Here is a 72,089-nt window from a genome sequence, read left to right as displayed (position 1 = left end):
CGGGTTCAAACTCTGCTCGTGTTTTGTATTCTGTATAATTCTGAGTGTTCCCTCTTGCAGTACTGAGACTGCTTGGAGTATTTAAAAAAGAAGCACTTGAAGTGCAGGAAAGCATTATTTTAAAGGTAAGAGCCGCTTTTACTTCATTTCTGAGGAATATAGCAAACAGTAAGTAACAATGATGCTTCACTTTTGCAGAGACCAAAGCAAATTGGGAGTTAAGATATCTGGTGCTTCCTGGCATCAATATTGGTTTTGTCTGCAGAGAGAAAACATGCTTTAATGCCACCTCCAATATGAAGTTTAAAACTAAACATCTTAACTTTCTCCATCAAATGCAAGAGCAAAACCCAAATTGACTTTACTGGATTAAGGATGAATTAACATATAATCTTTAAGGTTGGAGAACACCTCTAAAATCATCTAGTCCAACTATCAATATCACCACCATTCTCACTAAACCACGTCTGTAAGTGCCACATCTGCTTTTTTCTTGAATACCTCCAAGGATAGCTACTCCACTACTTCCCTGGGTAGACTATTCCAATGCACTACCACTCTTTCTGAGAATAATTTTTTCCAGGTATCTATCCTGAACCTCTCCTGGTACAACCTGAGGCCATTCTCTCTAGTCAGAATACTGGTTACTGGGAAGAAGAGGTAGGACTCCTATCTCACTATAACTTCTTTTCAGGCAGTTGTTGAGAGCAATAATGTCTCCCCTGAGTCTCCTCTTCTCCAAGTGAAATGATCGCAGTTCCTTCAGCCACTCCTCCTGGATTTGTGCTTCAGATCCTTACAGCTTCATTACTGTTCTCTGAATATGCTCCAGAGCCTTGATGTCTTTCTTACTGTGAGGGGACCAAAACTGATCATAGTATTTGAGGTGCAGCCTCAATGGTGCAGAGTACAAGGGGACAGTCATCTTCCTGCTGCTGCCGCTGGCTACACTATTTCTTATACAAGCTTGGATGCCATTGGCCTTCTTGGCCACCAAGGCACACTGCTGGCTCCTGGCCAACCTGTTATCCACCAGGACACCCAGGTCTTCCTCCTCAGAGCTCACCTCCAGCAGGTCATCCCCCAGCCTGTATCACTGCCTGTGGTTATTCTTCCCTAGGTGCAAGACTCTACACCTGCTCTTGTTAAACTTCATCTGGTTCCTTTCTGCCCAACTCTCCAGCCTGTCCAGATCCCACTGAATGGCAGCACAGCTTTCTGGCATGTCAGCCATTCCTCCCAGCTTTGTATCATCAGCAAACTTGCTGAGGGTGGACTCTATCCAGGTCATAGGTTCCTTAAGTAGGACTAGAGGAAGTTGAACTCTGTAGGGAATATAGGGAAAAGGAAAAAAAAAAAGGGCAAGTCCAAGTTCCTTATTATGTTGTATGAGACAAAACTGTATGAGGCAGATAAATGTTTGTCAAAGGGGTGGGGAGCAAAACATTAACTGGAAATGAGAAGCTGAGTGATGAACGAGGCAGGAGACAGAATACAAAAATGCAGAGAACTTGGAAAAATGGGAGTAGGCTGATAGATCAGGCCTTGAAATATGACTTCACTCATACTTTATGTTAAGCAATGACATATGATAGTTTTCTTGGAAAAAAGTGGACTAGAACAATATCTAGTCAAGGCTGTTATAAGAGCACAATCAGGTCTGGGCAAAGATCAACAAAATGCATTGCTGCTTTGCTGCTGGCAGGAGGATTGCTACTCAGCAGGATGCTTACAGCATCTGGCTTAGTGAGATAATTTAGTTCTGACTGGGGTGCTCTGAACAGCCCTCTGAAGGATCATATACTCCTCCACTGACTACATAAGGAGCCCAGGGAAACAATCTTTAAATTCTAATAAAAGTGGAAAAATAAGCTACAATTTTGTGCAAACAATGTACCCCACTTCCCCTTCAGAGGTTCAGCTCTTCTATTTCTTACTTTGCTGCATCAGAAAGGCAGAGTCATGCACCTTTACTTCTCATGGCACAGCAAATCCTTCTTGTTGAATCAGTAGCATTTTACCAACTACCACATGCAAAGAATATGTCCAGTCTCCTTTCTTCACTAAATTTGTGGGGGAAATAAAGAAGCTCTGCAGGATCTCATATTAAAATATGTGTATGACCACCTGGTGCAAAGCAATATAATGCAGATTACAGAATGGAAACAGAAGGGTTTAAAAAAAAAAAAAAAGATTTTTAGCTATATTTGTTTTAGAAATTTGCCAGCATAGTTGTTGGCATATGATTTTCTCTGTTTCAATTTTTTCAGAATGTGATTGAAAATGAAGGGAGCAAACCTTTTACATAGATGTTTATTCAGCAGTTTATATATATATTGAACTAAATAAAGAATATTACAGTTTAACTCATTTTAGAAAATGCAGAGGTATGCAAATTTTTAATTCAATGAATATCTCAACATTTCATATTGAAAGTATTCTTAAACAGTACATATATTCAAGAAGGTCACAGGTTTATATCACATTTAAATAAAGTCCAGCTATGAGAATATCATGTTTTCTTTAGATTATTTTTTTTTTTATCTTAGAAAAGAATGAATAACTTAGATCACTTGGAAATACTCAGAAATATTTGTCATCTTTTATATAACCCTTTTTGAGCCTGCAGATCCCTGAAAATATGTATTCACTGTTGCTTGGAATTTTCAGAATCCTGTATTATTTCATGAGTACAGTAGCCCTCAGATATAACCTTCATCTTATAAGGAAGAGAGCACCATGAAGGAGGGTTTTACTATCTCCAAGTAATTTATAGATTTCTGTTATATCACACATGTAAATTTGTTATCTGGGATATAAGCTATTTATTTGTGCTTTCAGAAAGATATATAGCTTCCCCAAGCCTAGTAACAAATGTGAAGTTCTGATTTATCCTAAGGTATTATACATCTCCAAAACTGTTAACCTTGATTCATTCCTCAGAAAATTATAAAAAACAACAACAACAAACACAAAATAAAAAAGAGAATGAAAGAGAGCAAGAGAATACTGAGAAGATACTGGTAAGCAATTATATAGGAAGAATCATTCTCATTTCAAATTGTGTTAAGTTGCTTGTCATATGAAATAAACTTTCTTGTGTTGCTTAATAAAAATAAATGAGAAACATTCAAGTTAAATTTAGCAAAAAAAAATTACATTAGCCTCATGATATGTTAGCAACACACATTACTATTTCCAATACTTTTTCTTGTGGCTTTATTTTATGAAGAAAATTGTTATTTTCATTTTAGGAAAGAAATATGTCTTACTGCTATTTGAGTTTTTCAGGGATAAAGAAAAGGTTTGAATAAAAACAATTTGTTGTACTGTATTTTGTGAGGTGTGTATGAATAAGACATTGTAAAATTTAAAACTGCTTATTTTTCACACATCTTGACTGGTCATGCAAAATACTTGTGTACTTCCTGATTCTGTATTCATCCTAAGAATAAAGTGAAGAAAAAATTCACAGGTTATTATCAGATAAAGTTATCTGGAAAAACAATCAGATTTTTGTGTTAATGTTGGTGATACTTCTGAAAAAGCATTTATAAATTATTTTCTAGGCTGTATGCTGTTGTTTTTTTCCTTACCTTTCTCTAATTAGAGAAGATTAATGTCAGAATGTCTTAATAAACTTAGAAAAATAAAATATACCTGCTATAGAAGTAAAATCGCATTGGATATGGAACATAAGGTAACCTCATCAGAAATTAGTTATCCCTCTACTCTGGCTTTCCAGACTCCTATATTCTGTTTATTGTTAATAAATGTATATTAATATAACTATAGGAATAAAGGGAAATTACTTCACTTAATAAAGTATTTTATTGTAAGAATAGTAAATACCTGTGTCATTTGCCAAGTTGTATTTACAGTAGTAGCCTGTAGACATAATGTAAAGCATTATTTACTTGAATTAATCAAAACAGCATAAAATAGAACAACTATTAAAAACGTGCTCTAGTCGATAAGGTTAAAATTGCAGCATAAAATTTTCATGCCTGAAAGATGCTAACAAAACTTTCATTTCTGCATTTGATTTCATATCCAACAACAATTATCAGAATTCAACCCTGGGCTCTTCATTACAAATTAGAAGTCCTAATGAGCCAATCATTTTCTGCAATAAAATTGTGTTTCTAGTCCCTAACTATGCCAATGTTAAGTAAGCAACCCACTAATGTTAGCACAGGAAACAACGCAAATTGTCCTTTGGAAGCATTTTCGAGGCTGCTTTTAAGATCAAGCTTTCTATCCAAATGAGACAGTAAGCCTCAGTTAGACCCCAACATTGCTGGAGGATGTTCCTAACCGTGTGAAATTCGTATGCATTTGTATGCCTGTTGGCTCTGAATGCAGAGTTCAAGAGATACGTTTTTGGATGTAAAGGGAGATTTTTCAGAAGCCTCAGTAATGCTGGTCAGACACCACTGCTCACTAAATATCTGAAAGAATAGGATGGTTGCAGTCCTCTCTCTCCAAATGCAAGTTTCTCTTCACCTGACATAAGACTAGACAAGCTGAACATTCTCACCATAATCAGGAAGGTGGGTGATTTTATCTTGCCATATCACCATCATGTCTTAAATATTTGCCATTCTAATCATAGTAGTTCATGCACAGTATAGCACATATTTCATCAAATATGGATGATTCTCTCTGAAAAATATCTTCCAAGAACAACACAGGAGGATCTTCTGATCTGAACTTGCTTATTGAATTTAGCCTAGAATATTTCATTTTCAGCCATATTACTCCTGGTGATTTTTGTAACATCCTTAGCCTTAGTTTCTGTCTCACCTGTCTCAGCTACAGCTTACATTATATCCTGCAAATGTCTTTTCCTGCTGATGTATAATACTATATGTAATTGTGATCATCACCTTCATATACAAGTAATAGAAACTTCTTTCTTCTCTCTTTATTTTTTTCATTGATGCAATAACATTGGCTCCACTTTCCAATCTTACGTGCCACTTTCACCTCCTTCAGAACAAAGTTGGCAATTCTCATCTGGAATAGCTTTAAAATTGCTCATAGCAATCAATGACAACTGAGGCATCACTAAAGAAATTATTTTATCTCCAAGAGCCAATTTAGATCAATCATTGAGCTTGAGTAAGCTTGAGTTGTCAGAACGTTGTCCCTCATCACATGCTGTAAGCACAAGAAATCAACTTCAAAATCAAATATGTTCTATCTCTTACTACATTTTGAAACAGTCTGTTATGAACAATAAACTTCACTGAAATAGTGCTGTCAATCTTTAGAATTCATAACTATACAGGCTTTTTATCTAAGGAAACTTCTATTTCTCAAATATGATCCATCCTAAATCATTTCCTTGTATTTATTTTGTTCTGTTTGATCTTGATAGTGATGTATAGTACATTCCTTTTCGTGCCATATTTGAGAAGAAAAAGAATACATATTTTAGAATGAAATGAAGATATAGATACAAATATCAAAAGGAATCTACATGTCAGAAGTATCTAAATATCCAATATCAATTCAATAAAGACCCATATATGATCTTTTGCAATATCTTGTATAAGAAGTCTTTGCTTCAGATGCTCTTACCAGTATGAAATTCAAATGACTCCTTGCACAATATGTCTGTTTTTATACCGGTAGCCCTTTACAACTGTCTCCTAAAATAAATTCTAGCAATTCTTGAGTTCTTTACATTTAACAGAAATTCTCTTTTATGAGCAGATTAAAGATGAAAACAGAAATCTGTTCCAAACAGGTTGTTTGTTAGACTTTGAGAATAATCTGATTTGCTGGTTAAGGCTACGTTTGAACGAAGTGCTGTGAAAGTTCTTTGATTCAGAGTATGGAAATACTACAGTGTGCTTCAAGTGATATCATTTATATGCTTTAGGTTATGCTAGCATTTTCATGAGTCCTGAAAAGCAAGAATATCAAGGCAACAAAATCTAATGATACTTTTTAATTGTGTCAAGCAAATAAGCTTTGCCAGACCTCTAACGAACTGCTCACGTACTACCTCTCTTCAACAGCAGTTGTATAGAAATTTATAAATAAAAAGAGAACTGAAGAGCTTTCAGATGAATAAACCTCATTAAATAAGCATGTTGATTACAATGCTGTAAAATAAGAGTTTGGTTCCTAAATATAGCATTTATAGCCTAATCCATATGACTGAACTACTCAATCTTCAGCTCTCAAGTGTCAGTCATAAGAACACGTCTTCTTAGGAAATATATATAAAAACTTTTTAATTGAGGTGCAATAGTAGGAACAAACTTTATGATCAAGGTAAAAACAAGATGCTAAAAAGAAAGACCAGCAGATTTTTAACAAAACATAGTGGCAGAAGTAAGCCATTATTTCATAACATAGGAACATTTTTTATTAGTTTCCAAATGCAGTGCATTTGTATTGAAGTGTAGAGACAGTCAAATATGTATCTGTATGAGACTGCATGAACTTACAGATACTTTTCTCTTAGGTAGGCATTATTTTTCATTGCAGGAAATTTGGACAGGATTTTAAAACAGACCCAATGATTTTAGAAAAATATCTTCAGAAAGATGAAAGAAGAACATTCAGAGAATGTTGCTGCCCATTTTTGGTCTGTGATCTGCAAAATCATTTTTTCAAATCATAGTGAGATAAAACAAAAATTTGCTCTAAGTATCGAAACCTCATACTTTTCCTGCTAGTGGACAAGAACTTTATATATATGTATATATTCAGAGAAGAGAAAGACAAGTGGAAAGCACGGTATTTATTCTGGCTCAGAGAACAGAGAAATTCACAGTTCACATTATGGTCCAGATTCTGTATTCTATTTGAAAACAGGCAAGAAGGATTGTTTGGTTAAGAACTGAAGCATTTGAACTGCTGAATATATTGTGCTGTGAAAAGGAAAAACTGGAGTGAGTCTGATCTAGGAAGCATTAGTATTGATCTCTGTAAACTAATTTGCTAAGAAAGCTCTCTAAGTAAGAGAACACAAAGAGAAGATTAAGAAACAAGAATTGCTTACTGCTTACTGAAGTAGTTTAAATGAAACGTAGTTAATAGATTTGGTTGTTATAACTAGCAATGTTTGGTATAGTTAAGTCATCCAAAACACCATATTGTTCTCTGGACCTGCTATGGTGATCTCCAGCTTTTGGAAACTTAGGATTCCAGTGGCTGGCCTGCAGGACCTTCTCCCTTTCTCAGAAACTGATGCTACCACATCCAATCTCCCTTACTCTCTACATCAGTGAAATTAAAGCAATGGTGATATATGTATACGCATGACAAAAAAAAAATGAAAATGTCAAAACTATGCACAAAAAAATGGATTTGCTGATTTTCCACATTTTCTATGATGAAAAGTTACTGATTTTTCACACATCTTGATATATATTCTCTTAAATCAGGCTGTTTTTTTAAATCATTGCCATACATGTTAATGGCAGGTACTGTACCACTGGTAATAAGTAATAGAAATTGTGAACAATATTTTAATATTTTAATATTCTTAGTTTTTACCTAAAGATTATAAACAAGTTTTACACAAACAAGTGCTGTGAGCTTTCATGGATAGCAGATAAGTTTATTACAGGGGCTATGGGGCACATCACTGGCTTCTACTATTTGGTTATTACTAGATCTTGTCTCAGAGGATGACAATAAAATTTCTGTGAAACTCCTTTTGAAAAGACTAATTGTCATGCAGCAAAGACTCAGTGTAATGCAGAGGACTGGAATAAAATCTTCAATGTGGCATTGTGAATCCACAAAGGAGTCAAAGAATGCCTATTCCAGAATGACTCTACCTACAGTTATATGATCCCAGTCTCATTTCTAAGGATTTGCTATGTTACAAGATTTTGGTAGGTAATTGGTCATTAAAGATGAATTGTATTATGGCAGCATTTAAGTCTAATCATATTATATCTGTATTATATACTGATCAGATTTACAAGTGACTGAGTAAGAGAAGCAGGGATGGAACACAGAAGACACCATTCCAAAGCTTCTGCCAAAACTCCAAATAACAGTACTAAGCTTTTTCTACTTATTAGATTATTATCAACTTCTACTGTTTCTAGAAGTCACTCAACTTAGCTGTTCAGCTCCATTACTTTGTAAGAATAATGGTCTGAACTCAGAAAAGAGTCCCAGTAAACTAACAAAATCCATGAAAGCGATGAGATCTTAAACCCTTTTCTTATTCTCTTACATAAGCAATATGTATTGTTCTATTTCTTTGAAAACAGTAATAGAATAAAAATTATTAATATTAGATCAAGGTACTTTTTATCATATAGAAAGCATCTTAGGACCTGGCATTAACATATAAACACATAATATAAACCGATTTCTGTAAGATATCAAAAGTGTCATGATACCATGAGAACAACTAAATTGCTAAGACTGGAGATTGAACTCTTGCAGTTTGACTCTGATTATTTTTATTCAATATTCAGTGTTACAACACTTAAAAGAATTATATTAATCTTACGTTTTCCTTGAAAAAGTATTCACTTAGTTTGACTTAGAATATCCCTATTTGGAAGAGTCCCATAAGATGTCCAACTCTTGGCTCCATACAGGACCACCACCAAAAAAAAAAAGAAAAAATATATATATATATATATATATATAAATGAAATCAGATTGTGACTTAAAAATAATTTCGGTTGAAAAATACATTAGTTATGCTAAATCTACTCACATTTTCAAAATGGAATGACCACCTAATGGATGAAAGTGAAATAGATTTATTTTAAAAGAACTATAAACATATTGCTACTAGCATTGCTAAACTACACAAAAAGACATTCTACTCAATATTAAATAGATAAGCTTTTATGCTGAAGATAATTTTGAATTGTTGTGAAAACTCCATTCATACAGATTATCTTTTGCTCTGATTAGTATTTTGATCTGGATTCTTCTTAATGTTTTGAAAGTTTTTATATACCGTACTGCACAAAGAGATGATGTAAATCTACAATTGGATCCATGAACAATCAGTTGCTCAGAAACAGAATTTGCTGCTTTTCTCCTGCACTGTAGTTCAACTGTTCAGTCACATCTTCTAACAATTGTCTGTCTAAATTTTTTTTTATTATCAGCTAAAGAGTTCAATCAAATACATAGCTTTTTCCAAGAGTAATGCTTCTTTTTTTCCACAGAAAATAGGAACGTAAACAAAGGGACAATGATATTACTTAAAAAATAAAATTCTCAGCTACAAAACATGAGTTTTCAACTACCACTAGCTAAGCATTTTTTGCCAGCAATGAAAGAGAGCCTGCACATCACACTTACGAAAACCTGCACCACTGGGGATGACCCTCTGTTCTACAGATGCTATGACAGCATTGTTACCACAACACACACCCACTGCCTCACTGTGCTAACATCTACTGTTTGGTCTTCATAAACATTCAGCAAGCACCAATGAATGCCAATGAGTGTCAGTTTCTCCACATGGAAAAATTTGATTCCACACACTTCAATGCCAGATTCCATTTTTGTCAGATTGTTCCTCTGATGCCATCTGTCTCATGGTAAGAAAATGTAATAGGATACTAATGCAGAGGTTCAGACTCTAATGCCATACCAAAACCCTCCTCTGACACTGTGGGTTGACATATAAAATAGGAGGCAGAGCTTTCAGAGCAGCCATTGTAGGACAAACAGATTTCAAAGTATATATATGCATACAATCTAGTACTTCTTTTTAAAGGTGTAGTTCTAATTATTTCCAGTGCAGACTTTCACCACTCATTGTGGTCTTGCTGAACCAGCATGTTTCTGAGGAATCCCAAGGCTTTCCTTGAATCCTTCACATGTAAGATGGAAGTAAACACAGATAATAAAGAAGAAAAAAACTTCATGTACATTTTGACCTCTATATCTCAGCACAATGCTGAAGCAAACATTCTACCTGGTCAGTTAGCAACCTTCTTCACTGCAATTCTGGTAGAAAAATTCAATTTGGTAGCAATCTGTAATCACTTTGCACAGCAGTAAATGACTACACAGAGCATAAGTCAGAAAAGATGAAGCCTCAGATGTTCACACTGTTCTTCTGACTGGCATTCATTTCACATTCTCAAATTTACCTATAGTATTACACAGGCTCTGAATCTAGTAAAAGGTACTTTACTGATATGTTCAGGAAAAGGACCTGATCATGTCATTAAAAATTATTTCTGTAACAGAAGAATTAAGATTCAAAATATTGATTCAAATCCAAGTACAAGGTCCTGCAACTGGGTCAAGGCAATCCTAAGCACAAATATAGTCTGGGTGGAAAATAGCTTGAGAAAACAATTTGAGGCCCAGAAGGCCAAGTGCATCTTGGGTTGCATCAAGAGAAGCATGGTCAGGAGATTGAGGGAGATGATTTTGCCACACTACTCTGTTCTCATGAGACCCCACCTGGAATACTGCATCCAGTTCCAAGGCCCCCAAAACAGGAAGGACATGGAGCTGTTGGAGCAGGGCCAGAGGAGGGCCACAAAGATTATCACAGGGCTAGAGCACCTTCCCAGCGAGGACAGGCTGAGAAACCTGGGGCTCTTCAGCTTGCAGAAAAGAGAAGGATCGGGGGAAACTTTAGCTCCCTATTACAGAACCTGAAGATGCCTATTGGAAAGCTGGGGAGGAACTTTTTGTAAGGGCAGGTAGCAAAAGAAGGCGAAATGGTTTTAAACAGAAAAGGACAGATTTAGACTAGATATCAGTGAGGAATTATTTACAGTGAGGGTGGTGAAACACAGGAACTAGTTGCCTCAGGAGGTTCTGAATGCTTCCTCTCTGGAATCATTCGAGGCCAGGCTGGATGGGGCTTTGAGCAACCTGGTCTAGTGGGAGGTGTCATTGCTTATAGCAGGGGGGCTGGAACTAGATGATCTTAAAGGTACCTTCCAACCCACACCATTCTATGGAACTAAATTATCCAATTCCAAAAGAGGAATGGGAAAATTTAATTAAATACAGCACCAGTTTATTAAAGCAAATAATGAAGACCTTATATATATTTTTATTTATATATTTCCATTGCTGAAATTAATAGTTCTCCAATGGTATATATACACTGAGGTATAATATTTTGTCTATGGTTATTGTTTAAGTTGAAAAATAAATACATGTGGAAGGAATCTAAACATGTTGTTTTAGAAGTAAATTTTAAATGTATAAATACATATATTAATTATGTTTTCCAACTCCCATAGTTTTGTCATTTCAGTAGACTACTGATATTTTCATTCCTTACACTTGAAGGAATATTAAGGTTACATAATGGTATTCATTTTTCAGTTAATTTTTATTTAAAATTCTTAAATACTCTCATTCTCTTTGTAATGCTATTCATCAGCTTGAAAAGTACATGCGAATTAGATTCATGCCTAAACGAGGATTACTCACAGCTATTTGCAGATACTAAAAAAAGCCTACATATTATAGTTAATCTTACTGGCTAATACTTGCCAACAACATTTAGGAAGGGATTAAGAAGAGATTCAGGAAGTTAAACTTATAAGCAGCAGAACAAAACAACTTTAAAACAATTCCTTTATTTTACTAACATAAAGATGTTTCATAACATCAAGGATAATGCCAGATAAATATAACATGGGAAGCAAACTGAGACTTAGAATTCTTCTTGCAGAAGCCATTCTACAGTATTCAGAGCCAGTAACACAAATATTGTTCAGTGTAGTGATCAAACCCACCAGCTTTTTCAGTGCTCATTGCATCTTCCGTTATCTTCAACTGAATTTAGGAGAAGATGTCAAAGTTACCCACATTCCTATTACCTAGGAAGTTAGAGAGGACTTTTTTTTAATTAAAGTATAATACAGAAAAATTATTAGCTGTAGTTTAGAACACCTTGTCATATATATATATATATATACACACACACACTATAAGAGTCAAATAATCTGCTTGGTACTATGCATACTTAGGAATGCTGTCAAGACTCCAAGCCTTTACAGAAGTTGCCTGAGGAAACCTGTGCTCTGCAGTTAAAGACCATTCCACCCACAGAGGGTTATCTAGGTAGCACTCTTTCCAAGTAGAAAGGATGAATTTATTCTTCCAGTGTAGCTGTGTTGATAAAATGCAGGTGAGCAACAAAGAACGGAGAAAGTGAGACTTTCTTTTTCCAGTAAAAAGTCTCCTATTAGTAAACACTCCCACTCTGTTATGCCTTTGTTACTGCTGTTCATAGAGGAAAACCAATGAAGAAGAAAAAAGGTTTCCTCCTTTCTCAGCATGTTTGTTTTACTGTGCTTTTCTGTGGGCTAAAACCTTGTAAATTACCAGTCGTCTTTACACAGTCCTAATTGCTGCAGAAAGCATTTCATCTCATACCTCATACAAAAAAAAGTGTTACTATTCTTTTTCACATTCTCCAATACTCTTACTTTCTCAGAGGATGGTCATGTTGGATTTTACATCAGAGACAACTAAAATAAACAGATTAGCTTCAAATGCAAAGACACTTCAGATTGTTCTACCTTCTCCCATGTCTTTTGTTTTCAGGATTAGTGGGAGAGGTGATGAGTGGCAGCTAAAATTTAGTCACATTTTGAATTTACACTTTGATTTTTGAGCAAGTGGTTCCCACATGACTACATGCTAAAAATGTAGTCAAAAACACTTGATATCTTACAATGCCTACTGATAGGTGCTGATTTATAAAATAAACTTAAGCAATTTTTTGTGAAAGCAAGAACATCTAAAACCTTATTTTTACTGCATTAGAGATCAATATTGTGAGAAACTAATACTTGACTGTATGAAGCTACAATACTCCATGTGGAACTGTATTCTCTTAATGAGGAAAGTTACCTTTTCTTATAATCCATTATTTTACTTTAATAGCATATGACTAATTACATTTCTATCTGAAAAAAATTAAGTAGGAATCTCAGACATTTTCATTGCAAAAGCTAGTACTCAAAGCTGGCAAGTGGTGTTATTATGTACCCAAAGAAAATTTTTCCTCCTGTCTTGAAAACACCTAATCTGCACATAATTATCATGAGATCCTTTGGCTGGTCAGTTGAGGAAAAAAGGAATATCCTATCTTTATTTTTTTCCCCAATATATGTTTTTCTATATTCCCTGCTGCTTTTCTGAGGCCTACAGATTAAAAGAAAGTAAGAGATAAGAGTAAAAAGATATCTTTGAATAACTCGAACAGACAAAGCAAACATTTGTTTCAGGTAGTAGTAGCAGAAGAATATTACATCTTACTCAGTAATTAATATTATGAGTTACATCTTTTAACATTAGGAAAAGAATGCGTACTTGCTCTGCTTGTATATGTGTGAATATATTTGTAACATTGATTAAAAACATCAGCAGTTAAGAACTCCTAAACCTATTTGTGTTCTCCCTCACTGCAGTTTGTTCATATTAAAGACCATACTCATTCATCTTCCACCATCTAAGTCAGAATTGTCACTGGTGTTTAACTTAGGAAGACTATATTGTCAGCTAACTGAATTCCCAACTTCTGTCTCTAACCTTTCAACTTCTTAAACAGAAAATTGTTAGCTTTCTGTTTAATCCTTGACACAGAGGGTAAAAAATAAAAATCTGCTCTTCTCATGGAACTTCTTTAGCTAGGGCATGGAAAGAAAATGAAAATATTTATCTCAGGCCTGAAGCCTTATACATGTAGTTATACATGGATTTACACTAAATTTATAATCTAGAACTTACTGAGTTCTCCAGAGGATTTGAGTGTACAGCAGACACACCACTAATTAAAGAACTGAATGTTAGGAGAAAGTTAAAAGGTTCATAGCAAAGACCAGACTGGGAAAAACAAGGAGAGCTGTTGGAATACAAAGCTGAGTAGCAGCATATACATGAGAGATAGTGACTTCTGGCTTTTAATTCCTGCCAAGTTCAAAGCTATGTTAAAACTGGGAAACTTTGTCTCTAACCCATATCACCACCACAACGGACAGCAGTTGCAATGAGGAATATGACCTTAAGTTAACATGTGATCTGCTGAGGTGTCTTGTTATGGGGATAGAATGGATATGTATGAAGATACATATTCCTTTTCTTCTCCTATAAAATACTACGTATTTCCTGGTGAGGCCTATGCAGCTTCACAGAGCAAACAGTACTACAAAATGTAAGGGACTGAGTTCCACCAGCTTTGACATTTTCAAGAAATACTAAATTCTCCCTAGATTCTGCACTCTCAACTCTTAACCAAGCTAAATATTCAGAACGCCTTTCTTACAGTCACATGTAAGTCTTCCATTTATATGTTATGGTCATCAATTCATCAATCAATACCTATGTTCCCTTAACATCCTCAACAGGATGAAAGATCACAAAGCTGTGGGAAGCAAGAAGATAACCCAGAAGCAGCTAACTTACATGAGACTCAAATTCTTCAGTTTCAACACAACGCTTGACATGCAAAATGAGCAACAGTTGGCAGATATAACTAATCTGTACCAGCTTGGAACTAGTAGAAATTGTCCAAACTGCTGTATTCCCCTGTCAGTCTTTCTTGATGATATGAAAACTAAAAGGACCTAGATATCAGAAAAATATTCAAGAAGCTGACACTTTACAATCTATGCTGCTATAAGTAGCAAAAAATATTGCAGTAAAAATCTTGCATCATATTTTCCTACTGCATAAGGCAGAATTATGAAGAAAAACACTGTTCCAGTGTTGTGTATTTTATTTGATCTTTTATTATTAAAAAATGTAATTCTATAAATTGTTTCCATAGGAAGGAGTCCTAAATGATCACAGGAAATAAAAAGACATTACTTTAATCCAGAAAATGGACAGAAAAATATTCTGAGCCAAGAACTGAGTTGCTGTACCACAGTACAATAAAAACATTTTATCAGAAGTTTTACTTGCTGCTGCAGTGAGCATTTTAAGTAACATGGATTTCTGCACAAAGTTTTCTAATACACTCAGTCATATATTTATGGAACCATTTTCTATGCAACCAGTAAAAACTGACATTGATCACAACTTGAATACTTCATAATCTTAGCTGGTGTTCAATCAGTTTTCCTGCAGAAGTCCAGGGACTGTTTGCCAGAAAACTCCCATCTCAGTGAAAATTTGTTTCCTGTCAATAATACAGTGTGGGCCTAAATTGACTTGCAAACAAAACTACATAATTCCTCTGTACATTAGCATTTTAACAAATCATTTTCAATTTCTGAAAACCAAAACTTTATTTATCTGGAAAATTAAGCCATAGGAAACATTTACTTAATAAATACAGAAGAAAATTCTTCATAAAGAGCTCTCACTATCTGTGCAAATATCATGGTACAGTTTCAAGACTTGTTTCCAAGTACTGTACAATCCTCACTGCTGTCAAAACACACAAATAATGTGTTAATTTTCCAAAAGTGAGATTCTGTGGTATTGCTACAACCTAGCCAGATGTTACTATCTTACTGTGCACTAGTTACATTCTTATCCCTCAAACGCCTTAGTAGCTGCTAACAGCATTGCACAAGAACAAATAATGACTTCATATAAAATAGATGCATTTACCAATGGAATCAATTAACGTACATTAAAAAGTAGAGAAAATACTGCATCTCAAATGGTTCTCAGTGAGATGTTTCTGAATATTCCCACATTGAAGGAATATCAGCTGCCGTTATGTGATGAGGAATGCATGTTTATCTGAGCAGTTCTTAAAGAAAACTTCAATTAATGGATATTTTACAAGCTCCTTAGACAGATCTGAATAATATACATATATTTCAGATTAGAGAACACTATGAAGACTGCTTTTAAAGGCAGATACTGTACAATAAAAAAAACTTACTCCCACCCAAGCCTCTTTACTGAGGCTAGCAGAGCATATCAGAGGAGGATGTTTCATTTGGCAATCTCAGTTTACCTGCGTTCCACCATATGAAAATGAGGACATCTATAGTAAGCCTAAGAATCAGGGTCAGTTGTCTGCCAATGCACTCATGCTTTGATTTTCATATCACGCTGCTTTGCATAATCACTTTCAAGGAGAACAGCAACATTAAGAAACAAAAGAGTATTTTTAAAATAAAGCCCTGGCAGAAATTCAGTGTTTCAAAAAATGTCCAGATCAATCTCAACCTACTTCTTTAAGCTTGTCATTTAATTTTTTAATGTCTATTTCTGTGTATACATCTAGAAATATAAAACTTCTCTCTTGTACTTTAATTGAATATTTCAAAAGCCAATTCATAACAAACGTTCAGAATTTACCTTGAGGTTTCTACCTGCAGACCTGTCAGTCTTCGATTTGAAGACCTGTAAGCAATCCTATGTTATAAGTGTCTGTAGGACAGTTTAGCCCAAAACATAGTGGACAAAAATATAATCTTGTCTGCTTACACAGCCAATGTGGACAAAATCTTGAAATTAGGAGAAATAATACAAAGAACATATACACTTAATAAATACCACATAGGCTACATGAGAAATGAATGGTGCTCTGTATCTATATGTGCAAAAGACAAAGAATGACAAAAAAAAAAGAGGGAAAAAAATAATAGCCATGAAGAGAATTTAGAATCCTGGAAGAAAAAATGTTCAAATTAGCATAAGATAAAAGCTGACATTTTTAGGACTACTTTACTGAGCACTGAAAAACAAAGCACTTCAGCATAGATGTTAAAAAGTCCAAAATCATATAAGTCAGTGCTTTATCTAGTTACAAGTAACTTAACATACTTTAAAATAAACAAGGCCTTATTCCACCTAATAGATAGCTCCATGGGTTTTCTGTCCTCAACTCCATATCTCTTATTCAATCTCACAATATTTAAAACAGGAAAAAAGTATTTTATGATATGTCATAAAAATATTATGAGGAAGCAATTGATTCTTAATAGGAAAAAGCCATTTAAATAACAATTAGTAAAAAAACATATACTTAAAAATCCCTAGAAATAAGTGGTTCCAAGATACATATGGGAAGAGTTGGGGATGTTCCTTCATCACAAAGCCTCTAAAATCCTCATCCAGTTCTAAAACAAGGATTTTCTGTCACGTTTGCATGAGTTTCCAGTACAATATTAGGCTTTCCATGCAGCAATCCAGCAAGTCCTGAGCATATTGAGTAGTACTTTGATTCTTAACTATGAAAGCCCAAAATAATTCCTCAAAATTTTACCTTCTAATTCACGTGGACTGAGATTGATGCAATATTTAAAAAGTAAGTTTTACTTCATACCATAAATTCTTTCCTGTAGTAAATGCTATTATCACTTTCCTGGTTTTTTTTTTTTGTTTGTTTGTTTTTTGTTTTATTCTTTCTTACCATAGGCAAGGAAGCATTGGTTCCGTGGGATGTTCTAATACTTTCCGTGGCTTTAAATATGAGCATGGATGAGCCACTACAATTTGCATTTTTTTTATAGCCTTCTATATTGCATTATGTATAATGACACTTTTATTTACCTACATTCCATTTTGATCACAGCTATAAAATGGGGTTCTTAAATGTCAGTAATAATTCATACCACAAAGAATACGAGATGAAGGGCAAAGCTTGCACAAAAGTAAATTAACTGAATTTAAATCCTATCAGGGATATGTAGAGGAAATGTTCTGCTGTGGGTATGATAGTGAGTTATCTCATTTTTGCATTTACCTTTAAAGTGCAGACTCAGATGGGATAAACTGAGTTCCATAATATATTGGGATATAAAAGGAGACATTTTCCAATAGAAGTTGGCTACATTTACTGGATAAACAAATCCTTCAGTATCATTGTCTACAATGTCAGCAAGATAGCCCACTGCAGGTATATTAAGGCTGTCAACTGAGTAACTTGATTAAAGTACAATTCAGCTGCACATGGTCTCCACAAAATTTATTCTGGCATTCAGTAGTGACTACAATTTACTTGGTTCAGTGGCCTACTTCAAAAATCAGGTAGAAAGCTGAGTTGATTCTTGCTGTGCCACTCTGCATTTGTCAGGTTTGGGCATCTACAGTCCAATTGCCTGGACATCCCCAGCATTTGTCTCTCTCCTCACTTCTGATCTCCAGACACTTCCCTCACACAATTCTAACACCCCCTCTACAGGCAGGTTTCTCTCTTTCCAACTCCCTTTCTTTCTCAGACCAATTCTATTTGTGAATCTTTTCTTCAGCCTTTAAACCTGCAGTTTACTCCAATATAAAAAGAAATGCACAGAAGCATATATCATCAGCCTTGTAATTGTTAGTGTGCCAATATATACACAGTTACCTTCCTTCTGCTACCATTTCAGAACTGAAACATTTTTTGCCTGTATACTTTCACCATTTGTTCCTGCAAGCAACTGAATTTCTGCAGAAAAGTTGCTGTGAAAGCAAGAAACATGGAGGTTGGAAGGGACCTCGAGATCATCTAGTCCAATCGCTCTGCTAAAGCAGATACCCTACAATAGGTCGCACACGTAGGTGTCCAGTCAGGTCTTGAATGTTTATAAGAGACTTCACAGCCTCTAAGGCAGACCTGTTCCAGTGCTCTGTCAGTAGAAAGGCTTCAGATAAGAATCTGAATTCTGATTCCACTGCAGATAAGAGCAGTTAACTTTTTTTTTGTTCAGAATAATATCTTTTTTTTTGATGGAAAAGTGACTTTGCCTCACTGGCTTGTTCTCATAGGTGCTCAATCTGAATCATTGCTTCTGTATTGTAAATGAGTTGATTTACAGAATGAGACTAGATGTGTAAAATAGTTCAATTGTAACAGCAAAAAATTAAACCAAATCTCACTCCAGTGATACCATACTATTTACTCTATCTTACACACACAAAATTATCACTGAACATCTTTTAAGCCAAGGAAACAAAAAGGGCCTTCTAGTGATCTCTTCCAACTAAGGTTCCACTATTACTGCTCCACATACTTCTGTAAAACAAATCTACTGGTGTTCTCTAGAGTTTAATCCATTATCTATTACATCATATTCTGAAAATAATCAAAGATCATTTTCAGAACTGAACTGTTCGGGTTCCAATTCTTTCTCTGTACAGTTGCTCTCTAAACCAGAGTTTTCATAGCAGGACTACATTCACAAACTGCATATCCATAATATATCCTGTATAACAATGGTGTAAAGAGACAGACACTATAGCACAGTATTACCAGGTTTCCTGAACAATTCTGTATTACAATTATGTTAAGTTTTGAGATCTTACAAATATCTCAATACAGTTTATAAAATCCATCAGCAAATTAGGGGAAAAAAAATCATTCTATACTCCTAATTCCAAATATGTGCAAGGATACAGAGAATACAGTTGTGTTTTTACACTTGAGTCAAAATGAGATAAATCAATAACCAGAAAAAGTGCAGTTTCAATATCTATAATTTTATTGCAGACTAACATCTTAAGTATATATGCTCTTGTCCAGGTTTATTTTACAATTCATGCTGAGCATTAGGCTCTTGCATATGTGCTGTTATTAACTTAATACAGCTGTTTTAAATTTACTCAGACATCTCATTCAACTTTTTTTAATTTCAAAAGACGTATTCTAGAAGTCTGACATGAAATTATAGCCTTAGGCACTGTGGCTTTATTCTGCCGGTGGATCTTCCCCAAGTCCTTCTAAAATATACAGCCTGTATATGCAACCAGTATCCTGGGGTTGCATCAAAAGAAGCACAGCCAGCAGGCTGAAGGAGGTTACCCTGCCCCTCTACCCTGTACTGGTCAGGCCCCACCTGAAATACTACATCTAGAAGCATAGTTCTCAGTACAGGAGAGACAAAGACCTGTTGGAGTACATAACTTCATTTACTATTTTCCTTCCCCATTTCCAAAGATACTACACTCTATAGACAAAATACTTTATAAGCATACATATGCACATTTTAAGGATAAGCAGCAAAAAACTGCCTTTGACCAGTTTTCGGGTCACCCAAGAAAGGTATTATTTACAGTCTAAAAATACAGAAAGAATAACTTACCACTTCCCAAGGATCAAGAAACACTAAAAACACCCAACAGAGAAAACCTCTTAGCAGATCTGCTTCCCTTTTTGCTGCCAGCTCTTAAATAAGGTTAGGGAGGGGTGGATGTTGGGCTCACAGGTGAATTCACACAGGTGTGAGATGCTTTGCATCTGTGCTCCCAGAGCTGGCCACACCCTTTCACCAGATGCTCAATCACTGGTTCAAGCCAAGACATAATAGTTCCCATACAAATACAAAGACAATCTAGCTGGAATTAGTGTCATCATTAGAAACATGGAACAGTCTGAGAAATTAGTTCATAAAAGAGAATACGTACAGGCCCATGAGAGCTGGTCAGCATTTAAACAGTGCCTCTTCCAAGCTCACGATCGGTGCATCCCTGTGAGTAAGAAATCAGGCAAGGGTGGCAGGAGTCCTGTGTGGATGAGAAAGGAGGTCATGCATAAACTCAAGGGAAAAGTCCATAAAATGTGAAAAAGGGTCTGATCACTTGGGAAGAATATAGGAATGTTGTGAGGGCCTGCAGGGATGTGATGAGGAAGGCCAAAGCCAACCTGGAATTGAATCTGGCAAAGAGAATAAAGGATAACAAGAAAGGTTTTTTTTTAAGTAAGTCAGCAATAAAAGGAAGACTAGAGAAAATGTGGGTCCCCTACTAAATGAGGAAGATGTTCCAGTAACAGGGATGCAGAGAAGGCAGAGATACTGAACACCTTCTTTGCTTCTGTCTTCACTGTGGGAACTCCCCCTCAGGATTCCTGGACCATGGGGGTAAGTGAGAGGGTCTGGGGCTCCCCTTTGATGAGAGAGGAGATGGTCCAAGTGGGACTTTACAAACAACCTACCTACATTAAACATGGTTGATTAAACTTTTAATAAGCACTTCTACAAAAAAAAAAAAAAAAGCTTCCAATGATTCATGCTATCGTTGTAACTATAATCTGTGAGTTTTGCTGCCGATGCACGAGTCAGTGGAATCTAGGTGTCATTCCCTTGATTCTTAGTACTAACAGTAAAGACATGTTTTAACAATGAGGTAGAAATATGAGATGCTAGGAGAAATGCTAGGAGTATATCTAGTAAATATGAGTGACATTTCGCCCATCTTGCCTAATAGTTTCATTGACCACAGTGGCAAGAGGAAATATAAGAATTATTAGGGGCCAGCTCATCTGGTGTAAGTCAACATCGCAAATCAAAACTTACATGAGGATATTACACATTTGTTTTGTGAAGTGCTGATATTAATCTAGTGAATTTGATCAGTCTGGAATGCAGAGAAAAAGGAAAAAAGGAACAAGGATATCAAGCTAAAACCTCTCTAAATATCTTCGAAACAGTAGAGTCAGATGAATTCTTTTGTGCAGGGTATATCATCAAAGAGATTGATATTTCTTTACTCCTGAGACAGAGAAAAATTTTAACTTTTTTCAGTGAGTGGAGTTTGCAAGAACAGGCACTAGAAAATTGCTATGTAAATACAATCATAAATCCTGAAATCCTTCTTTAGCCTAGCCCAATACTCTTAAGGTATATGTAAGCTATGAATGTCTCTGATCACAAAATAACTAAAATATGAGCAAGTGTAGAAGTAAAACTGAAATAAAATAAACACTAAAGTGTATTTCTCTCAATGGTGAATAGAAAGGTGAAGAATGAAAAACACTTGGTATTTATACCTCTAAGTAAAAGACAGATGGTTATAATGTTATTTGCAATGTGTGGTATTGGGAAATACTTAATCATATAAACAACCCTTCACTGCTTTCCTCTCATTGCCTTTGTATTAATTATTGTGAATGTTTATTCAGTAAAAAGAGGTAATATTTTTCAATCTTGTTGATGACTCTACTTCTGAAAAACAGGAAAGGAGATTATTTTTTTTATTTGAAAGAGGTCAAAATGGAGATAAATGTTAGAAAGCCTGATCAGTAATCATGAAAACAGCTTCTGGTAATAATTAAGTGTTTCTTAGATTTGATCTTTGATTTGAAGTCTGTGTAAAAATCTCCACTAACTCAGTGATGAGTCACTATGATGATCAATAATAATTCAATATTCGTATTTTGAGGATAACAATTTAGGCCAAGTGCTTACTGAATAAACTGCAAGTAGCAGCAGAAATAAATGTATAATTCTTCCAATAATCAAAGAGGCCCTCTGGAGAAGGTTAGGGATAATATGCTAGATTAGAATCACAGAATTGTCGGGGTTGGAAGGGACCTCTAGAGGTCATCTAGTCCAACCCCCCTGCCAAAGCAGCTCCCTGCCAAAGCAGCTCCCTAGCCCAGGTTGCACAGGTAGGCATCCAGGCAGTTTTTGAACATCTCCAGAGAAGGAGACTCCACCACCTCTCTGTGCAGCCTGTGCCAGCACTCTGTCACCCTCACTGTGAAGTTCCCAGGAACATTTGTGTGGAACTTCCTATGCATCAGTTTGTGGCCATTTCCCCTTGTCCTGTTGCTACATACTGCTGAGAGGATTCCAGCCTCGTTCCATGCTTCATGTTTATAGACATGAATCAGATCCCCTCTGAGTCTTCATTTTCAAGGCTGAACAGACCCAGGTCTCTCAACCTTTCCTCATAAAAGAGGTGCTCCATGCCCTTTATCATCTTTGTGGCCTCCTCTGGACTCTTTCAAGATCCCTGTCTGTTTTGTACCCAGGATCCCAGAACTGCACACAATACTCCAGGTAAGGCCTCACCAAGGTAGACTTAATGCTAAAATGCAAGCATTGACTGAATATATAAACACTGTATGTCTTCTCTGAAGCTAATTTCTGAATAATAATGTAACACTGTGTACAGTTCAGAAGTAATACTTTTAAGTTGGGTTATAGATCTTAAAGAAATGGAAAAAAAATAATTGCAAACTGTATTTCTTTCACGATGTAACACTATGCTTTATTTGAGTAGTCCTAGAAATCAGTTGGCTGTTGAAGATATGCAGATCATTTATGACAGCCATGAAAGAACACACTTCTCTTTACTACCGAATTTGTTCTTATAACCTGTCATACAGCTTACTCAACTTACGTGCTGCTGTGGTTTTGATGCCGGTATTCCACATCAGAACGTGATGCTGGGAGTTAAAGAGTTAATGTTGTGGCGGGCAGCGGAAGAAGGGTTGAGCTCCGGGCCGACTCTGGGCCCGCTCCCTGTCTGGGCGCGCTCTGTCGGCTGCCGCGGAGGTCCCTCACGTGCGCTTCCCATGCAGCTTTTCTAACGTAAGCTCTCAGATTTGGTTTGGAAACTTTTGTCTCTCCCAGTTGTTCCATTTTGTCAGATTTAGTAACGCACAGCTCTGCTCTGGCCGTCGCGTGGCCACCGACGGTGCAGTCTGTTGTTTGTTTTTCCCCTCCCTCCCTCCTTTTTTCCCTTGTGGCCCTGTCACAGATAACACCAAGACACATGCCAAAATATCTCTGTATGCTACCATCTCTGAAGTACCTACACACTTCTCAGAACAAGAAAAGCATTTAGGAAGGGGAAAGAACATTCTAAATAAATTATATTAAATAAGGTATGAATAGGAATGACCAATAAATCAACTCTTGACAACCAATAGTTTGAATGCGTTTTTCTAGAACAGTAAAAATTGCACAGGTAATTTAATTAACTTACTCTTCCTGAAAATCAAGGATGGACTAGATTGTCTCAAGAGCTACTAGTTTTGCTTTTTGAAAGAAAATGAACATTTTATCAAATATTTTCTTGCAATCCATTGATAGCAAAATGCAAGTTATAGTTTTGTAGTTTTTAAATACAGAAGGAATCTTCAGTATTCCATGTTAGATATTTTACATCAGTTGGCATGGATTACCTCGACTAGAGCCTCTAAGCAGGCTGATAACATAACTGGCACTGCAGAATATCTCCTCAGCTTCAACAGAGTGAAAAAAACTAAAATGTATGTTCTTTTCAGCAGCATGAAAATCAGAGCAAATTCAGTGCAGTAGGCAAAGGTTACTCTCTAAAAATGGTCTAGAGTTATGATATGCTGATTCAGGAAGGTAAAACTTGCTCAATGAGACAACACAATGTTTTTCTAGTCAGTTCAGGACTGCAGAGCAAATTCCCACAGAAGCTAAAACTCATGAAAACGTATGATATCCTCTGTTTCAAACACCAGTGACGTTTCTGACTTTGATTTCTGTAGTGTAAAGAAATATTACACCTTAAAATGGAAACAAACTAATTCCAAGGTGCACTCTAATGCACATACAGCTCTTTTCCTCATCACTGAAAAAGGAGAAAGAAAAAATGTGATGGCTAAATGTATAGCAATAACAAATGTCCCACTTTATCTCAGCAAGCTGTCTGTAAGCTCATCACAGAGACATCAAAATTACAAACTTAAGTTTTCTACAGTGTTGTCAATATTAAAAAATAATGTAATGATTCACATTCTCATGAGAAAATTGTCACTAGAACTACCTTGCTTATAGATAAGTCTCACAATGGATTGAAGTAACTGAGTGTTTAAAGCTGTTTTTCACTGAAGATAATTCAATTAATACTGTGAAGGCTTTGGAAGAAACCATATAACAGGACAATTTAGAAAAGTTCATACCCCTGAACAATGTGAGTTTAAAAGAACTACTGTACCATAGGACATTCTATAGAATGCATATATATACTGCAACATCCCAAGGGAGTGTTATGTCCAGCAGCTTTGCTAGCTTTCTGAGCCTTCCTACACGAGACAAATGAGTAAACAAATAGCTCATATACTGTCTCAGACAAAGAAGACGAGTTATTACTTTTGTTCTCATGCAGTAGCAGAAAGAAGAGGAATAAAGCAAGTCTGGAATATGGAGATAATCAATAGCATGCGTTCTGAATGTGTTTCATTCTCAAACATTTTAAATTCCATGATTTATTTCCTAACATCTTCACCTTTTTTATGGTATAATACAGTTTCCTCTTCAAAGGGCTTCACTGATGTGACTTGTTTTATTTAAGTCAATCTTTTGGCTGTAGTGTTCCAATTTTTTTACTTAAGGGTCAAATATTACAGTCTAATGTTAATAGCAGACATTAATGATGAATTAGGTTTGCAAGACAAAAGATTTTCAAGCAAGTGGCTTTCTTACTAAGGGTGACCTTTGCCCAGGCTAGCTTGTAGACAGAACGATGCACAGTTTCTCAAAGTGAACAAGATCATTAAGGTTTAGTTAAAACTCAGAAATACAGACTGTAAAATGGCTGTATGCATCTACAGTGAAATGAAATAGGAGTAAAATAGGAGGCTATATAGAAACATTTGCTTCAGCTGTTATAACAGTAAAAAGAGTATCAGCCATCTGAAACAGAAAAAGTGCCTGTGGCATAAGAGCAGTAGGTCTCTGTTCATATGTGTTTTGTTTCACAGTATGTCAAATTATTGTCATGACACATACTAAAGTTAACCAAGAATGCCTCTGTGCAGTGGCACAACCTTCTGCTGTGGAGTTTTGAATCACCTGCAAATTGGTGTATCAATTTCTTTTAAAAAAGTAATAGAAGACATACCCTGCAGCCATGAACACATTCCAGAAATGCTTTCAGAAAACACAGTAGTTCAATAAATACAATGTTACTATCCTCAAAAAAAAAAAAAGAGAAAAAAGTTGTTTTCACAGACACAATGCAGAGACTACATGTGTTTAAAAATGTGTGTAAATACATGTATATGACATTGGAAATCCTGATTATATCTACTACTGTCTCTGTAATGAATTTAAAATGTAGTTTATGTGCGAAGTACTTGCTATGTAGGTTAATCCATCAGGCAGTTCTGACTTGTTTTAAAAAGGTCTTGCTTATCTCTGTTCATAAAGATGATAACTGCATGAAAATCCTCTGTGCCCAGTTCATTTATGATAAATGAGGAACTGAAACTATCTAGAGGTAGTCACAGGTTTTGGTAGATTAACTGAATGAACTTTGATAGGTTCTAGCCAGAAAGCCCTGGAGGTTGAAGTATTTTCATTTATCTACAGCATAGATTTAAAACAGATAGCAGGAGTCTAAATAACTCCCTATGTAATTGCTCATTTGCTTCAAACACATCATAAAAGTAAAATAGGATTTAAACCTGAGGTGTTTTTGTTAATATGGGACAATGTTGTGTTAATGTTTTTAGCTGACCTGAAATGGGATTAGGTTTTATTTTCACTTAGATTGAGAGACATCATTGCGACAGTAACGAATTTCACACTGCATTGTCTTAAAATTTTAATATCTGCCCTGAAGAGAAAGAATCTATTATTTTATTCATTTGTACATAATTTTTAAAGTACCCATACACTGAGTCCACTGGAAAAGCAGAAGTGTAGCTACTTTATTTTTGTGATTGGTATCAACAATAAATTAATAATTCTGAATACAACACAAGTAATGGTGGTGTGTTGTGGTGAACTTTCACTTACTGGTAACATGAGTATTATTTGTCATTTTAATTTTGAACAATCACCAGTCATTTCAGTGAAATAATATTGCCTCCAAATAAAATCTTAAAGGGACTGTTCTAACCAAGACTTCTTAAATAGATCCCAGAGCAAGACACCAATGGTTCTTTGCTAATTTCTTTAACTCTCCCAAATTATGCCTTGATAGAATTGTTGAACATTTTGTACTGTTTTTAAGCATGAGATTTGGAACAGATGCCTCTCACCTCCAGTCCTAGAAGAAACATCAACCACCTATTTTCTTTTGTGCAGAAACCTGTTTTAGACTGATAATGTTAGAGAGAAATTCCTTACATTTAAAGCAGATACAAAAATGAAAAGCAGAGTGAAACAAGGTCAGATATCAGGTCTTTCAGGTTTAGGTCTTATCATGAACACCTTGTGTATGCTTTATTCACTTCACAGAGCCACCATCTGATTTGCTACAACTGAAAGACTTCATCTGAGAGAGGAGTACTCATCTGAAGTAGCTGGCATATTGCAGGTTAGATATCTATTACACTGGTAGAACTTAGATTGCATGGTTATCCTAGGATGAACCAAATACTGTCCTTGAATGTGCATGAAAAGCATCCTATTAAGTTCCATAAGAGTTGGTAATTCACAGTTAGGAGGACAAAATTCCTCAAGCTTGCCTGGAATTTTGAAGTTTGCTTATTTTTTTCTGATCGTATTAATTATTTAGAAAGGAAGAAAAGTTCCCTTAAGGAATTTCCTCCATCTAAGAACATTAAAATCTATGGGAATTAATGATATAAATAGGCTATCTAGAATTTTTTTTTACTTATCTTTAGCAAAACTCTTCATGTACAGCCACATACTAGAGCATATGGATGCAAAGTAGTTTATAAAACAAATGTGGTGTTTCAGAAAAACATAGTGGTATAGAAAAACATGAATTTCATGAATGAATGCAATTGCATGAAAGTTTAGAGAAGTTAAAAATTAGATGTAATACATTAGTGTGCTTAAGAGTTTTGATAACAATGAAACTGATTTAAAGTGTCAAATAGATTCCAGATATCAGTTTTATTATTTGAAGTAAAATAATAAAACATTCAAATTTTATGCAGTTAAAGTGGGTAATAAACTGATATTTACTTAATGAAAAAATATGTTAATGGTGTCTTAATTTGAGAATTGTACTGACTGGATTTCATTCAAGACAGAATTGATGCATTATTAAAATCTATTCCAAGAATTTTCTTGTCATCAAAGAAGTACACTGATATTATGTTAGTCCTCTGAATAAAAAACAGAGTTCATACTGCTCCTCAAGTTCCAGGTCTACACATATTTCAGTATAAGTTTAAATTCATGCATGAGGGTCAAATTGGTGAGATTCATGTGCATAGTTGTATTCGTTACCCCAAGTGATTTATGCTCTGCACCTTGCAGATAGTTTTCCATGAGATACAGAGCATCATCCTACTGTCATAAGCTACTGAAGGTCAATGCAGATAACATCAAATAAATAATAATTACAGAGTCTGCAGGTTAACTTGCAAGACCCCCACCAGTTTCTGTGGGTCAGTTGTTCCATCTTCAAATAAAGTACTTTTCACATCATTTGAAATTTGTGGACAGTAAGGTGTGATAGAAGAGTAAGTATGCCATTAATTTAACAGCAGTACATTTCCTACTTTTTTCTTTCCAGGTCAAGCACAATTTGTTAAGAATAGGTCTTTTTGGAATTTGGTCTATCTTTGACACAACAGAACATGAAGATTACATGTAGCTACAGATTAACTAGTCACAAAATAAAATGTAATGATGAAAAATAAACCTGATTTAGAAAACTCACAAAACATACTTAACAGACAACTTGCACAGTTTCACTAAGGTTGGCAGATTACAGGATGTATTCTAATTTACTGATAAAATAGTTCTACTAGGAGAGATTTTCCTTAGTTGACTTCAAACTTGTTAATCCCTTACAGTCATGAATCAGGACAACAGCTGTTTAAGAAATGTTAGCACTTGAGGTAGCTCTTCTGAGCTTTGCTCTAAGTCAAAACCTCACTTCAACATACTTGGGCTGTTGATTTGACTGTCATCAAACACTATTAGGCAATAGAAATTCTGCCAGTAATAGAAGTATAAGGCTGAAAAAGATGTCCTTGGGCACTTTTAACTTTCATTTCTCTGTTCCCCTATTTATGAGCAATGGAAGAGTAAGAATACATCCATATCCTCAGAAGGCTTACTTGAATTGCAGATTTGAATAGGATGCAGAAATCCTTGTTTGCAACCAATACTGCATAGGCACACCAGGGAGCTCTAATGTGGTGATAAAAAATCAGATGTGAAAGCAATAGTTCAGTTCTGGAGTGAAGTTGCATTTGCAGAAATATATCAGGTCACTCAGAAATACTGAGTGCACACAATACTGATGCATTTAAACCACATCTAATTTTGGAGTAGACTTTGTTAACACTTAATGCTAACATCTCCATACTGTTCCACTCCTTCATATAGATGCATGCTCTTGTGCAGGCATCTCCAGGTAAGCGACAGTTAAAGGTGTAGTACCTGAAAATGACATTGAATTTCTTTATGGTAACAAGGAAATCCGGGAAGTTGTGAGTCAAGAGTCATCTTTGCTTTAACATATAAAAATATAAAAACCTCATTGATATGATTAGGGGGTCAGCATATGGCATATTAAAACAAAAGTATTAAAACAACAAACTATAATATGCTTATGATGAACTATATTGTTAAAGAGTATATAAGCACCAATGTAGCTCCAAAGCATTCGAAAAAAAAAAAAAAATCTCTAAAACTTACAGTACATCTATAAGCAAAAAGGCTGAGACTCTCAGACCAACTGAACTTCAAGAACAGCAGAAAGATCCTTGGGAGAACAACTTATGAGGAAAAGAAAAAAAAAAAAGTATTTAGTGGAAGTGTGGAAAGGTCACAGAGGAACAGATACTTTGTATTGTCAGTTATACATTAAGTAAGGATGAGGTAGCCAACAGTGCTCATGTATGCTTTATACTGGCAGCAAGTAGTGTAATAATGGCTTATAACAGTGATTCATTGCTAGGCTGGAAGTACTGCTCTTCTGTTGTTACTGTCTCTTTTTTTAACTGAGCTTGTTCACAGTTAGCTTAAACATGCATGCATGCTGTACAAGAATGCATCCATTATGATAAGGACATACTCTAGCATAGTGGTAAGATAAAATACTTGCTGTTGTTCATATTAATGACAACTGTGTCAAACTTCCTCAAGGCAAAAATTTGCATATGGCCAATTTTGATCTATTTCTTGCTGTTTCGTTTTGATTGATCCATATATACTTCTACTCTAAATTACAAATAAAGCAACAAACCAGCTATTTACAAATCTTACATCAGAAAAATTAATAAGATATTTCTCCTTTGAGTTTCCAGATAGTAATACTTAATTTTCCTATACCGAAATTTACAAATTCAGAGATGTAATGAAATAGTCTCTCAATATTATAAGTAACATAATTCCAGTTAATATAAAGCTCATTGCTTATAGCATTTCATAAATGTATGTAATCTGTATTTTGAGAAAACATTTGAAACCTATTTTATTTTAGAGACATTTTCAATAAAAATGATAAAAATTAGAAGGAATTTTTAAGATTTCAGATTCACAGTTCTTTCAAGCAGATGTCCTTGAGTGTAAGGTGAAAGAAGAGATTAGAATTGTTCTAAGGAAACTAGCAATGGTCTGAAAATGGTACAGGTTCATGCTAATAACAATGCTCATAGCTAATCACAATTCAAATACTTCTAATGTTATTCTCTTACTCTGTCAATTACAGAAAAAACCCACTGAATTTCCTTCAGTATTGCAACACTCAAGAAAAATGTAAAATGAGTTCCTCAGAAATGAGAAATAGAATAAAATTGGCAGTACCTCTTTAAAGGTGTTAGAACTATACAAAGAACATCAATACATGGGTTTGGGTTTGTTTCCTTGAGGCTCCAAGAATGGCTGCTTACTATCTGCAATAGCTTCTATTCCTGGAGAGTATCTTAATGTCACATGTAGAGTAAGTCCAGCTGACTGTTTTACAGAACCTCTTAAACTGTGCTAGTAAAGTTCTAAATCACATTTTTAATTTAGTATTAAATGGGAGATATGCAGGAATGTAATAACTGGAAAAAAATACACTTTGAAAATCCAAATCAGATTTGGTATTTTTTTGGTTGTTTTAAAAAATAAACAGATTTCACCTTTATTCATAAATAGAATTATTCTCTACTCACAAATACAGTGAGTATTTTTTCAGCTGAGCCTTTAGAGGAGCATCTAGCCAGTAAGCTTTGCTTATGCTGCAGACAGCTACCCTGAGGAGTGATTTGAATTTAAATGTGACTCCCTTATTAGTTTCTGCTAACTGCAAATATCCCAGGCTCTTAATTAAGTGGCTGAGTAATGTATGAATGCTCACTTCTGCTTGTCATGCAGAACAAAGTGATGTATTTAGATTCCATGCACAATATGAAATGTAATGACACAGGCAACAGTAATTTAGAAAACCTTTAATTTTTTATTATCCTTGTTTTGCTTAGCTAATCTCCCAATCTCCTTTTATTTTATTTTTTTTAATGTGGAAACGTTTGACTGCTACAATGTCACAAATGTTTGCCCAAACACTAGTCACTGTCTAATGAATTTTTAGATTAAAAAGTAGTGCATTACTAAATGCATAGTTACTGAATGCATCATATACTCCTTATATCTTTTCCCCTCTTTTTTTTTTTTTTTTACAAATATACAAAAACATTGATAAACATCTTGCTTGGCACAAAGTCTAGTATTAGATTCAGGGAGATTCTGAATGCACTAAATAGTACTGCAAATGCACTGTAAGAGATTTTTCAAAGAAAGAAATAATCAAGCTTTTCTTCTGCAACCAATGGTTCCTGAAAGTTTTAGTGACTTTCTGTAGTCTTTCTGACAAGAAATGAGTAGATTTTATAGTTTGCTATCAGTCATCTGTCATCAGTTTCTGCTCTAGTATTCAGCAGTTTGCATGTCTGTATCTCCCCAGGTGTATGATGTTAATATTTCCCTATCTTGAAATTTTTATTATAAAATATTATGCTTTGTCATGTTTACAGAATTACCAGAAGGCTCATAATCTGAATGTGTGTGTGTGATTTTATAAAAAAAAAAAAAGTAGTACATGTACAGCAATTCAGATAGCTGAGTTATCAAGATTTTCACGTTGTTGTAATGTATGACAATTAAATCCTTACCGCTTTTGCTGCTTCAGTTCAAGCTCTAAAACTTGACTTCCCCTTTATTTAGAGCTCTAACTATTTCTCACATCTTGAAATATTCATTTAAATTGTCTGAGCAATTTCCTCAAAAAAATCTTCATATATATTCTTGGCAAAATGGTGTTACTGAATGATGTTTTAAACCGCTTGTATACCAAAGCAATCACTTTATAACTGAAATGTTTGCCAAAGAAATCTCGTCTAAATAGCAGCATACTACCTTAAGTGTAGAACTATTTAAACTTCTCTAGTAGTTTCTAAGGACTTATTTTTATTACATCATATACCAGTTCAGAGTAGGTTATGGGCAGTATGTGTTACATGTTACATTCACATTTCTATCTTCCTTAGGCAGTTATCTACTTGGACAGTAATAGTCAAGCTCTACTCACAGCTCTAAAGCTTACTCCTATTATGCTGTGGGGTCCAACACAGAAATATGGACTGGAAATGTTGCATCTCTTTTGCCTTTAGCCATTTTATAAATTCAACGTCCGTTTTAAACTTGTCACATGGTCAGTTCTCAGCTAAAGGATAAAAAGAACAGTAATCCCAGAATATTTGACAAATTTTAGAGAGCAGCAGTTGCCCCCTGAAAGACCCTACTTCTCTTTCCACTGACCACAGAGGTAGTTTGATTGAGACTAAATTTTTATATAAAACTTTGCATAAACCTTGTTTATTGCTGTTGCTAGCTGAAAGTAGAATACCTAAATAGATCATAAAATAATTAAATGAAGAGCAGAATTTTCATTTTCTATGATATAAATATAGATATGAAAGATAATGTAAAAACCAGTAACTAAGTAATTTTAGCTACATTGGAAAAATAGATTAATGGAAAGTGAAGTGTTTGAGGATTTGGTTTTATTTTGGCAGTTGGATTTCTTCATATTACTCATCCTTCTCTAAACCTTGACATACTTCTGAACAGTGATGAAAACTATGACTTAATAATTTCCAGAAAAGTAATGACTAAACTCCCCGCCCATATATTTTCTTTGACTTACTTTCTACCATTAATTTATCACTGTATAAAATTACAAGAGTAATAAACAAAATTCCCAATATATGAAGAAACATTGCTGCAAAATTCCTTCTAGTAACAATTTATTGCATAATTTATCTCAGATCTATTTAACTAAAGAATCTTAGTTCTTGTGTATTTTGTCATTATAAGCTACACACATTATGGAATCTGTAGGATGATTTTCTAAATATACTCATTCCTTCAATCAAGTTTTAATAATAGAGTGAAACAAGTGGTCCAGCCCTACTACGCTTTCTTACTGCAAAGAATTTAGGCAAGTAACATCAACAATTTTCAAGTTAAAAGTAAATCTGCATAGGAAGATTTAAAGCGTTACTGGATCAGGAAACATGAATCACTGCTTGCACTGTTTCTACAGAACTTGATTCCTTTTCACAGTTAAATTCCTTCTGGAGTCAACCCTCCTTAACAATTGTGGATTTTCATACTTGACCATGAAACTTTTAAAGCAGAAGAATTATGAAGAGAAGGGCCTCAGAGGCTACCTGACAGCTCATCTTGACACTTTTTTTTGCATAACAGGTTTGGGTCTTCTATTAAATTTATTCAAGCACAGCTTACATTGTGACACCCTCAAGTAGAGTTACAGCTAAGGTAGATCAAAATGGTGATAAGATCCTAGTTTCCCCCAAAAGGAGCATACAATTATGAAAAAAATTAATTTAAATTAGGACATGTTTCAGACAATCTTAGCAGCATTCTAAAATATTAACTAAATCACAACCTCACTGTACATTTTCTAACACTTTTTTTTCAAGTGCTACTCCTCTAGTCACACTACATGTGAATAAAAAGACAGTTAAATAGACCTAATTTTCAACAAATGAGCTATCTTCACAGAAGGAATGTGAGTGTTTCCAAAAACATAGGCCCTTGAACAAGACAGAGGTCCCCTTGGAGATACACACTGCACTAACATGTATTTAGTAGTGCTTTCAACAAAGCTAGTGTTTCGAACAAGATACCCTTCTGATGGAAAATTGAAGTTACCAGCATTCAAGTTTCCTTTCTTTGAGTGTTAACCAAACTGAATGAAAGGGTGCAGTCTGGGGCCATAATCTCTTATACGGCTTGAGGTCATTCTGTGACTGAAATAACTTCTGAATGCTCCCCTGCCTGAGATTCTGATAGTTCCAGAATTCAGGAAATTTCAGAGGCAAAATTAACAACAAATTCTGGTCCACTGATGTTCAAAAGTCATTAAATCCTTCAAAGATCAAGTCTTCCAAAATTGAAACATTAAACAATTCAAAAACAACAAAATCTTGGATATTAAGTAAACATATTTTAGTCACATGTCCCAGAATAGCTAATTTCCTCCGTAGAAAATCACTGACACCTGATGAATCATAGAATTACCAAGGTTCTCTGGAGTTTCTCTGGAGAAACACCAGTTTCCAAAGACTGAGGCTCACTAAAGCAAACTCCACAAGGGTGGAATCTCGAACAAGAGATCCTTCCCTGGTGGTGGTCAGCCCTTAAATGGGGTCTAGGAGAGGTAGAGTCAGACTCCATCCCTTCCAGTCACACAGGTACATTACCTTCACCTGTGCTCTTGTGGCTGACTCAGGGCTTGCCTCAGGTGATCAATCAGTGGTTCAGGCCATGATTCAACAGTTCCTATACAAATGATATAATAGATATATTTATAATATTTTTATATGTGTAATATGTTAATATATGCATAATTATCATGAATCTATATAATTTCTCAAACAAATGGATACTGACATACATTGCTTGATTAGCAGGTCTCTCTAGGTTGAAATAGGTAGAAATGACAACAGCACATATACCCTAATCATAAACTGGGTTTGGCTAGCCATCTAAGTAAATCTGCTCCTAGGGGTATCATTATGTGAGCTTGGATTATTAACTAAGTATGTCAACAGCTTTTGCAGACCTAACTGGAACTGCAGTGTAAACATAACTTTTGCATTGGTGGTACTGGCAAACCTGCTTAATAGTTAATAGAAGTTGATAAAAAAAATCTCTTCCACAACTCACTTCTAGACTAATTCTGATTTTGAAATACAATCCCCCATAGTTTGGTTTTGTGAAATGTTTCAAAATGGTAGACTTGAATTTATATGTATAGATTTTCCCCATGAAAAGGAATATCCAAAGGGATACATTTCTGCAAGACATCCTGAATCTGATGATTGCCACTCTTATGTCAGAATGAATATATGTTTTATAAATCCTTACAGAGCTAAGGTGCATAATCTATTAATTCAAGCATAGAGTATGTAGGCCAATATATAGCCAATATATACTTTTAAACATTTTAAGGTAAAATAAGAAGCATCTGTTAATATGCTTAAAAACATGTGCAAAAAGCATGATCTGGATAATAGCTGTGACTGAAAGGAAACAACACAAAAAAGGAACAAAATATCATGTTCTTTTTAAACCATGTAGAATGTACACTCTTCTAGATGCACTTTTATTCTGGGCAGGAAACTGAAGCTCTTTTCCTTCAGATAAAAAGCAAAGCAAACCCCCTAAGCAAAACATGAATTCTTAGCTTGCAGTTGTCTTAAAAGAAAAGTGATCAGAGTCCCACTATTATCTTGTATCCTGCTTTGAGTCTTAGGATTTCCTAATTGTAATATTGAGATAGAGTAAGGAACAATAAATAATAAAGAAAAAAATGTTGTTATTTCTCTTCTTCTGAGTTATTTCCCAGAGAACTGAGAAATGTGCAAAGCACTTGCATTATTAAGTTTATATTTTCTTAGGAAAAAAAACTTGGTTTTTCACCTGTTTCCTGCTGCTGAACTTAGTAGGAGCTGAAAGTATTGAAAAAATTAACTAGGGATTATTTAGAACTATTCTAAAAGAAGTTATTAAGAATTCATGTGTAAATATTTATACATACAGTAAAACTAATCTAATCTACCAGCACAGTATTGGACAGACAGTATGGGACAGACAGTCATGCTTAAAACTATACTCCAGCATGACTTTCTACGGGAATGGAAAATATAAGTATTCTCTTGGTTTGGTGTCTCCTGTACTAGATTTCTTTCTAGTTCTTTGTGCTGAAATATTTTTTACTTCAAATTAATAATTATTGCGCTGAGCCTCTTTGTATTTCAATGGAAGAATTAAGTATACTCAATGTTACTGCAAATGGCAATCTTGTGATATTCTGCTTTTTTTACATTTTAAATGAATCCAAAAGTATTGAATCTATTCTACAAGTAAGCAGAATGGATAAGCTCAAGTCAAATATGGAAGTGTGTGTAAAGCTATAGCTACACACTTATGTACAGTATTTAACTTTATCTGCATTATAAAACCTCTATTACTTTGACTAAAATGGTGCATGGATGCTTGAAGAATCTAAATAAATGTACAGTTTTACTATGGCCCTCCTGAAAATTTAGAGAATATTATACTTGATTTGTGTTTATTTTTTCTTTACAGTCCAGGATCATTCATGTTGTACTTCTATCATCAACATGCAGAAATCCACACGCACACAGTTTTGTGAAAAGGATTCTCCCAAGGCTGAGCCACAAATAGAATATGCTCCATTTAACCAGTAATTTATGAAATCTGAAAGCTTAATCCTGATGAAACCAGGTCCATTACCCTATTTACTAATTTTGGTTACAATTTCTTCTAGCTTTTTTTCTGAGAAATAAGAAAAAAAACACATCTATTTCATTCCAATTTCAAAAATAAAATTCATTTATTAAAAGGTTACTCTGTAATCAACTCATAGGTACAAAGCATCTCACAATATATGAGGTCTTCCAATGGTCTTAGGTTTTTCTTTCACTTGAAAATCACAGGATATATGTACAATACTGTTTTAAATACTGTAATGAAGATGATAAAAAGAGTATAGTATTATGGAAAACTGCCATTAGCTATAATAAACACTATTTTTTTTTACCTGAAAAGACAAGAATTTTGAGAATTCAATATTTTTAACATAAAGAAACTACTGTGCTTTAAACTATATTTTATTTAATGTATTGCTGCAATAAGAAAACAACTCAAACCCCTTTAGCTGATGTTGAAGAAAAATACAGTTTTCATCTTCTTCAAAAGATTTGATAATAAACCAGTACGTGATTACCTGTTGTGGACAAAACGACTATGTAATACGACGACTTTGACCTCAGCCGAGATATAAGGACTGAGAGCTCTCAGCTGGACTTTGATTCTCTGTTGCCTTTTCAGAACACAATTCTACTCTGTATTCTGTTATTATGAAGGAAAGGAATTTCACCTGCATTTCAGGTTTCATATTTGCAATCCAGATTGAAGAGTTCGTCAGTCTAATTGATAGAATATTTCATATATAGACATGATAACCTATGAGATTTATAAGAAAGAGTCAATATAGATGCAAGAAATATCCACATTGATTTGGAAGTGCATTTCATGCTGAATAAGCACTAACTCCAAGGGCTTATTCCACCTCTTTCAGCACCTGTTAACACCTACTGCTTGAGAGGTTGAGTCAGGAGAAGTAATATTCAATCCTTTTTTGGTGAATTAATATTATTAAACTCATTTCAGATGAGAATTTTTCAGAATAGATTTAAAACATGGTGCTGGAATTAAACAAGTAGTCCTATTAGAGCAGGACTACTGGGGTGAACAGTTAGAGCTCATTCACACTAATTCGCTAATGATTGTGACTATGTTGAAAAGCTTTAATTGTTTTATAGCTGAGAATTTGCTCTATCAAACAGTATGTCCGTACAGCAGGTACTCTTTGAATCTGCTGTATTTTCCACGGAAATAAATAGGAAGTATTACTTTTGGAGCAACCTACTTAGTATACTTAAGAAGAAAAAACATTATGAAATAATTATTAGCCAAATATATTAGCCTGACTTTTGAGACTAACGAAGTCCTAGTTGAGTACTATGATGAATATAGATAATTATAATCTAACAAGAGAAGAAAGTTTCAATGTAAGATTAAATGAAATTTGCCATTAACCGTTCATTTGTGTGAACATACTGAATGTAATGTGATTTCAGTAATATGTCAATAATACATTGTTTAGTTTTTATTGTGTTATGGTTTATTTATTTATTTCTTCATTTTCTACACATAGTAATTAGATTTAACATTCAATTTTCTGAAATAATATATTTCTAAAAGTTGTGCACAGAATTTGGCACAAGGCAGTATTTACTCCTGGGCCCAAGCACAAGGATTCTTTGTGATTAACACTGACAGGGCAAAATATATGGAATGGGGTGAAATCCCATGGACAATTTAAGGTCTGTTATAATTAGTCAGATGGAATGTGGAAATTGAATATCTCTGCCTGTAATTTTTTCTTTATCATTAGTATGGTTTGTGTAGAAATGAAAAAAAAAAAAAAAGGATTGTTACACTTAAAACTAAAAAAAAAAAGAATAATTCTATTATTATTACTAGAATGAATATCTGCATTTGTTTCTGTTCAATCACTTCCCAGCAGGTGTCTCTATACTGCAGAATATTTACTGAAAAAGAATGAGGATGTCAGTTAGCTGCACAAAAATTTCAAAATAATTAAAAACAAAAAACAAAAAAAACCCCAACTGCATTAAACTTTACTATGACATCAAAGGAGACAAAAAAAGGTTGTAAAGAGAGTCTTGTTCTATAATACAATCATACAGATATTTATATAATCAAATATGGGTTTATAAACTAGTGATTGTAACAAGAAAAGGTATTAAAATGTTGCACAGAAAAAGCAGTGTTACAAAAAGTAGACTGATGATTTTATAAGTTCTAGAAAGATAAGCAATCTTTCCTATTTTCTCATATATAAATTTATAAACTGTCTTACAAGTGCTACAACTTATCTTCATCAGTAACTAGAATGAAAATGTTAAAAGTCTTACAAAGAAAATGTTACAACATTTGCTGGGAAAAGAAATGTGGTATTTAATAAAGATTGCACATATCTGAATGTATTTAAGGAAGAAAATCATAAATAATGAAAGAAAACCTTAGTTATGGATAAGAATAACAGTTTGTCTTGGCTTGAAGCAGACCAAAGTAACTTCATTTCTTCTACAACTTGACTTTATAAAATAACATTTCATCACATAATTGGCAAAATATGATCTTTTTTGCTAAATAAAATTTATGCTTTGGTGGATCTCAGCTGCATTTCTGCACTGAACTAAGTGGAATGAAAAATTCTTACTTAATGTATAAAAAGTCTAGTATTCTGTTTTATGTTTGATTTTAACTGCAAATTTCATAGATGAGAGCACTTTGAGATGAATAACTTATGATGCTGAGAAGCATCTAAAATTCTGTATAGATTCCATAATCTAGAATTAAATCTCTGCAAAGTTGTATTTTAAAGTCATATTGTTCACAAAGAATCAAGGTGAATAAAAGCTAATACTCCACAGTTTGTCCATTAATCTATAGTTTACTGAATACGATAAGAACTCTATGATCCATAAAAAGAAAAAACATGACAAGTTTTATTGATTGTCTCATAAAAAGGGTAAAAAAGTGACTGGTGACAGACACAGAACTTTGCAGCAAGCAGTTACAATATTCACAGTACTATAATAATTTGTATTTTTAGCACAGGAACAGGAAGTGATATAATACCACACAATGTATCATTTACAACTGATCTACAGTCTGATCTACAGTCTACATAAATTCATGTTTCCTGTGCAACCTCATATGCAAGGCAGTCCATGACTTTTACAGTCTTGTTCCCCTTTTCTTTTTTCATAGGCTCTCACTGTTCAATATTAGTTATAAAGATTGTCTAAAATCCCAGGACCTACTCAAAAGTGAAAGACTTTGGCCATAAATCATGGTGTGACTGTGGTTTTTCTGCTGCATTAATTCTTAAACTTTAAACATAAGAGCAGAGAGTAGAACGTCAAAGTTAATGAGTCAGAGAAGACCTTTACCTCACAGAGCTGTCAGAATACAAAAGTTTAAAAGTCAAGTTGAGGAAACAAAATTCTGTGTTAGAACAAAGCTGAATGTAGTTTGAGGGCTTCAAGCTAGACACTCAGACTTTGGACATATATCTCCACTATTTCTTTGCAATAGTCCTGTTAAAAGGACCTACTGTGCTTTCAAAATCTCTGCTGAAGATAGCATCTGTAATTGCTAATGTTCAATTGATTAAATAGCATTCATCTGTATAACAGGACTATTACATGATCAGTGGAAGAGAAGCTGGGAAAAATTGTGTTGTGCACTCATTTACATAGTAGACAATGGTACTGAATGCATACTTGCCAAAGGTGACTTACTTGTTGCTTCTGGGAAATTTACTTCTATTCTGAAGATAGAGGGTTTCTATCTTCAGTTACAGCATCATAATCCAGCATTCAAGAGTATACATGCAAAGTCATGCTTATGTTAATATTTGCTGAAGTGCTTTCCTGAATCAGAGCCATATTTGCAGCAATTTGTTTATAACATACTGTGGTTTCTTAAAGAAAAACAAATCTCAAAAGGAATGATGATTTAAAAGCCAGTGTAGAATTTCTGTTTCTTAGAATTTTTTCTTGGTGATAGGGTTTATTTCTGCCCTCTTTAAATATTCAGCATAAGATGGTATATACCAGAATACACAATGCCAATGATATTAAGTTGTGAACTCTATTACAAAAACAGTGTTTCTGCTACATATCTTTCTTTAGAGATCCCATGCCGCTACTAAGTCAAATTATCACATTCTGACCTGAAAATTAGCCGGTGAGCAGTTAAAATCAATGCTCTCCAACACTACCATTCTGAACCTAGTCAAGTAATCAAACACATCATCATCCAGATTACACAAGGCCAAACAGATGTACAGAGTATTATGACTCTGTATATGGAGAAGACAAGGGACATAGGATGGAATGACTGACTGGCAGCACTGGGAGTTGAGCAGGACCTTCCCTCTGGGGCAGTTTCTCAAGAGTGTTGGTTCTCTTCTGCCTTCTTTACAGACTGAATGAGCTTTTGGACATCCATTTGCCAGAACACATCATCTTGTTCTGTTCTGCCAGTGAATGAGCAGGTGGCAGGGATAACACAGTGCTAAGTAGCAGGCTAGAGTCAACACGACCTATTTTATTTTATTTTTTGCATAACGCAGAGTCATTACAGAATCTAGCATACTTAATCAGGCACTTCACATAATTGCACATTACTCATGTGTTAGCCTTGGCTGAAACAAATCCTACATCAGTGTCATTGATGTAGTTTGGTTGACTAGAAAGCCAAAGGACAATGAAAAAGATCAATGGTGAAGAATTTGTTGTTGTTGTTATTGCATTATATTTTTTGACTTAATATCTGCTTGGTATCTGCTAGAGAAGATATAAGCTTTGAAAATAGCATAGAAAATAGAACTGTGAACCACTTAAACTAAACTGATGGAGTTTACATTTTATATGAGAATTTTCATAGTGCATATTATACTTGCATAGAGCTAGATGGAAAACAGTAGACTATACAATGATACAATTTGTAGGTGACCTACTTCTTATAGAACCCATGCAACCTAAGGAAAGGGCTAGATAATTTGTGTTGAACATGCTCAGAAAAGAATTATATATCAGACTGAGGATGAACAGGGACAGCTGTGGAGATGAGCAACATTTCATAGAAGCAAAGTATTTCTTGAGATTTGGTTCCATTACTTCACCCTGAAACTCAGTTTGAATTAGGCATCTATTTTAATGGGCTTCTAAATTTTTTCTCAACTACTGTATGACTTAAAATGATAGGAATGAATATTTAATACTGAATCCTATTGGCCAGCCTGCTTATTCTACACAGAAGATGGTAAACCTGTACTGCACTTAAGCAGTTAAATGAAAGATTATTTTATCCTTTGTTTGTATATTTTCCTCCCTCCCACCCTCCCTCCCTCCCTCTCTCCCTCAAAATTGGATGAGAGAAAGCTGAATATGATGGTGCATAAGATGAAAAGTATGAGGAGAGACTCAGACTCAAGAGTGTTATCACTCAAGTGTTTATCTTAAATACCCCATCTTTGAAAAACAACTCTTTGAAGTGTTTTCTCTAAATCTTTCATAGGGATAGAGACTTAAAAAAGAGTAAAAGCTAACTAGAGGATAAGTACTGGGAGGATAAGACAGCTGGAAGATAAAGATCTTTGTAGCAACACAATGTGAGCCTTTTAAAATCTGAAAGAATGCACAAAAAACGGAGCTGTTAAACATACGGTATATCCTACTCTGTCAGTGGGCATTGTTGTGCAAGTAATGTGAAATGATGGCTGTTTTGTGCTATATACATGCAGAACTTTTGGGGAATATTTATTATTATAAAGCTGTCAGAGTAGTTTTTAAATTATGTGAACTGGGATCTGTTTCCCAACTACTGAAGTGAAAATGCTGAGTTGAAACCCAGCAACTTTAGGATAAAGACTACGATAAATAGCTATGAAACCCTAAAAGCTTGCTCAGCAATAACTAAAGTCAATAACCATCATCCAGAAAATTATTAGAACTAGAAATAAAAGAATATCATTAAAAACAAGACCTGGATATTTTTCAATTCTGAAGTTTAAGCAAGTTTTTAGACCTGAAGTACAAAATCTGATTTCCATGACTGTTCATTTAGCCATGTTCCAAATTATCTATTAGTATTTTCTCTCCTGAACTAGAAGGATAAAATAAAGAAAAAAAAAATTTCAAAGACCTGGAGTCTTCATTGTAGAAGTCTCATTGCAGAAGTAGTTTCTGTTATCTTGAAGAACATGAGCTAACAGTATATTGTGTTGACAAATCACAAATACAGCTTTTGCATGTATTTTTTTTAAGTTCTCTTATCACTTTGCTTTCATGCATAGTGACTCTGTCATGCTAACCTTCAGAACCTGCCATCTGCTTTCTCCTTTTCATGATTATCTACTGTTGTGGTTTTATGATTTTTTGTTATTGATATTCCACATCATAACATCATGTAGTGCATTGGGAGTTAAAGAGTTAATGCTCCAGTTCTGTAGATAGTTCCAGGTATACCTGCCTCAGAGGAGAACTGTGTACCCCACAGGACTTTGTGTTGCTTTGCATTTTTCTGTTTTCCACGCAGAGGGAAAGATAAAATGTTCACTTTTCATGAGACACGAGGCCTTTTCCCTTTCACAGATCGACCCAGCAGTGGGTGCTTCATAGCCATCTTGCCTTCAGAATTAGATTAAGGCCTTTGGGTTTTGGACACACTCTCATTTTATTTGATTTATTAGCTTCAATTCAAATTATATTGTATTATACTGTGTTATTTTGCATTCTGATATCTCGTTTAGTAAATTAGCTTTCCTCCTCAGATCTTTGTCACTGTTTTATTTTTAGGCCCAACTCCCTTTTCTCTTTTTCCCTTTCCCCTTTCCTGGGGTGTGGGCCCCTAAGTTCCCCTGTCCCATTTGTCTGGGCCAAGCCAGCCTGCAAACCATTGCCATCCACATATTTTGTGCCACCTGTTATTGTAGTCCACATTTGTTTGTTTTTCCTCTATCTCAGTTGAGATATAAAACCTTTGGGAAAGATAGTCTCATACATTTAGTCTGAACAGGCTACAACAATACTCACAATCAAGAAAGGATAAGAGTGAAGATCAGTTTTGAGGTTGGCAAAAAAAAAAAAAAAAAAGAAGTCTTTTAATCTTTTAAAAAATAAATTACCAAAAAAGAAGTTAAGTATTACAGTAGAGAAAAAAAATTATAATATAGTATAAGTTTTTCAATTTTCTATGCCTAACTTGGAACATTTTTTTCCAGATTAATTTTATTTTTTTTTCTCACTTGTACAACCTTTGTTTTGCAAACAGCAGAAAAGTTTTCTCGGAAATCTGAAAGACTGCAGTTTACACTGTATTGTTAATCTCTTAGATAAGTGTTTTAAATTAGGATTTTCTTAGAATGATGTAAGGCAAACAAAATTAATTTTTATAACCTGTAGCTTAATCTAGTTTCACTAGAGACAAATTTCAATGAAAAAGTTTTCATCAGCATCCTTTTACAGACCTTGAAACTTTTTTTGTTGTTGTTTTTTTCTGTATAGTTTGAGCAATTCAAAACAAGGAATATAGGGACATGAAGGTGACATTTTTTGAGTTGTGAGCTTCAGCAAGCATTCTCTAAAAACAGAAACTGAATATCTCCATTTCAATAATAAGAAATGTTATTCATGTCACAGAGCCTTTTAAAAGCTTTGGAAATACTTTATGAAGAGAAAAAGGCTTTTCACAGGAAATTATACTGATTATTAGAACTTGACTTTCTTTACATTTATTTATATATTTGGATTTTTTTTCTCTTAAATTATAGCAATATTTAATCTATTCTCTTTATGTCTTTTTATAGTTAGAAAATTTCATATAATTATTTCAGTTCATTGTTTTCAGAATATGAAACCCTGGTTAAATATGAGGAAAAAAATAAAAAATGTTCTGAACTTGGAGAGAGATATAGAAAAAAAATTGTAGAGCTGTTCATTACTTAACCGTTTCTTATAGATATTGTAGCTTAAAATAAGTTCACTTCAGTCTGCAGCGTGAAAAATTCCCCATAGCAAGTGACTAAATCTGTACTTGTTAGTATACCTTCCTGAAAGGTATAAATTTCAATCACAGTTACTGATTCTGCTATCTTCTAAGGAAGCATAAGGAATAGCTGTCTTTTTCCTTTGTTTGCTAGTACCTGTACACATTTCTCCACACCACTTGGTAGCTATTTGATGGTGCCACGGTGGGAGTCAAAGCAGTAACCCATGTACACAAATATTTGTTGAATTATAAAGAAGTGTAAGAAAAGGTTTTTTTAAGTATGTCAGCAGTAAGACTAGGGAAAATGTGGGTCCCCTGCTAAATGAGGGGAGTGTTCCAGTAATGGAGGATGCAGAGAAGGAGGAGATACTGAACTCCTTCTTTGCTTCTGTCTTCACTGTGGGAACTCCCCCTCAGGATTCCTGGACCATGGGAGTGACATTCAAAAATGATTCTTAATCATTCTTAACTGATGCTTTTTCATAAGTCCTATTCACTTCTTGAGAGGCTTAGCTCTCAGTAGAATCCCCAGTTCTAACTGCAGCATACTTTTGTTTGTCCTAGAAAAAAAGTGGTGTAAATAAAATAGTTATGAGGAATGTTACAACCAATCTTGAAACATGATTATTAATTTGATATGTTACGTACATATCAGCATACAACTTCTCATGGGTGAGCCAGTATGAAAAAAAAAGATTAAGCTGCTGCATTTTTCAGATACTAAGTAACTAACTTACAGTGATTCAAATAAGAAATATACACTCACTTCTTTCTTGGACATATTGTTTGAATTAAGTAATTGAAGAGTCTGCCCACCTGAAATTCCTTCGATCAGTTTTAGTTTCTAAATGTTCATTGAAATGTTTCCTGGTGGATGACAGGCTGGCTGTGAGCCAGCAGTTTGTCCTGGTGTCCAAGAAGCCCAATGGCATCCTGAGGTGCAGTAAAAAGAGCATGGCCAACAGGTCCTCCCCCTCTACTTTGCCCTGGTGAGGCCTCACCTGGAGTATGGTATGCAGTTCTGGGCTCCCCAGTACAAAAAAGACAGGGATCTTCTTGTAAGAGTCCAGAGGAGGCCACAAAGATGATAAAGGGCATGGAACACCTCTTTTATGAGGAAAGGCTGAGAGACCTGGGTCTGTTCAGCCTTGAAAAAGAAGACTCAGAGGGGATCTGATCCATGTCTATAAATATGTAAGGAGCAGAAGGCAAAAGAGTGAGGCTGGAATCTTCTCAGCAGTGTGTGGTGATAGGACAAGGGGAAATCAGCCACAAACTGATGCTTACGAAGTGCCACACAAATGTGCATGGGATCTTCTTTACAGTGTGGGTGAGGAAGCCCTGGCACAGGCTGCCCAGAGAGGTGGTGGAGTCTCCTTCTCTGGAGATGTTCAAGACCTGCCTGGACACCTACCTGTGCAACCTGAGTTAGGGAGCTGATTTGGCAGGGGGTTGGACTTGATGATCTCTAGAGGTCCCTTCCAACCCCTATAATTCTGTGATTCAGTCTATATTCAGCTCACAAAACTGGTCATATACTATATACTTATATTTGAAGTTATTAAGTCATTTTTTGTGTTTCTGAAAATTTTTAACAGTGTCTCACATTTTTACCTATTCATTACTCTTTAAAAAAAAATACTAGCTAAGTGTTTCCTTTTTCATTTTCTATTTGTTATAGTTCCAGAAGAATATATATCTTCTTTGAATAGAAAAACAAAATATTATTCTACATATAGAAGTGTGAATATGTTAGCAACGAGCTAACATCATCAAAAGACTAAAGAAATAAAAAATGTCTGGCAAAAATGCTAAAATGGCCACATTCCTACTCAGCATATTGTTTTGATCTATTATGTATAGACAGTATTCTGTGGGTTTTTTTCCTTTAATTAATAGTCTGAAAAATAGACTGAAAAGTAGTCTGAAATATTCTTACTTCTCAGTGATTGTGGGACAAGTAATGTTCCCAGAAGCAAATATAATCCTTTCTTTAGAATGATTATGATTCATAGAATCATAATGAGCCATCTAGCATGGAAAAGACTATCAAGATCACTAAGTCCAACCATTAACCTGGCCTACTATGTCCCTGAGTGCCATCCTTTAATTATTTCCACAATGGGAACTCCAGCAGTTACATAGGCAGTCCATTCTAATGCTTGACCATTACGAAAAAATTCTTCCAATCTAACCACACCATTCAATGTAACTTGAGGCCATTTCCCTGTGTCCTTTCATTTTTCAACAGAGAAATGTGATCAGTGCCCTCCTCAGTGCAACCTCCTGTCAGGCAGTTGTAGAGGGCAGTGAAGTCTCCCCTCAGCTTCCTCTTTTCCAGTCTAAACATCCCCAGTTCCCTCAACCACTCCTCATAGGTCTTTTTTTCTATTCCTATTACCAGCTTTGTTTTTTTCTGCACAACTCTGAGCATTTTAATATAGAGAGAAGCCCAAAACTGAACACAGTAATTGAAGTACAACCTCACCACTGCCCTATGCAAGGGGAATAATCACTTCCCTAGTCCTGCTGGCCACACTATTTCTGATAAAACACAGAAAGCCATAGGCCTTCTTCACCACCCAGACACACTTATGGCTCATGTTCAACTAGCTGTTGACCAGCACTCTAAGCCCCTTTTAGGTGCTCCAAAGGCTGGAACTGTAATAGAATACAAGGTGGAATTTGTTGTGGAGTTAAAATTAGAAGACTCTTTCAGAAGTATTTTCTTGCAGTTTCTTCATCTAAGATACTATTTCGGTAGTCTATTGAGAAAGAAAGTAACTTCATACAAAATTATCACAGTTAAATTGAGAACCATCTTTTGGGAAAATACATGTTTAATCACGCACTACATTTATTAAGCTATTAATTGCATGCAATTGATATAATATCTCTTGAAGGCAATTTTGTGATGTTTATCACTGTAAAGTCAATTAGCTGTGGAGAGGGTTATCTTCTTAAAGTATAACCCTATCTCTGTTGAAGTTACTAAATTTTGTCCTTTTAAGTTTGGATAAATTCCAGTAACTGTAAAGTGAAGACTTCACTTGTAAAAATTATGCTAGCTATGGAATTTGGAATAAATTATCTTTTTAATATTACGTGTCCTAAAAAGCAAATTCCTCAAAATCAGTAAGATGGTGCATAGGTGGCACAAGCAGAGTATTTTCTAAGTACATCAGTCTCCATTTAACCTACATTTCTTTCAGTGACAAAAAAATCTTAAAGCATATAATTCACAATGCCATCCATCTAGTCTCATCCCTTTTGTTCAACTACTAAAATATGTATTGCAAACTCAACAACAGATCATGAAGTATGTCAGTAGAGTCATGTTATTTCCTCTACACAGAGATATATAAAAAGGTGTTTTCCACATTTCCCTCATAGCTTGTTTAGAAGACTAATGAAACATTATCTGTATACTGTAAAATGTCAGTTTAGGATACTGCAATGAAGAAGTTGACAGAGTGGTGGGAAAGCCCTGGAAGGAAATAACCATCAAAAAGAGGAGAATCTGAATGATTTATATCTAGTGAACAGCCCAGTTCTATCCAATTTTGTGTTGCCTAACAAACAGAACTCACCAGATGGTGAATTCAGAAAATCAAACAGATTATATTCAAACAAATGTAAAAGCACATTGAAGAGTCATATCAAGAACAGCCACAGTTTCAACTTGCCAAACAGGAAATAAATCCAAGAAAGAGATCGCAAGATGAACTGAGTATCTATGAGGGTCAAATACTAGAATGGAAGTAAAATAATTTGTACAATGAAATTCAAGCTTCATTATTTAAGGTCGAGGAAAAGAGAACAAGCTAAAGGAGAGCACAAGGAAAATGCAAAGAAAAATAAAAATTGTGGAGAGGCAAATGATAAAAAAGCAGATAAAAAACTAGAAAACAGTTGTACTTTACAGTGTTAAAATGTCATGTGAAAAGACATGGTTTTCAACTGAAAAGTAAAGAAGTGCTGAAATCAGCTTTTGATGTCAAAAGATATGAAGAAATTATACTAGTCTAATAAACAATGTATATAAATCTAGTAGAACAACCTGGCTTCAAGATCAAGATATTCCATGTAGAAATTTTATACTGAAGACCCTGATTGAAAACTACTTCAGATTAAAGTTCAGTCAATAACAGGACTAAATTTCAAAAGTGATTGGTAGATATCAGACATTTGGTAGATATTTGATTTGATAAAACAAAATGTTTGATAAAGCAGACCCTTCAATTATTTAATTCAAAAAATGTGTCTGAGAAAAAAGTATATATTATTATATAAATCACTGTAAGTTAGTTATTTAGTATCTGAAAAATGTAGCAGCTTAATCTCTTTTTCATACTGGCTCACCCATGAGAAGTTGTATGCTGATAGGCCAACATATCAAATTAATAATCATGTTTCAAGATTGGTTGTAACATTTCTCGTAACTATTTTATTTACACTGCTTTTTTTTCTAGAACAAACAAAAGTAAATTCTGCAGTTAGAACTGGGGATTCTACTGAGAGCTAAGCCTCTCAAGAAGTGAATAGGACTTATGAAAAAGCATCAGTTAAGAATGATTTGAGAATTTTTGAATCTTTTTCACATTACAAGTGTTAGTACAGAAGACAGAGGGAAAAAAAATGAGGCTTATCTAGGATTTACTAAGAGGGTAAGGACTTTATGGGGTTTTTCCTTCAATCACGGTAAGAAATAGATACGCATGACCGAGCCAAGCTGTAAAGGGTGCAGCCAGAGCCCTGCCTGACTCATTTAATTGCCTCTGAGCCAAAGTTCCAGTGAGGGACTTTGGGAATACTGTCTGTCTCCTGTCTTAATAATTAAGGTTCTACACCACATACAGTATAAAGATCTTCCACTGTGGGTATAAAATCTGCCATCTGTAGTGTCTGAATGTGCAATCCTCAACTTTTTTCTGTATTAGTGCAGGCAAGACATAACTTCTGGAATGATGTAAGAAAAAGTGAATAAAATTTTCCAAAGGAAATTCACTTTTAAATGATTTCCAATTATTTTGTATTTTAATGAAACTATACTCCTACCTGTGTTATCAAACAGTCTTTGTCCAAATACTAAAGTGTTTAAAGCTGTGTTTTGTCACTACTACATCAACAACTATCAAACAAAGACCATGTATCTTACATATGGGAACAAGGGTTTTCTATCAGATAATTGTTAGATATTTGGAGCTGAATGAGTGTCATCTGCACAAAACACAGTACCATGTAAGAACATATGAGACTTTGGAGAATATGGATGAAAATGACACCTGAAAAAAATACAGGCTCGACTCAAAAACCATTAAAGTCAGAGCAGGCTGCTTATGCAGGTTGAAGAGAGTGAAAAATAATGTCTTATTAAATAGACATTTTATACACCGCAATATATTTTAACATCAAATATTTTCTATATTAATGATAAGTTATTAATGGTAGTGCTCAGTTATTCTATTATTAATTGAAATAGTTAATAAACTAAATTAATACCACAGTTGAGAAATTACTGAGAAAATGAACACTCTGTACTGAACCTACCTGTAGCTGGAGTTCTATGCTTATTACATCAGATTGAGATTCTTAGCTTTCCTAGTGTTTTACCAGCTGTGTGGTTTGGATTACAGTAGGCAGGCAGTAGGTCATAAATGGCATTATTTGGATATAGAATTTATCTGGAAAGACTAATAATTTTCTGAAATAAACATTTTAAATTAAATATACAGTTTTTTGACTACATAAGTAATGTAAAAGGAAGAATTTTTTTTGTTGTTGTTTTATTTCACTTTTTTTTCGTGGACAGTGGCACGTCTCTAATACCTAGTTCTTTGAGAATCAGTGAATTGTTCAAATCTTATGCTTTTGAGGTAGTATATAGAAAGGACAAATAATAGACTAGAGCTGCTTACTAGATTTTTCTTTTAGCTGCAACAAAGTCAATATCAAACAAAAATTTCATAGAGATGTTCCTGGAAGAACTGTGAAACCATCTTAGCAGAAGTGTTGTTTACATGCAGGGAAAATACATGTATTAATTTCCTCACATTTACCATCAACTTACTTATTTGTAATTTTTGTTATCTTAAAGATTTATAAAAAGTGCACATGTGCTGTTATTGTGGCAATTTGCTCTTCTGAACATAACAAGTAAATGTGTTTGTTTACCTATAACTAAATTAACAAAATATGAATAGTGGAATTAATAGCATACATGCAAAATAAACACTGTAAGGGAATAAGTGCATAATGAATTCAATTACATTGGAGTTTATTAATAATTTTCTAAAGTTATAATGGATAAAATTTACTTTATTACATAAGGATTTTCATATTCAAATCAAAAGAATAAATTTAAAAAACTAATTCTGGAAAGACAGTTGATCAATCATCTCACTACATTACTTATTAGTATGTAATACTAAAGAGTTACAGAGAACAGCAAACTAAAGGCAAGATGTTTATATTAATGATATTTTGTCTACTTATAAAAATACCGACTTAAGCAAATGACATTGATTCCCACACCAGCTGAGGTAGTTCAGTGTCACAAATGTTGCTTTCAATTTTGGCATAAAGAATTTACTTCACTGTTAAATTAGGCAAAGGTTTCAGGGAGTTTTCAACACAAGAACTGTGGCCAAGGCAGCCCAAGGAGCTGGGAGAGGACAGAATTGGGACAGCTTACTTAAACTGGCCAAAATGATATTCCGTACAAAAAGACATGAAATGGAAGAAAAGTTTTGAAAGGGGAATGAAGTTTATCTCTCTCAGTTCTGCTACTTGACTGCTAGCTCATCATTTGTGAGCAGATGGTGAGTAACTGCTTGTGCATTGCCTCTTATGTAGATTCATATCATATACTCATCGTAACTGTTATCCTTTCCCTTTTCTCCCAACTATCTTAGTAAAGTTTTATCTCAACCCATGAGTTCTATTTTGTTTTTTCCAATTCTCTTCCCCGTCCCTCTGTGAATGGGAGGAGTGAATGAACATCTGTGTGGTTCTTAGCTATCTGCTGAGTCAAACCATAACAAATGTGCTAAATTCTATAATGAAAATATAATTTCTGTTTAAAAAAAAATGTTAAAAAAACCTTAAGTCATATAAAAAGTTTTATCCATGAAAAAAATCCCAATATATTCCATGATTCTACCATTTTTTTCCTAAAAGTTTTGGCTGCACCAGCTAAATGCCCAATTAAACTCTACAAAAAACAATATAAACAAATAGCAAGAGCTCTGTATCTCTGGCAGGTGGCTTCTGTCCACACCATTATTGGTCCATGGAATTTAAAAACAGAAAATCTTGCTTGATTAAGAATATATATAATATGTATAAATTCTGAAAGCATACTAAAACATAATTTACATATTTACCATGACACTAAATATATATGGCTGCCAATACAGTACATGTATCTTACCATAGTGAAAATAGGTTGAATTTTAATCTACTTGAGCTAAACATTATCAGCCCATAGTCTGTCTGCTGCTTAAGTCTGTTTAATAAGTGAGACCAAAACATCAGATATTATTAAATGGTGGATACATGATTAATATGATGGTCAAACCTTCAGAAAGGTCAAAATGAAACAGGAGCTGAAATATCACTCTGAAGCCAGTGATGCCTTAAGACGAAAAGTCACTTAAAAAAAATTGTCATCTCAAATTATGCAAGAATTTTGTTTTTAGTTAGAGTAAGTTAGAATTACAGACAAAAAAAGTGACTTCAAAGGTCACTTATCTCATTCTCCTGCCTCAGAGTAAGCGGTGTTTATGACATTTCTGATATTTTTGGTCTATTATATTCAGCATTCAATGACAGAAGTATCAAACTACCTGGTATGTTGCAATAAGTTATGTTAATTTAAATGTTTCTTCTTCTTAAATAATGTATCACATCTATTAACCCAATTTTACTAGGCTTGCAAAGTGTCCCTAAGCATTTCAGATTGTTAACATTTCATAAAGCATAAACACTCTGAAAAATGTCACTATTCATATTTAAATTCATATTTAAATTAAAGAATCTTTAACTAGATTGTGTGCTTTAATTGAAGACTTGCTTTTCTATATCTTTACCCTGAATAATTTTAATCTCTCTAATCAAGGGTTCTACCATGTCTTACATTTTGAATCTACTGTAAAGAAATAAAAAGGCACTGTGAGAATATATCATCAAGATATATCATACTCCTCCAGTTTTCTACATGGATCTGAGAAAAAAATGAGTACAAATAACATTGTCTACACAAAGATAATTTCTAAATTATCCAAATTTAAATTTTAGATAATTTTAGACATTAAGTTAAATAATATTGAATAGATTTTTTAACAGCAACTAAACATTCACTGGAAGTCTACAGTTTGGTTAATTAATTTTAAAATCCCAAGAACCTAATATACATTAATTTTGAATACTGAATTTTGAAAATATGGCTGGAATCTACTTACAATTGCAAAACATTTCTTTTTAAATGAGAAGAACATTTGAAATCTCTTTAGAGTGCTCCAGTTTTGTCCTTGTATTAGTTTCAAAGACAGTTAGCTGCAGCTAACTGAAAAAATAAGCCATAGTTCAAAGTTTTTAGACTTTTCAAGCATTAATACTGGTGGAGTAGGATCTTTGTCTTAAGCTGTTATGATCTAACGCAACCTTTGTATAGTAACAAAATGAGGAATCACAGATGGGAGTGATTTGTTTCCGTGAAGGTTGAAAAGCAATCCTCACGAAAAAAAAGACAAAAGAGAAAAAAAGAGTTACTATGGAATCAGTGCATTAAAAAAAATAAAAATAAAAAAATATATTTATACATTCAGCAAAATGCATATTTATATAGAGATTTATATGTAATTTTTTTATTTTCTTAGCAAAATCTTGCATTTTTTTAATTGAAATAAAATTAATCATATAAAATATATCATATCAATCATATCAAATAACTTGATTCAGGCTGAAAAGAACCATTTATTTGCTGGTATTTCTCCCGTCTCTACATGACCTTGTGGGAAGTCCCACTTCAGATTTCCGCAGGCCCCCTTTAAATACTGGAAGGTTGCTGTAAGGTTTTCTTGAACCTTCTTTTCTCCACTCTGAACAACTCCAGATTTCTCAGCCTCTTTATGCTGAAGAGTTGCTCCAGGCCCCTAATAATTCTCCTGACTGCCCTCTGGATTCACTCCATGATGCATACCCTTCTTATACTGGGAGCCCCAGAGCTGAATGAAATACTGCAGATGCAATCTCATGAGAGCAGAACAGAAGTGTAGAATCACTTCCCTCTCACTGCTGACCATGCCTTTGATGCAGCTGAGGATACAGCTGGCTTCCTGAGCAAGTGCACACTGCAGATTCATGTTGAGCTTCTCATCAGTATCACTAAAGTCCTTCTCCACAGGGCTGGCACTCATCTGTCTACGTGTTTGGGAATGCCCCTGACTCAGATGCAGAACCTCGCACTACAAGCTGTGTTGAACTTCATGAGGTTCACACAGGCCCACTTCTCAAGCCTGCCAAAATCTCTGATGGCATTCCTTCCCTCCATCATGTCAACCACACTAGACAGCTTGGTGTTGTCTATAGTCGTTTGAAAATAAATATGTTAACGACTCAGACAAAAATTATTTAAGGCCATGTGTCTAATGTGTTTATTCTCCACTATGTGTGTTTGTGTTAAAATAACCTGAATGTCTGTTTGTTTGTATGAAAACATTGAGGAACTAAAAAGGAAGAAAACCTACTCCCTGATCTAGGTCTTTTTCAGTTCATATTTAGTTGCTACCTTAATAAATTATCTCAGCAATAACCAAGCTGCCCAGTTTTTTCCTCCCTGCAGCCCTTAGCTCTGTACTTTCTAAAAGGTTGACAATTATCAGTGTGTTTTATTTTCTTTACCTTCTTTGGAACTGTGAAATTGTTAACACAGATATACAGATGAGGAATTGCATATCATAAATAGTGAAATCATGAAAAGAAGTTCCTGTCCAAGGGCAATATTGATCGAAACACTTATTTGTTTTGTAGGCCAATCAGTGTTGCTATCCTTGCAACTAAAGTTACAGCTCTACAAATTCTATTAAACAATAGATTATTGTTTCAACTGTAGAATTAATGATAAAATTACAAAGATCTTTATTACTCTTGACAGAGTTTTTGAAATGTACATATATGTAATTTTTTGAACAGTTAAGCTTACTTCTGGGAAGGCAGCCCACCTGTAATCTGTAATATTTTACTTACATTTTAGAATATATCTACCCATGTTCACAGTTCCAATAATCTCCAGCAAAAGATTGAACGACTTTTCTGAAGGAAAGCACCCATAATAATTATACTGTTTTTGAAAACATATGTACGAAGTTGAATCCCATCAATCCAGTAGCTATGTTTTTAAGATGTCATAACATTTAAGAAATATTCTGAAAAGATATATCAGTCAGGTTCTTGTCATAGAACTTTGGCACATTTTCATATTGTGCCAGCTGAAAAGACTTTCTTTCTGTTAGTAGCATTTTTTTCCCATTTTTCAAGCTCTCTATAGGAGATATGAGTGCCAAATTAACATTATGCCTATGGTTTATTAATGAGATTTAACATACTATAAATTGTCGGTGTGTGTGGTGGGACATACTGAATTGAAAATTCTGAAGAGAAACATCTGCATGTGCAAATAATTTCTTTTTAATATATTTTTATTATTATTATTTTTGTGACAATGTGACTAGTAAGAGGTCATGTAGAGTTCACATCTATAATGTTGCATTACATTTCAGATTAGAGATTAGGGAAAGGTTCTTCACTGAAATGGTGGTCAGATCCTGGAACAGGCTTCCCAGGACGGTGATCACTGTGCCAAGCCTGCCAGATTTTTAGAAGCATTTAGAGAACATTTCCAGAAATATGATTTAAATTTTGAATATTCTTGCATGGAACCACACATCTTATACACTCAGTGCATCCTACTTTGTGAATTAGAAATCCATCTTGAAAGTGTCATGAAGAAAGATGCACTCAAACTGATATAAAGACTACTCTACTTAAAATATATATGATTTATGTGAGCTTTATATTCCTAAACTGAAATGTTTTACACATTTATTTTTATATTACCTAACTTTTTTGAGGAGTTCTGAATAGAATGTGATCTAGCACATTACCAACATAATTGAAGCATAAGCAGAAGACTTGATATAAAAAAAGTAAAATATTTTGGTTTCTGTGACATCTTAAAATTTTGCAGTTACCCACAAATTCTATAATGTCACAAAAAAAGAATTGTGTCAATGTTGTAGTTGTTTTTGCAGTCTTGAACACTGCAAAATCTTTTTTTAGATTTCTACCTTAGGCCTAACTAGTAAGAGTAGGAATTCAATAACATTTTCATTATCTTTCAGACTCACTGGAAGGCAGATGTAAAATTTTCTTCAGTACAGTTTTCATTTAATTCTGGGTAACTGCAGCCCAATTTAAGAAAGTTGAAGATGTCCTTAAAATATCTTGATAGTGGATATTTCATCCAGGTTTCTAGTATGCCAGCCTCCCATCTTTACAATTCACTGTGCAGCAGTTCCAATGGTTAAGGTTAAGGTTCTGATGAGCTATGGCTTGTTAACTTGCCTTGACTTGTTCTCAGAGTACATCATCTACCACTGTAACTCATTTTTCAGTTTTTGTGGCTTTCTGTTAGCATCAGGACCATCAGAGCTAAGAGAATATGTCCTACTAATCTATGCTAGCTCTAGGAGAAGCATGCAGGGAAGAGCTGAGTGTAGAGGAGGCATTAGACATGGACTGCTGGACAGTCCAGATATTTGTTCCAATCCCAAAGTCAATGCCTCTATTTATATCTATATAGCCAGCTGAAAAGTAGGTCATTAAGTGGTCTTGCTTCTCAGGAAATGCCACTTTAAAGGCCATATTTCATATAAATCTATCGATCTTATTCAAACAGCAGTATTTGTGTTTATTTCTGTTTTGCTTCATTTTATTTTTATTCTGTTGTTAATCTCACTTGATCTCTCTTCTGCCATTCTAGAGTCCCTGCCCAAATGCTATTCTGTTTATATTTTTACATCATTTTAGTTGATGTTAGTACATCCTGATGTACTAACCATGCAAAGGCAAACTACTAAACCTTGTTTTGATGGTTGTACTCCTTTTTCTCCAAGTTCAGTTATTCAATTTCCTTGTGATGAGCTGTAAATTTCTTTCCAACTTGTTTCTTGACTGTCTTCAACAGTTTTCTTAAATTATTTGCAACCTTAAGCAAAGCTGTACAGTAGCTGCCTTAAGTGTCACCTCATCTTCTGTAGACTTAGTTTTACCTTGAAAGAATTTTTCTCCTTTTCACCCAGAAAGGTTTACTGCTTTCCTTCCAGATGAGCTGTTTATACAACCTATCTTCTATACAGGAGAAAGCCCCTCTTTGTTATTCATAAAATGCATTCCTTATGTTTCTAATTTTCCTGTTTCCACTGGAAATTAAAGTTTTGGTCAGACACTTAAACCATGTCCTGAGTCCAAGCCAACAAACCGTATAATACAGTGCAAAAACAAAACGAAACAAAACAAAACAAAACAAAACAAAAACAGGGAATTTGATATCTCATGTTCTTCCCCCTTTTCAGAACAGTAAACTTTACACAAGCAAACAGAAAAATTATGTTTTTAAGAAAGCTTAGCTCTAGAATACAATGAACAAACTTGGAATATCAATAACAAAAATAAAAAAACATGGCATACTGCATGCAAATTCTATGTTTCTAAGTAGTTTTATCATGTATTTGAAGCAATAAATGTAAAATATGTTTGCTACTACACACGAAACTTGAAAAATAAGTGTTAAATTCTGTAAGTTGTAGTTACTGGCTGCAAAATATCTGACTAGGACCCTGAAGATGGGCTACATTTGGTTTTTATTACCTTAAAGATTAATGTTTGTTGCCAGTATAGAATGAGATGGAGCTAAAGATATGTATTTATATTTTAAGGAAAGATATATATATATATATTCTGTATAGAGCGTCCCAGTGGGGCTATATACAGAAATTACTGCACAGACATTGTATATATTTGAGTTTATTCTATGTCAAACACAGATCTTGATGCTATGAATTAGAATGTAAGCTGCTATTTTTTTTTCTTTAAAAATCTGTGTTTTGTTAGCTGTGTTCTAAAAATCTCTGATGCTTGGTGTTATCAAGTGGATATTCTTGTTTACTGTAGTGTAGCATGATTACCTTATTCCTTAATGATGTCACAGTTCTGATTTTCGTGGAAGGAATAGCTTGAAATATCATTATGTAATGATAAAATGTTACATTAATGAAAATTCTTGAGAGATTATAACATTACCTCTGTCAGCAGAAAGCAATATATCAGCAAATTGGCAAACTGTTCTAATATGAATACTTTTTACTGTTTGGTCGTGATGAAGTAAAATTCACTTAATCACATGTCTGTTTCAGCAGACAAGACCAGGTTGCCTAAGAAGGGGTGTTATAGTTAAAGGAATAGCATGTAACTTGTGTAGACTGTTCTCTTCCTACTTGTGTAGTCTGGATTTGGTACTTCCCTGTTATTTTCCCCATCACAAGATCCATTGTTCATCATTGGATCCAAAGACCATTGGCTCAGCAGCATATGTCTCCCAGTAAATCCCAGTGAGATGTCACTGCACACAGATGTGCTGAAGTAGACTGCACTGAAGTACTTAGATAGACTTTTTATAGACAAAAAAGTGCAGGGTCTTTAAAGAGTCCATTGATTATTTAAATACTGAGTTATCTGCAGATATACATACCCTCCAAATAATACTCCAAGGACTTTTTTTACAATTTGCAATGGTTTGAACCAAAAGAATCAGAAACTGTCTATTACTTTGAATGATTACAGTACCCAAAAGAGGTTTAATTGTTTTTTAAAAGAATTATTTTATTGTTTTGGATCAACTCTGAATTAATTTACTTTCATAGCAGTGGGCTTTTATAAATATACATATAAACTTTACAAAATTGAAATGTGCACTTTCTTTATGAATGCCAATAAAAACAGATTATTATAATAGAGTGTTTGATATTAACTAATGTGCACTCAACCATACCAATCACAAAAATAGTATTTTTTGCTGTATCCTCTGTGCGAAAATAGTCATATGAAATATATAAACTACAAGTTTATAAAAATAGACAATAATATTTTAAATAACTCCCAACAAAAAAAGTTAAAGAATGAATTTAAAAGGTAATTGTAAACTGCAATTAGTCTGACCACATGTAAATAGTAAATTGAGAGATGTAAAAAATACAGATAAGAAAACTTTTGTTAATTTTCTCCAGTATAAATTAGATGAACAAATTTAATAATATAATTCTAGTGTTCATAGATCTTTCTGATTTTAATTCTTTATGGCTTCTTAAACATTTGAGTAGATACCTTCCAATTTTAAACTCCTTAATGAATTTTACATTTAAATACATTTTCATCTATATTTTTCCAGTGAGTTAAAAATGTATCCACAGCAGAATACTTAAAAAGATTACATTCTAATCCACTGACAAAGTGTTCTCTCTTTACAGTTCCATACAGAATTCTATAAATATTTCATACTTTCTTCTATATATTCCTACTGGGATGGTATACGAGTTTGTGTGATCCAGCTATGTTCTTCCTATTGTCTGTTTATATTTCAGTCATATATGTATAAAGGTAAAAGCATTGAATCAGCTGATAGAGCTTTTATCTTAGTTCATTCCTGTTGGTAGAATTCAGCTTAAATCTGCTGACTGAATGTTGATGGCGTACAGTAGCAGTTCTTCTCCACTAGCAATCTGGCACTTTCAAGAGAGGGGAAAAAAACTGTATTAATCAAAAGATGATCATCTTTGGTTTACTTCAAGACCTGATTATTTGAAATTCTGATTGTCAGAATGACATTTCAGTAATGGTTCTTTTTTCTTCCACTTGACAAAACAACTATCCTATCTTGCAATCAGACCAGGAAAAAGACATGAAGATGCAAAGGAGCTACTATCTTTCTGATGGCAAATGGGTTTACTTGAAAGCTTCTCACATATTTCATGAATATCTTCTGTAAATATCCATAAAAGAGGAAATAAGTATGGGCCTCAGTTCAAGATCTACTTGTTATATAGGCTCAGGACGCAAGAATAATTTCATGGAGGACACATGGGAAGAGTTGTTTTTCTTCTTTATGTAATCTTTGTCCTCAAATTTGCTACATTGCTGTCTTACACAATGTGTAAGTAGACTCATATGCATAAAACTACTGTTGCAGAACTGGCTTACATTTTTACTAAGCTTTGTAGCCTTAACTCACATAGATAGGTTTCTGAAAACTTGAACTTTTTGAAGTGTCTTTCCGGAAGCTATTATAATTACTGTTGTTATTATTTTATTTTGCCATTCCAAAAAAGCTATTGATAATTCAACATAATTTTTTCTCCCCTTCAGGGGTTAGAGAATTCCACTGTGAAAGAATCAAAACTGCACAAAGAGGAATTTTTTGTTTTGCTTTACTCAGTGCATTAGACAAATAGATTTCAGTCTAAAATGAGAACTGTTATTAGGCTTACTCTTCTTACCTAGTATACATCAATAGATCAAGTCAGTATGTTATATGCCATACAGCCAAGACATTTTACTGTATCTAGAAGAAACTGTCTGCAATTTAACTGTGGAATACTCACTGGTTTAAAGAGCTTTAGCGTGAAGTGAACAGTAATAGAGTGGTACAGGCAGCTTTATGTATCAGATCATATTATAGAGCTGTGTCATTTTCCTTTCTCTTTTCTCCTATTGTTCTATGCTGTATGATTGCCAGGTTGAACTAAAACGTACAACTCAGCTTCAGTTTGACTTGAACATGTGTCATGGTTTTATGGTTAATAGTATTCCATATCATAGCATCATGTAGTGCACTGGGAGTTAAAGAATTAATCTTCCAGTTCCATGGATTGTCAGTATTTCTGGGTACCAGGTTCTCAGGAGATGAGGAGAACTACAAATACCAGAAGTCTTCACTGTTCTGTTTCCATTCTCCATTCAGAGGGAAAGCTCATGGTTCAAAAGATTGACCCTTTCCTTTTATGCTCTTCTCTGCACTGTGTGCTCCCTAGCATTCTTGCCTTCAGCATCAGAGTAGGGCCTTCACTTTTGGACACTCTCTCTCATCAATTTGTTTTATTAGCTTCAATTCCAATTACACTGTAGTATATTGTGTTATCTCACATTCTGCTATTATAGTTAGTAAATTAGTTTTCTCCCTTAACTTGTTCCTGTTGTTTTGTTTCTAGGCCCATTTTGCTGCATTTTCCCTACCCCCCCTCCTCCTCTCCTGGGGCAGGGGTCCGTGGGTCCTTCCCCAGACTCATTGATCAAAAAATCAGGCTGAACCAGCCAAAAACTGTGACAATAGATCTGAACTCTTTTTTTCCTCTGGACTGACTTACACAAATTGAGAATCTACACTTGATTTATAAAAATGGACATAATAGATCTGCACTGGCCTTATGATAGTCATGGGTCTTGCCTGACACTTATATGTTGTTCATAGTGAAAATGAGATTTTCCTTCAGTTTAAGAAGTGAATGAGAAAATTAAATTGCATTGATTTCTTGATTTTTGTTTTATATATATTATCTTCAGTAAAATATATTTCTAAATTCTGTTTAGCTGCTTATCTTTGTTTAATGCATACTTTTGAAGAATTGAACATTTTTATGAATGAAATCTAAGGATACAACTATAGCAAAAACAAGATGCAAGATATTGTAAGAAATAGAAATGTTGAGCAAAAAATGAATTATTGAAAATCTCATCAAGTTGTTCATATTAGAATTCCAGTTCCATTTTTAAGACACCAAGTGGAGACACTAAGTCTCCAAAAAATTAAATTTGGTATTTATTCTATTTCACACTCAAACAAATCAAAAAGACTAGATCTGACTGTTCTCTATTTGCCTGCTTTGGCAGGGGAGTTGGACTAGACTATCTCCAGAGGTCCCTTCAAACCCCTACAATTCTGTGATTCTCTGATTCTGTGAATGCTGCTTTTTTATAGCACGGAGGGGCTATTTCAGGCTCTCCTTGACCCTACCACATACAGTGTGGTAATACTGAAATATCTGATATGGTTTTCTTTGCTTTGGATTATCTTCATCTTGCCAATCAGAACTCTATTCAGACTTCATGGTACCTAGGTAATTAATCAACAGATGAGATTTATGCATGGGTTTTGTCATTTTGTTATTTCTAAATTAAACTGAAAATATAAGGGTCAGTTCTATTTAGAGAACATGACATTTTGAATACATGATCTTTTTCCTTTCCCTCTTTCTCTGAGCTTTTGTTTTAGAAACACTACAGCTAGTACAGATACATTGACATTCATAAATTAATCTAAGGTACTACAGGCATTTTAAGAACCTTTCAGATAGTTTCTCTTTTTATCTCCAGTTAGATTTTTAGATGGCAGAAGAAAAAAGAATAATATCATGATAGTTGATAAATAGAAAGTCTTACATGAGTGCATTTTAATAGCTCATCATCAACATGTAGTCAAACTGAATAATTGCTATATAAGAGAGTGCATAGTTGCCCCTAGGCAGTAGTCTGTGGAGGAATGTCACTGCGGCAAAAATTGCTGGTCATATAATGCATCATCAGCATTTGTGCTATAGGCACATCATGTAGGTGGATAGAAATCACAGGGGTGTGGTAAATGTATCAATGACATCTGAGGGGTATTAGATGGATAAGAGGGCAGTAGAAAGACAAAGGAGCCAAAAAAAAAAAAAAAAAAAAAAAACAAGCAAAAAATTGAAGAAGAAAACAGCTTTTACCACTAAGTGGAAATTACCATCAGTGCTGCAGTGCACCACTGACTTTGACAGCTGAAACAGCAGCACTAAAATATTGGTCATAGCATTTTCTTTGCAAGCGTCTTGATTTGTGTTATTTTTCACTGCCGATATTAATCAGTGTTCTTTTAAAAGGGTAAGATTAAACTGAATATTTTCCTAAGAGCATAAGAATTTATTTGAAAGCCTAGATCTGTTTGTGAGTATGTGTCTGCGTATGTCTGTATTTGTGGAATAGTTAACAATGAGTAAAAATAATTGTGTACCTTTGCTCAACGGGCTAAACAATATGTTAATCAAAATATGGAAAAGATTCCCTTACAAAAACACATGCAATAGATGTCAAAAATTGAAGTTTTTATATTAATTTTTGATACAAATGTATGAATTTGTCTTTGCAATGTGTCTCTCTGCTGCATTTACTACTTAAAATGCCAGTCAGGGTACATTGATGTTTTGCCTTGTCTATGTGAGTTTTTACACATCTGTCTGCTAACTTAAAGGTGCAGATGTGGAATGCAGTAGCTGGGACATCAGGTGAATATCTGATTTTCTCTGCAGACTTGTTGGTCTTTTAGTAAAAAAAAAAAAAAAAAGTGTTGCATTCATTCATATGCATTATAGTTTTTCACCTGCAATAGTAGAAATGGATCTTTTCTCTGCTTACTAGATAATTAAAATACATTTCTATTGTTTCTGATCACAAAAATTAGCCTACATTTCATTAGGGCTAAGACTGCGTGTGCCAGAGAATATAAGTGGAAAGCCATAGCTTCAGCTACTGGAAGAGGTCTGCAGTATTTCCAACATGTAGCCTGGCTGACAGTTATCATCTTGACAAACATATGCCTGCTGTAACAGAGGTTGTGTTCTATTGCTAGTTGCAAGCTTTGTGCCTTTCTTTTTGAGACTTTCCCATTTTTCAAAATTGTTATCTTCGCATTGAGAATGCATTTTGAGCATAAGCTGTCATACTTCAGCTGACTGCAGTTACTGTAACCAAAGGCAACAGAGTCAAAATAGTATTGGTTTTATTTTGGACTTAAATATCTGTCCATTATAACATAATCTTTGCAACAACAGCTCAATTTCTCAGATGCAGTAAATCTGGGTTAGTAATCTCAGCTAAATTATATCTGAAAATAAAGAAGAAAAATTAATTTTCCCACTAACAGCTTTAATTTAAAAATAAAATCAATTTAAAAAGAGATAGAGAATTCCAGAAACTCACTTCTAATGTTGAAGATGGATGAAAGAGTAGCTTGCCATCATTTTTGGGGGATTTTTTTGTTGATACTGATTTTTTTAGGGCAAGACATAGAAAGTCTAGATCAAGACAAGTGAATAGGTCATGTCAGAAAGTAAATTTATGAATTTTAAAGAAAAAACAAGTCACAGGAGAAAAAAGTTTCCAGTCCTGGGTTTTGTTAGTTTAATAGAATGTAAGGCTAGAAGGGATCATCAGCTTTATTACAATAATTCACTATTTTGTGTTGTGAAACCAAAAATTACAGATTTCAGATCTTCAAGCACTCGATTTTTTTGTCCCAGAATGGTACAACAACAAAATTGGAAATGCCATGAATATCTATAAAGTTTTCACTTATATAAAATAGTTTCTGTAGGGAAAAAATAAGATGATTCTAGTAGTTCATTTATGCTTCAATAAAGCGAACATCTATTCCAGATTTTTAAATATATTAGAATTTCACTTAAAAAAAATTCTCAGTATAAACTAGGAGCACACAAAACCCTGTTCATAGGTGTCACAGAGAGCCAAATGTCTATAAAAGAAATGGTTATCATCTGATACATTACCTGTTGGAAAACACCTGTGTATATTGTGAAAAATATCCATTTCATTTCTAGCTTATAAGCATCTACACCTAAGAATACTGTAAAGACTGGAGATAGTTCAATTTCTGTTATTGAATTCCAGCATCACAGAATGGTTTATGTTTGAAGGGACCTTGAAGATCATCTAGTTCAATGTCCTTGCTGTGGTCAGGGTTGCCAGTTGCTAGATCAGGCTGTCCAGGGCTCCATCCAGCCTGGCCTTGAACACTTCCATGGGTGGAGTATTCACAACCTCTCTGGGTAGCCTGTTTGGAGACAGGTGACAGATTGTGAAGTTTTAACATTACACATATGAGAAACAAATCTAAATTATTTTGTAAGATTCAGTTTGGAGACAGGTGATAGATTCTAAATCTTTAGAATCTATCTTTAGAATCTTTAGAAGTTATGAACTTATGAACTTTAATGTTTTACACATTAGGAAAATATCCAAAATCATACATAAGCTAATAGATGAGGCTGGAACTCTGATTGGGGGTAGATTAGCATTTACAAAATTGACCATATCTGACTTTCTACATTCTGACTGGGTTTTTCCCTACCAGAATGTGACTTAAAATTTTCATATCTCAATCACTTATATATGGTCCTTCAAAAAATTAATGAAACATTTTACAGTGCACTGCTTTACATTTTCTACAAGGACATTTTCCTTTTTTTTTAATATGCCAGTTTAAACAGCATATAGATTTGCATCATTTAGTCACAGACTATGATTTTGTTGGCTTCAGTGGAAACAAGCTATAGAACTTCTGTACTGCCACAAATGAAGTTTCAAGCTAATCTAAATGATAATTAAAGTCAGTTAATCTACATCTGTAGTTATTATTCTGACACAGTAGAAAAATCAAAGTAGGCACATTTCAAGAAAGGAAATATGTGTTACATTGTTTATGTGCACAGCAGTTGAGGCAAATGTTTCTTTAAATAAAAGAATACAGAAAATGAAGAAACAGGGTAGAAAGTAATAATTTACCCAGAAATGTGACTCAGTCTCCAGTACTATAAGAAAAATATATATTTTTTGAAAAAGTTATATATATATTAAAATTATAAATATGTAACTATATATAACATATATATATATTTCCTGGTTGCCATTGCAACCCTTCATATCAGCAAGTAATGGAAAACAAAACTCACATGAGCAAGCATTCTGTTTGAGATACTTTTGATCTACAGAAAAAGCAAATACTAACAAATTATTAAATAAACGAATAAAGAAAGAAGAAGCATAAATAAAAAGCTTTCCACTTAATTTTTGAATGAATATATATTCCATTTAATTCTCCAAATATTTGAAACTATAGTGCCTTGAAAGCTAATTGCCAGTGTTGCCAAACTAAACCACTCATGAGATCTTCAGCTGAGCTCACAAACCCTTATTCATTAATTCAGTCTTGTTTAGATTTGAGAAAATAATGACAAGATTTGTTCATTTCTTTGGTGTGAATATCCAGACCTGTTGCTGTACATATAGAGGCCCTGTTGATTGCTTTTGCTCATAGAATATAGAAGAGCCCTCTTGTTTTTCTATGTGTTTTTTTTTTTGAGCATCATTTCTTTGCATGTACTTTTTCAGTATGTAGATTGATTATATCCTGAGTTCTTGTTCATGAGAAAAAAGTTACTAGAGAATACAAAACAGAAGGAAAAAAGATAGTACAAATCTCTTTCAGTCTGAGAGAGAAACACGATCATTAAAATTTAACACACACTCTATTCATCTTTCCTCTACTGAGGATCTTACCGTGAGACAGATTTGTATTGAAAGCTAACTGAACAGCAGGTTGGAGTACAAAGTTATCTTGTTTGTCTTAGCCTTAGCTAAACTTGGCTTCTTTGCTAGTACTGAGGAGTAATAAAGCAACAACACAGAGGAAGATATAAAGATGTTGGAATGATGAATGAGCAATTCATCCAAAGCTTCCTTTTGGTTGGGAGAACAGTCTTAGACCTGTGTGTGAACTATGCACTGAGCAGCTGGATAATAGGTCATGGCAATGTCATTCCCTTCCTCAGTTAGAAAAAGTACTTTCTGTACTTACAAGAGATTAGTTCCTTCCAATGCAAGCAAGAGATGCCATACACATGAGTCAGCCCTCAGTGTCCAGGTGGTGCCATTACTCAGTTTTTGGATACTGTACTACAGCATATTCATACAACAGTTCAAACACTGCACAGTTGTGTGAAAAGGAAATGTCTTCTCACTTTTCCTTTTGAATTTTTAAATTAAAGACATTAAAATGGGCACAATGGCCCATTTTTGAGCCAGAGACGACCCTACTATCCTTTCAGATAAAATTTCTTTGCCATTTTTTCTGGTATTCCTAAAGTACAAATAATAATAACAAAAAAAAAAAAAAAAAAAGAGGTGTGAGGTGGGGGTATGGGAGGCGGGTAAGGTTATTTATTCATTGTCTAGATAGAGTTAAATATCAATGAAAAATCTGAAAGATGTACGGGCAAATTCTAGATTGGCTATTAAATCCACTGAGATTTAATAACTCTTACAAATTTCTTATTATTTGCATAACCCCTTATAACAGTTTCCAGTTGTTGCTATGAAGGGTAAATAATAACTGATGCTATACAGAGCTTCATCTGCATCAAATGTACATATATCAAGAAAAAAAACAATATTCATAACTATCTGATAGATGGTGATGATTTTCAGTATTTTACTGACTAGTGTAACACTTGCCACATCTAATGTCTCCTAACTCCATGAAAAGGTGAAGGTTCACTCTGTGACTGCTTTGCCTATATTACTAAAAATGCTGAAGAATTGAAATTCTATTAGAACAACCTGTTACTTTTCCATAGATATGCTTCAACTCCAGCTCTCAGTTGTCTTCCTACATATACTAGGTAATACTAGGTTCTAAAGTAAGAGTTTAGATAATTCATCATGTAGAACTTTGTCAGAAGCTTCATAACCACTCTGATAAACAGAATTCAGAATTTAACTATGACCTAAATCATTACTCTTTAACACTAGAATGAAAGATCTAGCAGGTTGTCTCAGTATTTATTTCTTATGAAAAGACACAAGAAAATAGTGAAGAATATTGGGCTGGATAGTTGCTGTATTTTTGGAAATAGCTACATTGTACCACACTGTTAATGTAACCTATTTGCATTGCATCCACTAAAGCTACTTCTTAACTGCACCCAACACTTTGAGGAGTTTGGAAAAATTGAGAGAATAAAAGAAGCTCTAATATATTTTTTGTTCTGTAGCAGGGAAGGAGCCTTGTGTCAGCTTGTTGAACAGCTGGCAAAAAAGAGTTACCAATGATAGCAAAAGTTCTACAAATGTATTGTACGTTGCCAGGCGGAACTACTAAATACACTCAGATATATTTTTCTTGAATTCTGAAAAAGCTTTAGAACAGAAAAGGAGGGAGCAAAGAGAACAGAGTACAGTTTATTGTCTAAAACATGATAGCTATAGTTTATTTCAGATTTACTTGCTTGATTTCCATACACTCCAAAATTTCATGCCCTGCAGATATGCACCAGTAACAGTCCTTTGTTATAGTGCAGAGGGTAATTTTAAATATGAAGTCTATTTTAAAACTACTTTACCCTGTTTCACAATACCTTAATTGTCATCTACTGAATAGTTACTCTTCAATTAATAATTTATAAGTTAATTATCAGATGGTATTTTGCTTACCACAGTGGATTTAGGTACCTTGTTCTTTTCAGTTTGGCACTTATATGGCAGAACACCTTACAGTGCTATACTTTTCTACTGTCATGGTCCATTCCCATACTTCAAGACTGTACTTGATAGCTATTACATTCTTAGGATATTAGTAAGCTTCCCAAACTGCAAACATTTTCTGTCAGGTAACTGAAGGCAGCAATTCTCAGAAATGATTATCCATCTCTTCAGAGTCTATTCTGGAAACAGCTTATCCTTGGGAAGCAGCATCTTGAAGACACTCATGCCCCAAGGTAGAGGAAAGATATAATAACACAAGGTTGATCAAGTAGTGTTAGCAAATAATACAGAAAATATATAATTTCTGCTCTAGTTGGCAATAAATTAATTATTTAGGAAATGTGTTTATTATTCCTCCCTTCTCAGAGACGGTGATAATATTCTTATTATTTTACTTGCATTTTTAGAAGACAAATAGTCAGAATAAATTTTTAATGAGTATATACACATATGTATTCCTTTATTTGATTGGAATTAGCCATGAAGAGCATTTGTTACTGTACATGCTCAATGCAGTCAACATGAATAGGTTAAATTTTATACTAGCTTAAATCCACTGAGATTGAAGCAGACTGGAGTTTGGCCCTTTGTTACTATTTAATGGGAAAATAAACATCTACACTTGAATTTGTGAAAGGGAAAGATAGGAAGGTTATACAAGTCAGTATCTTATTAGTGAAATAGAGACCCTTTCAATACTAATCTACTCAGAGGAATCTGAAACAGGTCAGAAATAACCAAAAGTCATTAACATCTGACAGCTGGGTGATGGCCTGTGTAAAATAACTTGATGTTCTCAGACCAGTACATAAAACATCAAAATAATTGGTGTTAATTTGCACCCTTGTTGGCAGTCTTAGCACAGAGGCCAAAGATTGAATGGGCATGAAAATTAAACTATCCTGTCAGCCATAAAGGTTCTTTCAGGTCAGAATTGAAGCGTATTAACAGGGTACCATAGAGGAATTTCCACTAGCAGTGCTGTGTCTGTAACTGTCCAATGAGTAAGCCTAAGAGTTTGTTCTTGACTACATTCATTAGTATGATGCATTCCCCAGCATTACAAACACCGAGAGATTTCCTTCTGCTTCATTTATGTATTTATTCGAGAGAGGGAAAGAGAAATTATATTTACATCATAAATATGATAGCATCAGGAGTCAAAGAGGCCAACAGCTGACCTTCCTATCAAGTGCTAACTGTTGTATCAATAATGCAATTTGTAGAAAACCACTAATGTAGTTTTGCAAATGAGGAGCCATAAACGGCACTTTGTACATGTGACTCGATGGCAGAAGAATTGACCATACGGATAATTAGCTTTATGCATGTTATGGCCCAGTGTCTGGAAGTGTCTTCCAGTATAATTTTCTATTTCAGACAACCATTCTTATTGCAACACAATTTGCAGTCCTTTTTCAGTCTATTGCAATCAATATTTACCATCAGACACACCTTTTCCTTTAATTTGTGGTTGCACATGAGAATAAAGTTTGCAATTAAATTGGAAAGGCATGGATTTATTGAAAAGACAAATGACTTCACATTGCCATCTGACAGCAGGACTGCCTGAGGAGTATAGAGAAAATTCTGCAGTTATGTGGCTTTGCACTAAGAAAAGATTCAGAAATGGGAGAGTGAGTAAGTAACACCTCAAATAGTATTTATACAGAATGTGTTCACCACTTGTCAAGTCTAGCAGATATCCAAGAGAAATAAAATGAATCCTCTGGAGATTTAGTCTGAGGTTCAGATGTAGTTTCGTCTAAAAGGAAGGCAATCCTGGGTGAGTTGCAGAGTTAAGTAATGCGGATGTGGCTTTCATGTGCAAATTTCTTTTGACTCAATGAAATAACAGTCCCAGAGTCTGGACTGATGTCCACACATCCAGGCCTGCATATGAATGCAAATTTCTTCATTAAAGGCCAAGTCTCCATGCACCAATGAGCTGTACAGGACACTTGCAGTGATTCCAGCTTTGTATGCAGCTTTCTTGCTGTTTCTGTTTCCTGTCTGAAAATAAGTGGCATCTTATTCGTTGCTAAGCAGTAGGAAAGGGGTGCAGTGCGGCAGGGGAAGTAAACTTCTCTTTTTGTTAGTGTATTCCTTTCACTATGGCAATTGATAACTCTTACATTTCCTTTTTTTTTACCTTGGCCTTGAATTTCATGAGAGTCGTCTCAAAATGAGTCTGAATTTTGTTCAGTTTGCTTTAATGATAAACTCATTGAATGCACGAAGCAAGCAGTACAACCATAAGCTATAGCAATAAAAAAGATCAGTCATTTTCAGCTATGGACAGAATAATATATTTTAGGAAATATTCAAGGAAAACCTAAAGAGTAAAGACATTCTCTATGTATATTGTTACCCAACTAGCTTAGAGACCAGTACTGTGATGACAATTCCAAATAAGCATTCCAAACTTTTGTTTTGCTCAAGAGACAGGTTCAGAAATCTTTTTAATTATGCCACATGAGTAGAGTACTTAAACTGACTGGGTTAAGAGCATATCCTGCAGAGATCCTTAGCAGTTCCTGAACTGAAGGTCTTTTTAAGTGAAGTAGGAAATGTGAATTTTTATTACGCCACACAGTAATTGAATTTAGGTTACTTAAAAAATCTGTGTGTGCTGTCATCCCCCAAAGGAAATTTTATGCCCTGATAAGGTGTTTTTAGACACTTAGCACAATCAGTGAGTTGTGGACAGCAAGCATATTGGCAATTTATTTTAAATTTCTTTCAGAATTCTAGATTCAAGGCAATGTCTACATTTGAATAGCTGAAATCTTCAAATCTATGCCTGATTCTTTCTCTGAATTGCAAAATCCACTGTACATTCAGGGTGCAGTGTAGTGAAGCATAGGCTGGCAACTAATTGTTCTTTACAACTATTAAATACAGGGATGCACTTTCCCATTGTTCAGAAGTTTAATTTTGGTCAGTGGTAAGAAACATTCCTCATATCAGAATTTGTAAGTGACTCCTGAGGGTGACTCCCTTTTCTGGAAATCCTCCACTGACATTGAGAAACATTCACATAACTTTACTAGTGTCAGATGCAGAACTTTAGCTCCGGATTTTGCTGTAAGCATTGTATACCTCCTTTTAAAAATATGCTCTATCTAGCATACAAATACACTGCTGTAGCAGCCACAGCTTTTATGTCTTTTGAATGCAAGAGAAAAAGAACAGATACATTTTTTTGACAAAAATTATCTTTCCTTTAGAGAAGAAAAAAATCAAAAATCAAAAGATCTAACTCTTAATATTTCTGTCATATGGACGTTCTCTTGCTTCTGCTGAGAACAAGAAATTAAAATAGAATGTAAAAGGACGGTAACATAGCATGTCTTCAAAAATTAGTTGCTGCATCCCACACAATTTGACAATTACAATACACAGACGGATGTTCGAGGGCCATTAGGCACCAAGCATTTCCTCAAATGAATCAAAATTTCACAGTCACCATTCCTAAGTAATTTTGTTCTGGTCCATCATGAAGATTTATTAGTTTTTAACATCTCTCATTGTTTACTTGTGACAGGAGTGCTTTTGCTTGAAGGTGATCTGACACCTCTCTTCTCACTAGCACTGAATACTCCATGCCATATGATAACTGCATATAGAGGCCAAGCACCAAACGTCAAGCATCAGGCACCAGCCCCTAGAAATACCCTTTGGGAATACAGGCCTCTGGCTGCTTTCCCACATCACATGATGAGCACACAACTTCTTTATATTCCATTACCCTGATGTCCCTGTACTTGAGCATATGCTGTTGTTTGTCTTGGGCATAAATCCAAAGAGAGTGCCTGCAGGCTGTATTATCCTATAATCCATTGTATGTTCTGAGAAATCAGGCGATCCTATTGGCTCTTCAGATACCACAGTTTTAAGCTGTTAAAATTGACCTCGTGTCATGTTTCTCTTTTGCTTTTTCCTGTTAAGGCTGTCCTAGATCTTCAGGTTCAACTGTGATTGAGTGCAGCCATATGCTTCTGACACAAAAGGAACAGATTTTCCTAGCTCAGATGCGGTATTTTGTAGGCCTCGCATTTTTCTAGGCTGCACAAATTAAATTTTAAAATTTACTGTTCTATTCCTCACCTTCTGAGTAGAATTGAAAATTTTGTAGCTGGAAACACATTTATGATATATGCAATAAAACTGTCCATCACTTCAGACCACAGGGCAATCATTTTCTTCAAATATACTATACTTAGTAGACTGATTTCTGCTTCTAGGCATAGCTCAGAAAGAGAACTAACAAGACAGAGTTTACTCCAGACATAGAGCTCCCTCCTATGAATCTTTTGGTCCACACAAACAGCAAATTGGAGC

Source organism: Cyrtonyx montezumae, unplaced genomic scaffold (genome assembly GCF_038088225.1).
Source record: "Cyrtonyx montezumae isolate F1298 unplaced genomic scaffold, pur_monq_1.0 scaffold_10, whole genome shotgun sequence".
Taxonomy (NCBI): domain Eukaryota; kingdom Metazoa; phylum Chordata; class Aves; order Galliformes; family Odontophoridae; genus Cyrtonyx; species Cyrtonyx montezumae.
The sequence above is the reverse complement of the archived record's forward strand: the minus strand, read 5'-3'. Positions refer to the sequence as shown.